General features: G+C 38.2%; 3 protein-coding genes across 3 annotated transcripts in view; 2 read left to right on the top strand and 1 right to left on the bottom strand.

Moving 5' to 3' along the window:
* MED4 (mediator complex subunit 4) overlaps positions 1–1,971 on the bottom strand; it is a 10,078-nt gene extending 8,107 nt beyond the window's left edge. Inside the window, exon 1 of the mRNA XM_072409797.1 lies at positions 1,892–1,971. The gene's annotated coding sequence lies outside the window, so the exon portion shown is untranslated. The remainder of the gene's footprint in view (positions 1–1,891) is intronic.
* Positions 1,972–32,337: 30,366 nt separating this feature from the next.
* On the top strand, positions 32,338–53,128 carry ITM2B (integral membrane protein 2B). Its single transcript, XM_072409793.1, has 6 exons — positions 32,338–32,542; positions 46,804–46,932; positions 48,579–48,782; positions 49,582–49,692; positions 50,272–50,422; positions 51,035–53,128. Exons 1-6 carry the CDS (start codon positions 32,453–32,455, stop codon positions 51,118–51,120), a joined length of 771 nt encoding a protein of 256 aa, XP_072265894.1. The 5' UTR covers positions 32,338–32,452; the 3' UTR covers positions 51,121–53,128.
* A 12,782-nt stretch (positions 53,129–65,910) lies between these two features.
* RB1 (RB transcriptional corepressor 1) overlaps positions 65,911–72,089 on the top strand; it is a gene marked incomplete in the record, with an annotated part of 82,369 nt that continues 76,190 nt past the window's right edge. The window contains 2 exon segments of the mRNA XM_072409727.1: positions 65,911–66,175; positions 70,762–70,879. Of these exon segments, the coding sequence (XP_072265828.1) occupies positions 66,102–66,175; positions 70,762–70,879 (192 nt within the window).

Raw genomic sequence — 72,089 nt, 5'->3', positions numbered from 1 at the left:
ATATAGTAGAGCTGTTAGTCTACATTTAAAAAATCAGCTAAACATTTACCTTTTAAAGGCTGTAAATCAAAGTTTGCTTCTTCTCCTCTCACTGATAAGGCATGTCTGTTTGTAAACAATACTCTTATTGCAGTTTTTAATAATGTTAGCATCCAGTACAGACCCAGTACCCAGCGGCCTAAACCAGCCGTCGCCAACTGGTGATCCGCAAGAAAATCTTGGTGGTCCACAGAAAAAATTGGACATTATTTGCAATTTTTATGTTTTACTAATAATAAAACAAAAATATTATTCTAATAAATTCCTATATTCTGAATGAGAATTTTCAGCTTTATATTGCACTAAATTCACAAACTTTCAGCCTGACGTCAGTGTAGTGTTAAGTTGTATGAGACAACCGTTGCCGACCCGTACGCTTCAGCATTGTTTCCACCATTACAACAGTCACCCCACTCCGCAAATACCAATTCTCATCCATTTGTTTTATTTGTTTATTTCTCAGACGTTCCTTTAGGTAAGTATGACTTTACCTGTGTATTTTCTTTACCTGTTATATTTAATGGCATTAAATAGTTTAACTTTGATAACTGTCATTTCCTATTTGGTCTTAGACTGGAATCAAATAAAACCCATAATGAGTGAGAAAAAGCAAACAATTATTTTCTATTTCTCTAGTAATAACAAAGATGATGATGATAATAGTAACAATAGTAATACTTCACTAAACCGTGAGCTGATCAATGAATCAGAGCCTACACACTCCTTGTCAGGCACCATTAGGAAAATCATTATTTTACAAATGTATTTATCTTTTTAAAAATTCATGTTAATGGTCCTCAGGATTTATAATTATGAATTTAGTGGTCTGTGAGGCCTGAAAGGTTGGCGACCTCTGGCCAACACTGTAAGACACAAAATGGAGATCAGATTATGCTGGCAAATTTGGGGAAAAGAATATCAACTATATGATAAATTTCTTAGCAATAAACAATGCCAGTAAAATGCTGGCTAGATGGCGTTACTAAGCTTATAATGCACGGACAATCAAGATGGCTAGATGGCAAGATCATCCCTTGAAAGAAGAGAACAAAGGTGGCAGTACCTTGTGATGAAACATGGATAGGTGAGTCCCACATGTTTAGTTCCAATTTAAACACTATCCAATGCTAAAACCTTTGTTTTAATATTATTTTTAGGGAGTACATTAAAGCGTACCTAAACTCAGAAATTTCACTTTACATAAAAGGGTAGATAATCCTCTCTTGGGTACATCTCTGGCATGCGCAGAAAAAAATTTGCCGATCTCACACATGCGCAGTGAGATTTTTTTCCATCCTATGTCACCTGATCTCCCGCCTGGGTCAGGTGACATAGGATGAAGAACCAGAAAGAGGAGAAGATGGCGGTGCCTGGAGCGCCAGCTTCGGGACAACGTGGGACTCGATGCAAGACACCCCTGGTTGGATCAGACTGCCCTGTGGAATTGTGTGTGTGTTTTTTTTAGGCACTTTCAGTTTAGTTTCTCCTTAGGTTTTCCAAATTCCAGCATCCAACATTGAGCTACACATGCACAAGTCATGCAGCACTGTAAGTCTATGAAAGGGAATGCAGATTGTGAAGAATAAAGCATTTACTCCTAAACTGACAGTATTACATCTTATGTAGCGGTGATCCTTTGACAAATAATGTGGCTATTATTATTACTAATATTATTAATAAACAGGATTGTTATAGCGGAAACATACTACACAACACTGTACATCAAATAGGGTATTTTTTTCCAGTGGTGGTGGGGGGCTATACTACAGATCTTTGGCAAATCACCCTAGGTACTAGGCACAGAGGACTGTGCTAGTATCACAACATTTTCTATATTTTGTTCTATACTTACATTGTGTGCCTTGAAGGCTCCCACTTGCATCACTCTTCCATTGTTTGGTGTGTATGCCTGGCTTGGTGAAAAGGCAAATACTGTTCTGAGGACAAGCATTTGTATTCAAATAATGTGACGGCAGCTTGGCAGCGGCTGGGAGATTACTTCATCATATTTCCCTTGCTGCGCACTAAGAGAAAGCTGCCAAATCTCATCAGAACAGAGAAAGTACCAGCACGAGCAGTGGTGATGAGATTCCTATCTCTACAGAATGAGAAGCTACAAAAAAGAAAGCAGGAAAATCAAAGATTGTTTTCATTTTTAATTTAAAAAAGTTCTCTTTCTTTTATGTGTTTTTATTATCTTTTTTTTGCATTTGTTCTGAAAGTTGCTGAATTTTATTGAGGTTGTATACTGAAATATAAATACACCCTTTGGTGTCCAGGGATGCCTGTCCGTATTGCTGAACATGGTTATGCCATCAAGCTTATTTAGGCCCAGATTTGAGTACGTAGATTTGAGGCCCAGATTTGAGCAAACTTAGACCCTGACATATGCTAACAATTGACACACAAAGAAAATCCCCTTCAAAGATAATGCATTTATCAAACAATGCCATATCCCAGAAGAAACAACGGAAAAAAGAAGTCTTACTAAAGGTGCGTACACACTTCCAATTTTTATCGTTCAAAACGAACGACGAACGAACGACGAACGATCGATTGGGCAAAAATAGTTCGTAAAAAAAGTAACCAATGACGCCGACGAACGAGGAAAGTCGTTGGAAACGAACGACCGGACCGGCGGATCGGATTGGACGACGATCGTTGAACATCGTTCGTGTGTACGGTCGTTCGTTGATCGTCCATGGTCTGAGCATGCGTAATGAACGAACGTTCGTTCACTTTCCTGTCGTGCACATAGTTCCTCTATCGCTCAAACGATCGTATCTATTGTGTGTACAATATCTACGAACGATCGTGTCGTTATCTCTATGTGCAGGATCGGTGCTATACGATCGTTCGTAGATATCGTGCAGGATCGTTCGTCGTTCGTTTTCCAACGATAATAATTGGAAGTGTGTACGTAGCTTAAGAGTGAGTGGACCCAAGCGGGAAAATACTGGCATACCCATAATAGGAATAAAAACATCTTTTTAACCCCTCTAGCGGTCTAATTTTGTCCGTATGTCCATGCAAAAAGTGGTAAAATTTTTTGTTTGGAAATTTTTTTTTACAATGTAGGCCTATATTTCTTAGGCATAACTCACCGAAATATGTCCAATTGTTAATAAATTCAAGAATAAACTAAAAAAAAAAAAAAAAATCTGTTAAAAAAAAAAACTAGTTAAACATGTAATAAAACAGCAGCATATATAATATATATATAATTATCCCTATTTTATGTACAGTGCTGCATAATATGTTGGTGCTATATAAATCCTGTTTATTAATAATAATAATAATAATAATAATAAAATTAATATGTATTTGATTCAGTACAGCTATTTTGTATTGAATCCAAGCAGCTAACAGGATATATTTAGTTAGTCTAGTTAACGGTTTCGCGGCTATATCCTCTAATTGGGAAAAAAGAGCACACTCTATTTTTCTCGGTATGTTTACCTGCGTGACAGAGTGTATTAGGTTGAAAATGCGGATCCAAAATCTCTGAACGCTAGGCTATCTCCACCAAGCATGGGGTACAGTGCCATTTTGACCACATCCTCGAAAACAAAGAGAAGAGACAGCGGGATTGGCTTCATAGATCCTAACTGGGGCAGACCTGGATTTTAACATCACTTTGGTGCTTTGGATATTTGTTTTTTGTTGTTCTGTTATCAAACCCCCTGAAGAAGGAGCTGCTGCCTCGAAACGTGTCGAGAAAATATATTTGATAGATTTTATTGTCAATGTGTTTGTGAGTTTAAAGTCATGTGTTTGGCCTTTTATTGATTATGTCATGTAGTGTTAAGATCATGTTCTTGTGTATTTGTGTATTTTTTAATAAAAAAGATGTTTTTTTCCTAATAGGGTTATGCCAGTAAGCTCTCACTTGGGTCTACTCACTCTTAGTAGGACTTCTTTTTTCCATGACTTATGCTGCCAAAACATCAGGGGTATAATAAATGCATCCTTCTTTTAATTTTGTGTTTTTTCCTGCATTTCCCTTTACCAGCACACATTGTAAAGCTGAAGGTCAGGTAGCTTTGGAACAAGAGCAAAGCTTGGGGACTTTCTTGGTAGTGCTGGAGCTGCTCTCTACCTCCTATTTATAACAATTAGCAGATTATTCACCCCATCATAGAGATGGCCTTATATCACTCTATGGTAATAAAAGTGCAAACAAGCACTGACACTATCAGAAAGTTCATCTACAGTACACTACTACATACAGTCACTTTATAGTGGAACAACGTCCGCCAGTAACAATACCAACCACAGACTAGAGGAATTGAAGAAGTGCCAATGAACACAATGCTACTCTGATTTTGTATTATAGATGCTCATATTTTGAATTATATATTAAGATTTAAATGATTACAGCTTTATCCTAATTAAACATATGACATAACATGAAGTCATATCACAAGCTGCTCTCTCAGATAAATATTACATTGACAACCATAAAAATGTGTACAAAAAAATGAAATTTTCCCTTCAAACCAGCTAGTGATTCAAGTATTTATTTTCCTGATCCTGACATCTTCATAGTGATGTGATGTGTACCTTGCAGATATAAGCTCAGTGACAGATGCCTTATTTATTATCACTCTGCTTTTCATTCTGATGCCATAAACATTACCTGTCATTTCCACAGTATTAAAATGTCGTGAAAGCATAATTCATAAATGTTTAGGATGAGTACAGGATGCTATAACTACGTCATCCAGGTAATACAGGTTGTCTGTGAGAGTTATTGCTGTAATAAAACACAAACAGTAAAGATGACCATACATAAAAGAAACATCTTATATTTTCCAATAGCAGCCATATTCTACAGTGAAAATTATCTTGGATTTCTCCCTCATGTGAATGATTTTGTGTTCTTAGTACAGTGATCCCAAATAAGACAATATTTACAGTATTAATAATCATTAATGACCAGTAAAGAGGGAGGGGGCCACAACCAGTATGGAATGGTCATAGGTGGTGGTGATTTAATTCCAGTAGACAGATAGATGGCGGGTTTGTTTGAATCAGTGTCTTGTGATCAAACTCTAGTCTCCCAAAATTGTTTTATACATTTACAGCTTAATCACATTTTGTTTTAAAAGTATTTAATAATTACCAATAGAGAATAAGTGAGGGCAGAACACAGGCAAAGAGAAATCATGTAATATGGGTACATTTTGCTATTGTCTAGGTCACAATCTACACTTCTTAAAGTGGAAGGAAACCTTCCTTCTGCAATAAAATACCTTTACCTGTTTGATCGCAAATTTTTAAACACACTCACCTGTCACCATTCCATTGCTAGCACAACCATCTTTTCTTTTTACATTTCTAGTTATGATCTTCGGCCATCGTGTTTGGCTGGGCAAGATTCTCTGTGCATATGCAGCCTAGTATACTTCACAAACAACTATTGGGACATCAATTTTTATTACCTGTGGCACTATTACTCATGTTGCCACAGTTGGACAAATTATTAATGGCGATAATGATGAAAATATCTACAGACTGTGATGGTGACGGCAGATCTGTGAAAACTTCCAGATTAGCTAATTGTGGTCTCACCCTCGGAAAGTTGTCCTGTTTGGGAAGTTTACCAAAACAAAACTCCATGCAGAAGTAGCTAGTACAGAGGGAACAGAAGAATTGAAATAGCTTACTTCCTGCATTGTTATTTGTCATATTTGAGGTTCCAGTCAACATTTTGCCATCATCATATTGTACAAACAGATGTCTTAAATGATGGATTGGAATTCTTGTTTGTTTTAGCAGAAAACTAAGAGCTGCCGGGAGAAGCAACATGGTGGTGGAACAAGATTGCTTAGCCATAAATTGGACTCCCAGCAGGATTTTTTACTGAGTAGTAAATTCTGCTTGATGTCGTACTAAAACCCGGATAAAACAAATTAAGAGTGTCCCTTGGTTCCTCCATCCAGTATTATGGTTTGTGGGACAGCACTGAAATGCTGATGCCCTCTCCTAATTACATTGTATCTTGGTGTTTCCACTATCTCCAGGTTGAGGGGGGACCTGTGTATGGGGTTGGGTCCTGGACAGGCATTTTATCTCCTCTTTATTTTGATATGGATCCCTTTTAGTTTCAGTAGGGTTAATTTGCTTGTAGGAAGAGGTAATTTTCAGAAACTTCTGAGAGGATTTGTATGATAGTAGTTTGAGTGTGTGTTAGGCATCTGGAGAAATTGTAAGAGATGCTGAATTGCTGAGCACTGCTGAGCATTTTGTCTCAGGGCCTTAAGACCAGGTGTTTTTTGGTCTGTGAAGCCTTATTTTTGTTTTGCTGCCTAAAGCATAATTTTGTTCACCTTTTGAAAAAAAAAAAAAAAAAAAAAAAAAAAAAATATATATATATATATATATATATATATATATATATAGCTATGCTGGTGATCACTGACCCAATGAACTTACACTAATATCTGTTATTATATAACATCACCACCAGTTAATGAAACACAGTGTGAATAATAGATATGGTAATTTGTTGCATTGTATTTTAATGTAAAGTAAATGAAAAGTATTCATATGAAGTTTTTAAACTAATTGTCTGCCATTTCCTTGACATAATAGACCTGATTTATTAAAGCTCTTCATTCAAACCCTTTTATTGTTGATTCAATAATGGAGATGTTTTCACTTTGAAGTGTAGAAAATACAAATACTAGATAGAAAATACTTGTATAGTGTTGTCTCTTTTTTTACCTTAGATGCATGTGTACAAGAAACTTGAAGCCAAAGCATATATTTCCACAGTTGTGACAGATTGCTACATGCATAATGTATTGCTTCAGCTATCAGACTATAACAGGTCCTGACAAGACACCCCGACACGTATTCAGTGTCTAGTGCAATAAACATCATAACTCCTATTTCTGTACTTTGACATATAAACTGAAAGTAACACGCTTTAAACTTTGTGGTTATTCTTAAGGTGAGGTAGAGTGTTCTGGAACTCAAAAGGGATTTTCTTAGGTAATGTACATAATGCAATCATAAAACACAAGAGAAGTGTTTAATGATTAAACTGAAATAAACAGATAAAAGATCCAAGTGGCTTTCTGTACTGTTGTTGTTTCTTCTTATTCATGTAGTAAATGTGTATCAGCTCAAACAATGACACCACAAAACTCATCCCTGTGTTTTATCCAAATTATTATTTTAAATATATAAAAACAGCTTTCCTAAGTATTAACAAAACACACCTTATACACACAGGTAGCACATACACGCCAGCAAATCTGGAATGGATCTGGTCCAAGACTGAAAACATTTGCTAACAAAAGCTTGAATTTTAGGAAATCCATTCCAGGTTTGCTGGATTACCCAGCTTCACAGACGAACGTGTATTCTCTCCAGCCTTGGAGAACTTTAATAAATCAGGGCCCAAGACTCTAGCTTCACCCAAATCTTTTGTTAACGTCGCAACAAAACATAAGATGATATATATATATATATATATATATATATATATATATATATATACACTAGGTCTATATGGTATAATAAAGAGGGATTTCCCTCATTTACTGTTGTGTCTTTTGAACAGAAAGTGAAGGGATATGTCCTTCATGGTAAAACGAAAGGAAAGCATAACCTGGTCAGGTTTAAACCCTTTCATACTCTACCTCCCCATTTTTTGGCTATACATACACTTTAAACAGGATACAATAGTTACAATTCTATCACAATGGACAGATATGAATTTAAAGCTGACCATAAGAGATCATGCCAGAGGCTAATCATTTCATGGACATGTCAGCCAACCATGGGACAAGTCATGGAAGTAGGGTACAGCTGATAAATGCAAAGCCCATGCTGCAGAGATAAACTATAATACTGACCTTGTGATTCAGATTTGTCCCTGACAACTTTGACACCCTGTACTGCACAGTAGGACTTGTTGTCCCTAATTTACCTAATACCCCTGCACCCCTTTCCCATACAGACCAGTCTCTTTCTGGGCTGTAAAAAACTGCATCAGCCCTGATATTGGGCCACTAAACTGCCAGTCCAAAGACCTGAGCAGCAGCAAGGCAACCAGAGAGAGGAGGGGTGGAATAGAAGCTGACAACCAGGAAGCCAAAGGGAGAAAACAAAAATCACCTGTTGCCTGGCACAAATAACGTTTGTGTGGTTGATACCTGCTTGCTGGACCACACAGGTAGCAGGGACTTATGACACCACTTGGCAGCCTAGTCAATCAGCATGCAACATTTTTCAAATGCATGCTGATTAGCCAGCAAACCTGCCAGTCAATGGAAAAACCAGTACATAATGTCTCCACACTCCACATACTCCACTACAGAGACCAAAAACTGTGTGGTGCTGTACCAGCCAAAACAATACAGCTGGGGTGTCTTGTAGCAGTACCAGTAGAACATCATCACACAAGTACATACCATGCGCTGGTAGAGTACACACACATTCTGGAAGAGAATGAAGGTGCATTACGAATCATTGGAAACTCTTTCCATCATGTTACATTGCAATGTCTTCTATTTAAGCATATGCATTAAAATTACTGCTCAATAGTAAAACTTTTTCTGTTAAAAGACTAACTCCATACACATTTCATATCTCACTTAGGGCTTTTACTTCTTACATTTAAGCACAGAAAACTGTAAATGAAGGAATCTGTACATTGCATGGCCAGGTATCTGATCCACTGGACCATTTTACCAATTATTTCAGTTAAAATTTAGTACAAGTCACACGGAATCGTGTGAAAAACATAAAAAAGCTATTAAAAAACAAAACTAGCAAGTGGTAGTTATCAGCATAATTTTTTTCTGAGATTAAACCCTAAGAGATATAAACAATTCACTCAGACTTGATGAAAGGATGGCAGAAAGGAAATCATACATTAAAAAGAGGACTGGGCTGGGGCAAGAGGGGCTGGGGAGTATTGCTGGGCTGTGGCTCCTAAAAGACATGCTACCACATTCGTATTCAGTATGGGACCTGAAGTCAGTGATTTCTGTTGGGGGTATTTGGTTACTTGCTCCCTGTTCAGACCTGCAAACTCAGCATCTGGCAGAGCATTATACAAATTGACTTCATTCATGGCTCCGAAATGTTATATGACTAGTTAGATGTAGCTGAAACAAAAGGAAAAAAGAAACAACAATTCTGGAAAAAAGCATAACTGGCATAACATTGTTCACTTCTGCAAAAGGAGGCTGAATAGAAGAGTTATATGTCACCATAGCATGGTATTTATTATTTTTTTTGGTATGTTTCCATAATATTGTCTCAAAGCAGCTCTAATCTTGTTTAGTTTATAAAATACTTTCATACAATTCAGCCCTTACATTCCTGTTTTTTTTAGAATATTGTGAATCATGTTCTCCTAGACAACACCCACAGTTAACCATAACCACTAATCATTGCAGTGCCACTGCACACTTTGTTGGTACACTTTCTTTAGCCCATAAAGAACTGTCCCTTTTAATGAAAAGGCCAGTTGTTTGTCCTAAATTTACAAGTCCTCCATTGCCCTCACTGACATTTCTGGCACCACGAATATGAGTTATCAAATATCAGGTAATATAGGCATGATTTATTATATAGCAAACCTAGAATGGATCTGGTCCAGCAACATTTGCACAATAATAACAAATGATTTTAAGAAATCCTTTCCAGGTTTGCTGGATCACCCAGATTCTCCTATGATAATTCTCCAGTCTTAGGGAACCTACATATATCAGATCATATGGCTGTAATGTTGGAATTGGACTTAATATAGATTAGCTATGGAATATTATTAATGGAAATGTTGCTTCAGGCCTTTGAGATATATTTGGTTCACTGCACTGTACATTTAACACCTTTGGTATAGAAATGGGACTTTCATGGATAATTGTCTGTGTTTACCCCTAATAACCCTACTGTGGAACCTTATGTCCTAGAACAGTGGTTGCCAATCGGTGGTCCGCGGCTCTGACCGGTGCACCCCCAAGCGGGGTCAGATGAAGGACCCTGCTGGGGGGACGCACCGGCCAGAGGCGCAGATGTTCCCCATACAAATCCCTGGCTCAGGGAAGTGGGCGGGCTGTGTCCCTGGACACAACCCGCCCACTCTCCCAACGCAGGCTCTGATCTGTGATGGGAAGTGGGTGGCTTATGCTGTCATGTCAGAAGCCGGTAATTTTAGTGGTCCCCGGGACCAAAAAGATTGGCGACCACTGTCCTAGAACATGTACAGTATAGAAGCTCTCAATTTACATGACAGAAGATGTTGGTGTCAGGTCCACTATGGTGATGCTATGAGGAGATAACCTTATGTCACTAGCCCCACGAGCCAGCACTCTCAGTAGCCAAATAAGTGTACTCAAGACCATGCAGCATTCATTCAGTATTATTTAGAGAGAGAAGGACAAAGTGTGTCACCGCAACAAGGCCCCAGACCCTCCTTAGCCAACAGGAGCCCTCACAGGGGCACCAAGTCAGTTTGGCAGTGGGGGCAAAGTCAGCGCTGCACAGGGGCCCCCTGTTGGCTACATCCTAAGCTGGGTAGAGTTGTGAATAATTCATAATTTAACATGAATCTGATGGAAATTACCAGTTCATGCGATCTTTCTTGAAAACAGCGATTTTTCTGAATATCCTGAATATGTACTTACAATTTCTGATCCCAATAGTCAGAAACACAACTTTAATATTCAGTTTCCTTTTGTTTGGTGCTGTGTACAGTTTGTAATATACACACATACCTTTGACTTTCTGTACAACAACAAAAAAGTATTTTCACAAATATACTAATCTCATAGCAAAAATAGTGATGATTTCAAAATTATAAATTTGTACTAATCCTGTTACTAGAAATACTCTATACTTTAATAATAAATAATCTAAAAGTGTCCAGGCAAAATTCCAAGTCCATGGCCTTTTGGGAGTTTACAGAATTATTCAAGTATTTATTATAGGTAGTAATTATTCTTACCTATTTTTTTCTGCTGTATTCACAGGACCTATTAAACATTGAATATTTTATTAATTTGTGAAAAACAAGTACTTCCTTGAGGTCTAATTTAAGAAGAAAAATATATGCTACTGTTAATGTGAGCTCTCCCACAATCGCATTATGTTAAGTATATTTGTTTGTGCTTTGTGTCTATGTCCACACCTGGGATTATCCACAAACTGAACAGCTAAACATTTCATTTGTATTGCATAATAATCCATCATTAGTAAAGTAGACCATTCAGCTACAAGCAATACTGATATAATAAAACCTAACATAAATTTGCTGTTCTTCTCTGAATCTTACTCTTCTTGTACATTATTTGCCAATAATTGCTCCCTTTAAAGTAGGCATTTTTTTGGTCAACAAGCAACCCCCTTTATCTACTAACCCTCAGCCAGTTTAGCAGTTAATATTATTAATAAAATAATTATTAATAATAATAAACAGTATTTATATAACGCCAACAAATATACAGCGCTGTACATTAAATAGGGGTTGCAAAAGACAGACAGATACAGACATTGACACTGGAGGAGGAGAGGACCCTGCCCCGAAGAGCTTACAATCTAAGTGGCAGGAGAAGTATCATACAATAGGAGAGGGGGGGTAGGAAATGGTCGGTAAGTAGTGAGGGTTTTAGGAGACAGAAGAAGACTGGTAGGTGAGTTTGAAAAAATGGGTTTTGAGTGCCTTTTTAGATGAGCAGAAATTAGGAGCAAGCCGAATAGGACGAGGAAGACCATTCCAGAGAATTGGGGCAGCTCTAGTCTTGAAGTCGTGTGTGTGATGAGGTTATGAGTGAGGAAGTCATTATTAGGTCATTGGAGGAGCGGAGAGAGTGGCTAGGGGTGTATTTTTCTACCAGGTCAGAAAGGTAAGGGGGGCAAGAATTGTAGAGGGATTTGAAGGCAAAGCACAGGAGCTTGAATTTGATTCTAAGGTGAAATGGAAGCCAATGGAGAGAACTACAAAGGGATGCAGGGGAAGAGGAGTGGTGGGAAGGATGGATGAATCTGGCTGCAGCATTCATAATAGATTGTAGAGGAGAGAGTCGGGTTAGTGGAATACCAGAGAGGAGGAAGTTCCAGTAGTGTAGAGGAGAGATAAGAGTGTGTACAAGGAGTTTGGTGATCACTGGTGACAGGTTGAAATTGAATGAGCCACAAGGCTAATTACTGCATAACATTTTATTGACCACTTCTAAGGGCTCTATTCATAAAACAGGTAATCTAACATCCCCTCATACATTTCCTGGTGGGGATAAATTACTTTTATTTAGACACATGGACCTGGAAGACTCCCACAAGGGTATTTTTGAAGAAATGTCTGATTCACTGTTTTATAACTAGAGCTTTAAGTGTTAACATTTTGTAAATTGCAGTTATAAATTTTACATGAGTTATCACAACCCAGAGGATTTGCCACCAGTAAACATTACGTCACACCTTTATTTAGCTGAGCCCACTGTTTAATTTGAGTTTGGCATGTCTTATTTGGGGCATATGCACATCACATCAATAAACCTAAAAGATATTGAAAAGTGTTACAAGATACTGGCTGTTTTCTAGAAAAAGAATGACCTAAATTAGTGATGTAACACAAGCGGAGGAGTACGGTGACTAACATCTCCCTAGTTCATCCTACAGCTTTTGATAAGAGATTGAGATCAGAAAATTGCAGAAACCAAAGATTATGCCTAACATTTTTGTTTTTACAGAGCAACAGGTTTTATGACAATTTTAAAATAATCCATTTGTTTAGATCTGGAACATTACATTTTGTGCCTACATGGAAAATATGTTTAGACAGGCTGTGGTCTAGGGGGCCAAGCCTATGCTTTGAAAAACATTTCCCACACCATGCTAGCTTGTACCTATTGCAGCCATACAGGTGCTTATAGGATCAAGTATCCTTGGCTCAATTTAGGCAGGTTTTAAAGAATGAATGAATCATGTCTTGTTGTCATTATGCCATTGTGTGGGCATTTTAATGGATACTAGGCTTTAGAGTCTTAAAACAGACCCTTCAGCAAGAGGAACACAATAGTGATATTGCCAAATCTAGCAATTAGAGGCACCTTAGGTCTCACTATGCAAATATACAAACTATAAGGCTATATGCACAAGGGTGCTTAAGCACTCACATATCAGGAAGTACAGGAGGAATTCAGAACAAAAGGTACAGTTTCAGTGTACTGGTTAGTATCAGTAATACTTTTATGTGTTTCCTATATCATTACAAATCTTTGCTTTTTAAATTTGGTTCAAATTTTTACATGTATTCCAACCAACTAATTCCTAATCAACCTTTTTGTCTTAAATTGGCACTAAATTTAGGAGGTTTTCACATTTGCAAATATATGTAAAGCCATGCTGCCTGGTCAAGACCATAACTAGAAAATAGGGGGTCCTGCAATAAAATAATGGAAGCTCCCCCCAGAAAAGGTCCTAAATACTGTTTATTGAAAATCAATTACCTCTCACCACCATATAATATGAAAGGGAAGGTTCATACTGATTGTGTTGGGCTGTGCTGCTTGTTATGGGCCATAGGCTTGTTTTGTATTTTAACAGTTTACAGCAATAAACTACTTTGGTGTGTGGCGTAAACCAACGTATTACCAACGCCAACGCCAACGCCTGATAGCTAATATATTAACAGCGGTTAGATGCCTCACTGCCAAAAATTGGAAATCACCACCCCCAGAGGCGCTCAGCCCTACTCAGTTGTATCAAAGATGTACAACCTATGGAACAACTGACAGCCTGGATGTATGATCAGGGGTTGGCAAACTTATATGGCCACTAATCCATTTCAGGGGTGGGCAGGAACACACTAGGCCGGACTCTGGGTCCCGCCCTAATGACTGCGCCCACCACAAAGGAACGCCCCCTGAAGTGAAATCCCTCTCCTCCATATGCATTGCAGAGGAGAGGGATTTCCCTTCAGGGAGCTTTCCCTATTTACCGCGGCAGCGGAAGTAATAACGCCAGCCAAGGTAAATAGGGGAGCAACAGCAAGGGGGCGGCACCAGAGCTCTGGAGCTCCAGCAGGTCCAGTGGTTCCTAACGCCCCCTGGCAGATCCAGCCGGGAACCGGTTCTTTCAGTTTTCCAGATTGAATTTCGATGCGCATTTTCAATACAGGGACTGCAGTACACTGTTTGGCCACTGATGCTTTGATGTGGTTGTTCTGCAGAAACAGCTGTTAGGTTTTACTTACTATACTAAATACACATTGATACGTCCCTACTGCCTGCTCCCTGAAACTGTGCCAGATGTCCGTGGGTGCTGAGAGAAAGGGTGGCCTGTGTGTGGAAGTATAAAAAAAAAAATCCAGACTTTTCGAAAATCCGGCTTTCCTCAGGTCCGGAGGTTGCCGGTTTTTTGATTGTCAACCTGTATATATATATATATATACCCAAATGTGCTGCTGGATGAGCCTAAAGTTGTGTTGTGGGTTATTATCGCAGATGTATGTGGTACTTTGGGCGGATTGGAAAGTGAGAGTCGGACTCAAAGGAAAGTGCTTTGATTGGGCAAGTACAGGAATACTGCTTGGTCCCCCTGTCCATTGGCTTCTCCTGGGTCCCAATGGCTTACAAGGGTGATAGTTACACCCCTGGTCAAGACATCTCTGGTAAATGTAATCCCTGCCTCCAGTATAAACAGAGCTCCCACTTTGGGACATCCAACGCAGTAAATAAAGTGATATGTTTACCTTGAAGGAAGCCCATTACTCTTTCAACCTTACTTGAGTTTTTTTTAAGGCTTAGATGTCCTGACCAAATTTAGCAGTATTAGTAAGAGTCAGTTACTGTAACTTTTTTTCTGACAGTAAGCAGGTCTAAGTACTAGGAGCACACACACTTCCTTACTACCATGGGGAAATATTCCACAATGGAGCACAAATGTCCCCTGCTGATTTCCTTTTACATTTGGCATCTGAAAGTAGTACAAACCTTCTGAAATTATATAATAATAATAATAATAATAATAATGGCTCACATGATCAGGATGGGCAGGAATGATAATAGGAATGAAATTCAAGAAGAAGCTATGTAGCACAGCAAAGATGTGCTCAGTGTGAGAACAAAAGATTTTGTGGCTTGTCTGGAATGTTGGAGCAGTGCATGATCCACTAACCTATTTTTTTTTTTTTAGTAATACTTTTTTTTTTATTTTTGAATATTGTTTATATTTTTAGGTGGTAATGTGCTGCCAATATAATATCTTGATACAGGCGTATTAGGATATTGATCACTCTGCCCTAATAAAATGGCCTCTTTGGTAAGTTGGTGATGTAAAAAAAATAAAATACTTTTTTTAAACAAAGATGGTGTTCTGGTGAATTGTATCACTGAGCAGTTGATACCCCAATTTGTCTCCTCTAAAATGTAAAAAAAACATACAAATAAAGAGCTTTGAGACAGATTCTGTTCTAAACTAATATTAGTAACACTGAACAGAATATTTTATCATAATCCACTTTAATGTTCAAACTCTTTAGAACTCAGCATGATATTATTTTGCCAAGAATTATCCACGGAATAATTTACTGTGGCAGTGTGTGTTTATCTCAGAGTGTTTGCTAAATATTCATATTAGCAGATTAAAACATTGCATAACATGTAAAGAAACTGTGAGAAAACTATTGAAGTTCACTTTGTAAGCTATTTAACAGTAGGCAACATTTTTATATCCTGGGGAAAAATGACTTTTAGTAAAGGGTTATGATGGGTCAACGTCTGTCACCGTTTTTATTCATTGTGGTGGAAAATGTGTTATCTTCATCCCTGAAATATGACTTTTAATTTACACAGCAGAGGTCTGCTACAATGTTCCAGTCAAGAAAATGAGAGTTGGGACAGTACAGATTTTTTTTTCAAGCAATAAATCTGTCTAGACAAAACATAACAGAACGAAAGTGTACAGAAACAATACATCAGAGAAGGTACTAAAAATATTCAACAGTATTATATTAAACAATATAAAAAATGGTAATGATGTATAGAAAATGCATTTTTTCTGTTTTTAACTTTTCTATGTGCCAGTAAATAAACAGAGCCACCTCTAGGATCTGCAGAGATACATTAATGATGTGGGTGCAAGGTGCAAAAGACTGGAATCCTGACAGTTAGAACTGGTATTATTAACAGACAGTATATTTCAAGACTTTTAAAAATTATTTTTAAGGCGATTTCTTGCTGATCCCAGATCAGGTTCCCTCTCTATCGTGGCTTCAGTTTTCAATGCGTTGGGAGCAGTGAATAACACACAAGCAGCTCAAGCATGTAGTTATATCACTTCTCAAAACATTATTATCACATTGCAGTTTATATAGTCAGACAACAAGGTGGAAGACACTTAGTAGTTAGTCAATAACAAGAAACTTAATTAACAACTTCCTGAGCAAGATGTTTCAAGGTAAGAAGCTTCAAGATAAGGATGGAGCAAATATTGACCTACTGATAAGGAGGATATACCTAGTTTCCACACAACTCAATTATCTGCAAAATATAGCAAAAAACACAAAAACAACTTAACTTCAAGATTCTGCAAAATTACACTCCTTACAATTATTTTTATTTTTCATTTCAATAAGTTTTAATAAAGAACCATCATCTAATAAATTCTAAAATGAAAAGTGGCCAGCACAATGGTTAGTGGCCACATTTACTAATAACAATCCTATTTTAAAATAACTCTTATTCTGCTATGTATGTTTGGCTAGTAGGGCAGTACCAAGGTCTGAAATGAGAAGAAATACTCTCACAGCTTACTCATTATGGTACATTGCAATATGCATACCTGCTTTAGTCTGAAATTCCCAGCCAGTAGTGTAAAGAGAGAACATAGTTAAGGGGTAGCCTTGCTTTTTTATATTCATTATAACATTTTGGTGTTAGATGAAAATACAGAATTGTTCCTTACCTTGTGAACATATGTAAATGGGAATTATATACACATGTAGCTCACAATCATACTAATTCATTTAAAGAGATTTTCTTAAAAATGTTAGTTTTAAGTTTTGGACCTAAATTCACAGAGGATTATACCTACATATTCAGTTAAAGTTGCAACATCCCATTATAGCCATATTTTATTAGACAAAACTTTAGGTAATTTCTAAAAGCTGCGCATACAGTTCTCCTTTTACTAAGCATTTCCAAAAAAAAACAAAAAATAAAACACAATTTTGCTGCTTATAGTAGTTCTCTTTTCGTTACTTCTTACTGCCTTCTAAAGTAGATGTAAACTCTTAAACATACAAAAACGAATTACCTATCAGGAGAACAGTCTACATAAAATAATGCTAAAAAAAATACCTTCTATCCCTGTTTTTTTTAAGGTAGTCTTATGACTCCCTCTCTTAGCTCTTAGATTTAGTGGTGGAAGACTATCTGCTGCTTTCTTCATAATATGGCTTCTGCATTTTCACTGCTTTCCCCAAAAGCAGAAGTGAAGCACATCTAATTCTTACACACATTCATACAAGTAAACTGAAAGTCACATTTATCTCAGGGTTCCCATATGCACCTTTGATCCCTCATGCTTCTTTAGTTTCACAAACCTTCATTCTGCTTTTGTGGCTACCAAATACTGATTTTTTTTTACTACATCTGATTATCCTAACCTTTGGCCTGTCTCATAGCCTAAAACTACATACACACATGCAATAATTGTCATTGGAAAGGATCCTTCACAACGCCTAAGGACTGCACAATGTATGAATGAGTGTTGTTCATACAGCACAGTTCTGCCCCATGGCGAGGCGGAGGGGGAGAGTGACAGAGTGGCACCCTGCTGTGCTCTCCCCCCCTTCGCTTCAATTAGGATCATTCGTTGTCCATCGTCCGTGGATCCGCCAGGATGGTCGTTCAGACGATGGGCGACGGGCGCTGTACACACACCAGATTCTCGTCCGATATCATCCCTGAGCCGATTTTCGGACAAGAAGCATTGCATGTGTTTACGTAGCCTAAGATTGTCTGCTGTTCTGGTACCTCTCTTTATGGTTGTGTGCTCCAGTGTGTTCTTTAGACTCTAACCCTGGATTCATATGTCCCTTTATGTCAAGTTAGACCATGATATGGCTATCTTCAGGCACCCAGAGGAGTCTTTTGGAGGTGTAGATGACTTGTGCAGGATTTACAGACTTTACAGGTTTTGGGCTCACATAAGTGGATATCAGGGCTGTGCCTTTCTTTGTCCCTGTAATGCTTCCTCTCCCCCCAAAATTGACATCAGACTGTATTAAAGACATATGACTATGGTAGGGACATTAGATAGAGAGGCCCGTAGCCGTAAGAATTTAGGCACAGGGCCACATGACGGGGGTGGGAGGCCTGGCCCAGGGGTGTTAAGAGTTAATAAAATGTAGTAGGGCTAGAGGGGGCTGTGCTAGTGTGTAGGAGGGGATTAGGAATAGGATGAATTAAAAGGGGCTGGACGGAAGTGATAGGCCCTCTTTTGGAAGAATAAGTTTCCCGCCAACCCACCTCTTTTATAGTTATAATTATAATTTGAAAGTGTAGTTAATTTTAGCGGTTGGGGTCTTGGAAGGCAAGGATCCAGTGCATTGGTAAAGTGGTGAAATTTGGCCGGGGGGGATCCTCTTTGGTGGGGTCTCCCCATTTATGGTGAACACATGATTATGGCTCCTGAGGCAGTGCTGGGCGGCTAGGGCCAAGGTGGAGATGTTGGAAGAGTAAAGTCCTGTTGGGTACGGATTTTGCCTTCTGAGACCTGCAGCCTGGTTGTTTGGGTGTGTCACCGGTATGGAGTTTGATAACATTATGGATATTGTTGTTATGGTTAGGTATTAATAAAAGGGAGGAATTAGGTTGTTGGTTAAATAGGTTATTATCATTGTAATATGTTTGTGTTATATCATCCCGGTTAAGTAATAATAATAATAATGGAGTGTTATGTTATGTTATTGTATGCTTGCATATCAAAAGTGTAAATGTATTTATTTATTTGTCATTTATTTAATATTGGATATTTGGTAATTACTTGAATTGGTATTTTTTTAATGGTGTTTAAATAAACAGCCAATTTAAATCCAAGATTGGTGTCTGGGTATTTAATGGTGGGGGAGTGGTTGGTAAGCCGGTGGGGGTTGGCAGAGGTTCTGATGGTGGTGGTGAAGGATAGGCTAGAAAGTCTGAGCTACCCTCGTCATGTGAGCTCCTTTGGGGGACAGCTAGTGACATGACTATGGACTTTGTACAGCGCTGTATAATATGATGGTGCTTTATACTTTATAATAATAAAAGGAGCTGCTAAATAGAATAGGGTTTTTTATTAAAACCAATGCATAGAAATATAAGTGGCAATGGAACATTTGTTTTCTTTTCAGTTTACCTAGAACTTCCATGTAAAATTGATAATAGTGATATCTGTTAAGAATTTACATCTAAAAATGCTTGTTGTGCTGCAATTGTAACTTGAGGCTTTTCCATATGCTTCAGTATGATAGTAATGAATATATAGAATCAATCAACTGAGAAATATTGAATGAATATGTTAAATCTATCAGTTGACTGTTGATTTCTATTTGTAATGTTTTATTACATCTATCCTAAGCATTACCAAAGCCACCTAACATTGGCTCAATACTAATTTTAGAAAAATAGGTTTAGGTTTATTTTGGATGTAGGGTCTAAAACAGCTCAGTTTGCTGCTCCTGTTCAGCTGTTAATGCGCCTACATGTTTTTAGAGTCCACTGCATTGTTGGATGAACACTGTGTCGTGCAGTTAGTGCGGTTGTGTTGGGCAGTGAACTACACTGCAAAGAATTATGAGACATCTCCAGCAACAACCACAACTGTTTTTTAACCGTATTACAAGTACCCTCAAGTCAATGGATGCCACTGGCCACTCAAGGGCAGCCAGACACTATGAGGCTGATTTACTAAACCTCTCCAAGGCTGGAGAGGATATGCATTCATCAGTGAAGCTGGGTGATCCAGCAAACCTGGAATGCATTTCTAATTCTATTTGATAGCAAATGTTTTGAATCCTGGACCAGCCTTGGAGAGCTAGATGTTACATATAGAAACCATTCTTTAAATGGTTCCCAAATTCCATGTCATAAACAACTGAATGAGAGCAGTTGGGAGCTTGGTTGAGTGTATGGCAAACTGCTGTAGTTTACAGCACATCTAAAATTAGCCTTAAAAGTGTGGGATATAGCTTTCCTAAAACTTGGGCTATATCATATATTTATCACCAGGAAGGCGTAAATTACTTTATAAAGAATGCTGGACTGAATAAAATATATTCTCTTCATCAGCCTGGGACAACATGGATTTACTACACACATTTTTAATTGTAACAAACATATCAACTTCAATCTGATGTTAAAACATTGTGGCAGACTAATATCTGATAAAGGTAGCAAGCAGTTCCTCCCCAGTAACATGCTATTTTCAGATCAATGTGATGGTTGATTGATTGGGAATAAAAGCAAGCGGGCAGAGCAGCAATACAGTTCTAGCAGCTGATGCCATTAGTTCTGACCAAGTTTACGCTGACAACAGGAAGCAGAGATTTTATGCCAAATGCATTTCATTGGCAGGACTAGTGCGTCATCTGCTCTGAAACCTTTGGTAATGAGGCCATCCTGTTCCTTGTACAGGAGAATAGCAGCTACAAGCTTGCAAATTAACGAGAAAGGCTCTGTAGCCTGATTTATCAGCTAAACACAGAGGAAGCGTATATTTATGGGTACATCTTGTACCAAATGGTGTACAAATACACTTGTGCAGACTAATTTAACAAGTTATAAGGGGGTATAATAGTGCTGTCATCTCTGATATCTTCTAGGATAGAGCTTTAGCTTTTGGATCCGTATGTAATATTTTTAGGAACATTGATTCCTATGGACCGAGTACTGAATCGTGTTTTGCTCTTAATGAGTGTAGAGTCACTTGTAAAAATTTAAATGATGTCATGCACAGAACATAATGAAGCAGGATGGTTGCTGCAAAAATACTATAAAATAATTTAGTGCCAGAATAAAGAATAAAATTGATGGCTCTGAAATTGCAGAATTCTTTGTAGGGTATATCTGGGATGCTCTACAATCACCACAAGCCAACAAGCTTTGAGGTTCTGACAAGCCAATGAGCTCTGCCTTGTCATTATTTTGCACTGATCTTGGAACAAATAGATTAAGGTAGAACTAAACTTGGTGTGCATAAACTTTACATATTGATTAAGACACACACCATTTAAGTCTACGGTATTTTTGGCAGTGCCAAAGATAGAGCTGAGCTGTAATAAAAATCAACCAGGAGGGGGGATAATTTTTTGCACATGTTTTTACAGGCAAAAACCTCTTTTGATTACTTTTTGTTTTTAGAGTTTATTTCCAATTCCACAGTATTGCCCTCAATGAGAAATACTACACATCCCCATATTCAGGGATTATGAAGGGATGGAAAATCAGCACTAGGAGTCAATTACTGTAGGTTTACTGCAGTGTGACAAGGAATAGGGTGACAGAATGAAAGAACAGGATGATCTCATAAGTCTCTACTGACCCTTCACTGTCAGATGGGGTGGAGATGGGAGGTGACCAGGCTGTATTTTTCAACTGTAATAGAGATAAATGGGATGAGCAGTTTGGCTGTGTACTCTGGCAAGGAGGATAACTGATTAATAACATATTATTTTACATACATTTTAGCTGTCTGTTTAAACTTATTCTGTGTTAACATAACACTCATATATTAGGCAGCGCTTTGCAGATTCCATAGCCATGTCACTAATTTTCCGCTAAGTGGAGCTTACAATCTCCCCACAATAGTCATAGACAAAAAGTTAACTATGGGGGAAACCAGTTAAACTCCCAGTGTATTTTTGTAATGAGAGGAAATTACAGTTTCCAGGGAAAACTCACCTAAACACAGCAAGAACACAAAAATTCAATGTGGATAGTGTCCCTGGCAGAGGTTCACACCTGGTACCCTAATGCTACAAGACAAAAGTCCCAACTACTGAGCTGCCATGTCATGTCTGGTGCTTACCTTTCAATATATAGAATGTTATAAAATATTTCTATATATGGCTGAGCATGTGTATATATAAAGAGTTGCAACTAGAAATTGTCAAGAGGTGGTTGTAGGGTGGGTACACAGAGACATATGGTTGTGCATACACATGGACATTACTAAAGCACCTATTCAACAGTGACCAAAAAAAGCCATTTATAATACATTGACCCGTCAACATGGACAAGACTCTTGCACATGGATGTGTTTTTTTCTGAGGGCTCCTGAAGGATGCAACATGCTTCTGTCAATATCACATACTACATTTATTTGCCAAGGTAAAAGTGAGTCAACCTGAATGTAATACGAAGAAATAATGTGGAAACAGGTGAAGTTCAAAGATAACATTCCAATATGGTTTGGATCTCCAGATGTTCAATTATTACATCTGTCATAAAATAAAGGTTATCAGGATCCACATCAGTTAATGATTTCACAGACATATGAAAGTTACTTTGCAAGACATTTTAAATTATATAAACATCTTAACAGACCATATACAGCTGCATAATGACATTTTTGAACAATGAGGGGTTTTCCTCCATTTGTGCTTGTGGTTGTTAGTGCTTTACAATGCAGAAAGGAAGCATACAACATTTATCTTTGCAGCTAATATTAGAGCAACTCCATAGTTATCACTCAGTGAAGACACTTATGTCAGGGACTTTTTGTTTCCTCTCACTGGCCCATTCTGCACATTGAGACTCTGGATACCAGTAAAATGACCTGATATGGGAAGTGTCACTTTGTAGGATTAAAACAACATATTGGTGAACTATATCTGTTCATGACATGTTTTTGTTTTAATTTTAAATTTAAATGTTTACGTTTTTTTTTTAAATTTTATTAATCATGTATGGAAGTTGGTGATAATAGAGGATGGGAATCTATAGAAGTTAATATAGTGTTAATATTCAGTTCAACCAAGAATAAAAAAATATTTACTAAGAGTCCATGTGCACCACTTATGCTGGGCTGTGTTACTCAGTACAAAACCAATGCCAGTTAAAATCAATCACTTCAAAGGAAAAAGTTAACACCAAGTATTTCATGTAGAGATATGCATTGGGTGATAATAGAAAATGCTGCATTTAAGTGCACACTCTAACACATGTTAAAGAACAATAACATCCCTGCTGTGAAGAAAAGCCCAAAGCAGTGTGTTAAACATGAAATTCTGTCTAAATTAAATGTTTATATACTTATGGGTCTTTCACTATTTTTGAATAGTAGTTTATTTTATGAATTTTATCCTGACTTGGGTGACATAAAACCTTTGCAACATAAAACCCTGGATCATCTGCAATTTAAGAACAGCACCTTTTCCTGTTTTGGAAAAACACTTTGATTGGTAACACTGATTTCACATGCTGGCTTGTGCTTATCGCGCTGGGTGATTATGACTCACTATGCCCAAATCTGTTTTATTGGTTAAAATATTAGTTTAAGATTGTATAACTTTGCTAAGGTTGCTTGCTCCTAAAACTGCTATACTATTAATAATAATATCTGTAATGATGAAACATATGTAGTGGTGTGGGTTACAGCACACTGAGCATAATAATGTAAGGGGACCAACATATTGCACATTGGGACATAACATAGACATATACAATATTCAGCTGTCTTTTGATGATTAGTTGAAGAGAAGCTTTGGAATTTTTTGGTTGCATAGGAAAAGATTTCTGTTAGAAGAAGTTCATCTAATCCTTTCCTCTCCAGCCTTGCTGTCCATGCCCCATACCTTTCATTCACTGGATTTTACGTTTTCAAACATGGAGGTTTAGTATTACTTGTGACCATTGCCTAGGGCAGTCTGCATGCAAATATAGCCTGCCCAGGAATGCCCACTCCTGCAGACTAACATCTACCCATCAAGGCATATTTTCATACAATAGGCCAACTGTTTGCATCAGGACTTAGGGCTTTTTTCTGTCTGTGTTAAGTAGAAATCCTTGTAGACCTGTTGATGTCATCATTGGTGTTAAATATGGTATATAAAAAAATGAAATGGTATTGTTTAATAATTCCATTATAATGGGGGAGGGTGCTTCAGAGGATTAGAGCAGGGGTCAGCAAACCCCGGCCTTTAGGCCAGATACGGTATAGCTGGTAGTTCGTTCCAGCCTAACGCCCCCTGGCCGATCCAGCCTAATGCCAGGGGGCATTAGGAACTACCGGAGCCGCAGGAGCTCTGGAGCTCCGGTTTCGCCTTCTTGCTGTGGCTCCCATAATTACGGCGACAGGCCTGATACTTTTGCTGCTGCGGTAAATAGGGAAGGCTCCCTAAAGGTAAATCCCTCTCCTCCGCAATGCATACGTAGGAGAGGGATTTTACTTCAGGGGGGGTTCCCTGGTGGTGGGCGGAGCCATTAGGGCGGGACTCAGAGTCCAGCCTAGTGTGCTCCCACCCACCTCTGAAATGGCCTAGTGGCCATAAAAGTTTGCAGACCCCTGGTTTAGGTATTAGAGACAGGTATATGACGCAGCATATAACATTGGTAATGTAGACACTTGGATTTACAACCTAGCCAGTCACTTCAAAAAGAAGGTTGCAGAAAAGTCCTAAAATTCTGAACTTCTGTTATGAAAACTGTTTCCAGGTCATTGGCCTACAAGGCAGTAAAGACAGTCAGGTGACAGTCGTAGAGCATGCACTGTTAAAAACAAGTCAGCATCCTTGGTGCATGTAATTGCCAAGCTTTATATCCCACTTTGAAATCATTATTATTTATCTACATGCAAATGCAGTTTTTCACCTTATGCGTGCTTCATACTCTCTCAGCTGCAGACTAGTCCAAAACTTTGGATCTCTTTCTTCTTTCACCTATCCCTCCAAACGAGCAACCCTGGTAATTTACCCCAGGCTGAGAGTTAATTTAGACTATGTGAGACAGCACAGGGGTTTGTCAAGATGTCCTGATTACTTTCATGTAAGGTCACCATCAGACATTCCTAAAGACTTTGGTAGAGCACTAATGGTAGACCTTTCGACTATGTACAGAGATTTGACCCTGCGCATATATTTCTACTTATGCTTTCCTCATGGGCTATAGCCTTCCTTCTTCCAGTCCAGTTGGGAAGAGAAGAGCCAGACCTTTATCATATGTTTTGGGATTGCCCTTTTATAAGATAAGATATCATTTGATAATATAAGAGTGTGATAACTATGCATCTACCTATTTGCTTGTGTTCCCGTCTCCCAAGTGGGCTGTTTTAGGTGAATTCAAATGAAGTCTGCTGTCTATCATTTCCTGGATCCAACCCTTTTTTCAAGACTAAATTGATGTATGTTTGCCAAATGGCTTGGCTTGAAGCCTCGTGTAAAAAAAACATGTGCTGGAAAATTCTTTGAGATGCAGGAATCTTTCATAGATAAACTACCTAGGTCCATAGAACAAAGAATTATGAAGTCTTTTGTACTTACATTTTGGTATACATTGAGATTGCTCTCCAACAATCCTCGTAATATTTTGTATTCACCTCCGTGAACTGATATTGTGATATGTTTTTTTCATTGTTAGCTAGTTTGTCTGCATTACAGGCTAAACATGTTCAATTATTTTTTTATGGTTGTACATTATGTTGTATCTATTTTATCTATGTAATGGTCTCCTTATTATCCTTAAATAAAATAAAATAAAAAAACAAGTCAGCAGTTTTCAGTAACAACTTCCTTTTAAAGAAGAGGAAGAAATCTTCTTTTATGTCATATGATCTCCTTTCTTTGAAATGGGCCCACTCATTAGAGGACTCATGTATGTTTAGTGGGAATTGTCATGTAATACAGTTTCAGTAGACACATTTCTACTTATCTCCAATTTCTTCAAGATAAATGTCTACATTTCAGTGACATGACAGGTCCACTTGAATAAACTTAAAAAGATTCGCTTAATTTTGGTGCTGGTAGATCTAAACCGTAACCAACAGGCTGACTTATGCCATATAAACTTATTGTCATCATGCCTGTCAAACACAGTGACATATGCACATGCTTAAAAAATGTTGTGTCTGCCAGTATAATAGTCATAGAATATCTCACGCTAGAACATAAGCGTAATGTTACCAGGCACCATCGTAAAGTTGTGAATCTTTCTCCTTTTTTGGAAGCGATGGCAAGTAGAATTTTTATAGTGTTTGACAATTCATTAGAAAGCAGTTGGATTCGCTGCCAAGTATATCCGATGACATAGTTAAAACGTAACTGATTAGCACAAGAAGAAGAGCTAGTCAAACTGAAAGAGACAAGCACAGCCAGGTGGATATGACACAGGCTAATCTGTAATTATCATGCTAAATAAACAGCACCAATACTGATTTAGAATTTTCTGCACAAAATTAAATCTAGAGACAGTTTTATTGTTCTAGAACTAGTATAGATAATTTATAACATGAACAGAGAAAAGGAGGATACACATACATTGTTTTTTTTGTATATATCATGTGAATGCAAATACTACGTATAACCCAGCAAACATTTAGATGGGGCCCACTTTGCTTCATTAACCCCTCTTCCTAAATAAAAGAAGATGAGATTCATTAGAGGAAAGGCAATTTCAGCCTGCAGGATCCCCCATTAGACTGCAGTTATAATTTTTTGCACACATTACACTACAAGATATTACAGTAAACACAAACACACATTGACCAAACACACAGAAAACACTACTTATTTAAGTTCTTTCTGGAACCCTCAACCCCAGTTAGCCTATTATACACCCCTTCTGCTGTGTTACCCTCTGATACCTCTAGTCCATCTCATGGGGAACAGGCTCCTCTCCCCAGATAGCCAGCCAAAATGTCTTCCGACTGCTTGCCCTGACTTGGTGCAACATGGGGTGAATACTAGTTTTAGCAAAAGTAACCAATCACAGTCCTTCAGCTGTCAATACAGCCTGTGACAAAGCTGCTGGGACAGGCAATAATAATCCTCTTAAAAAAGGCCAAAAAATGTCAGGTTCCCCCTGAAACTGTGGGGTTATGGGGGTAATAATTACACCCTTAAACCCATAAAAATGCATTTTTTCTCTAACACTTTGTTGCTGAGTGTTACCTATGAAGAGAACATATGTTAGCTCTAGCTCCCAGTGTACATCCTAATATCAAACAATGCACTTTTACTACCATGTCAAAAATGTAAATATGAATATTTTGATAGCAGGTAAAAATGTTGCAAGAAAGTGTAAAAATAAAGAGGACAGTTAACGCATTCTAAAGAATTTAAGAAAGATGTGATTTGCTTCAGCAGAAAACCTCAAATTTCTTGAAAGCACAACTTTCAGAAAAAAAAGAATACCAGTTACCTTTACAGGTGAAAAGTCTCGATCCTAGTCCAGTAGGTCCCGCACCATACTGTCTTTCTTCTTTGTTCCATCACAGGCTGGACTCTGGGCACTGCCATCTTCTTCTGGGTTTTTCTACGTTACCAGATCTTGCACTGTGCAGGTGCCAGATAGCCACCTATATATATATTTATGTTGAGGATAATGTTGAGGATCATTTACAATGTTGGTTTTATTGGTATCATCCACCTTAGTGCCCTATCCTAAAAGCTGGAGGACATTTGGGAATGGTGTACGATAGACACAACAATTATGCTTATAAATATATATGCCTATATATTATAAAACAAGATCTTTCATTTAACTGCTATCCTACTGTGGACCATTTGTGTACAACAACAGTTTTGGAGCTTTATCTAGAAAACAATCAGACATTCTCTCAAACATTCCCTTGTTGGAATCTTCCAGGTTTATGTGTTTGAAAAGCAGTAATTAATTCCCACCAGGGGAGGTTTGAGGAAATGTCATATTTCCTGTTTTAGAAATAGAGCTCTTGGTGTAACACATGCATTGTTCATGGCTACATAAAATAATGTCTCTTTATGTCTCCAGCTTGGCACATATGCCTAGTACCCATATATTTTATATGCTTTTCCCCGATGTGTGCACAAATTTTAGAAAGTGCTGAGAATGTAGTTGTATGTCACCTTAAATGGCGCGTACCAAGGGTGGATTTGGTTCATGATAAAATAAAATTCGGCAAGACTACTTTAATGTAAAACGGCAAGAACTTTTTTTTTAAATCTAAAGGTCTCCTTTAACTTTTATCAGATATTCAATATCCAGTATTCTTGTGCACCATGTCTCGTCATTCTGTAAGATCACAACAAAGATGTGTGTTTTTTTTAGTGTCTTCTTAAAATTTTATAAAACATCTTGGACAACTTGTGTCGTGTTTATTAAACTGGATATGGATAAAATAACTAACAGAGACAGAAAATGTAATAATTCCAGAACATTGAGCATATTTTCCATGTATTTGAAGTTATGTCCTCTAAGCCAGTTTGTATAACCTAAGAAACTGCTGACATGGGAGATGTTTTCTGAAAATGATATGTATGCAACCTACGCTGACTTGTTTGGTTTGACAAACCAGTGAACCAAAAGTGCTTAGGATTTAGATTCTGATACAGACTGACATGAAACTTGCAAGTTGCATCCAAAGTAGTATACAGGATGAGGTATTTTCAAGCTGAACTCCAAGAAAAGCAATATTGTCTAAATACAAGAGGGATGTGTATTCTTACTTAAAACGTGGAGTGCAGTAATCCACCATAAAAGTTTGCTTGAGATTGAGTTAAATATGGGTCACTGCTGTTTTGTCGTTTTTGCAGTACCCCGGATGTGGGTGCACAGAGGGTGAGTGTGAGTAGGTTTGCTTTAAAAAAACAATGACTTTCCAAAGTAACTAAGTTGCTTTAAAGTGAACCTTACAGTATGAAGGAAGGTTTTCCTATACACATTATACCTTTTTGAAAATTGGCTGCTCCAAGTATGTAAAATATGTACCTGAAAAGAAGAAAACAATAGAATTATACTTACCTTACACGTTTACCACCTGCAGTGCTTATGCATGATATACCAATCCATCCAGGATTCTTGTGAAAAGTAGAGCAGTGGAAATCTGGAACTGTCTTGCAAAATGTTTCCTGCTCAGTGTATGGAAGGAAAATGAATTCAAGCCCAGCAATTTGGAAGATGGGTTGGGGGAATAATTATTCTATGTTTTTTTTTCTTCTTAGATCAATTTTTAGCTAATAACAATAGGTGATATTGGAAGGTGGAGAAGAAAGAGTGTAACCAGATCTTCTATTTTAGTGAAAGGTCTGCTTTAAATCAGTTATAATGGAAAATGATGATCATTGTTTACAGAAACAACAACTCAGCATCAGTCCAGTCCAAACAGGGATCGTGACACATACTGCTAATTGCCCAGGTATTTCTTGCCCAGTTTTTGTGAGCCCGCGCTAATTGTAACCTCTGGTGACTGTTCTTAGCTGACAGAAGTGGCACCTGGTGTTCTCTCTGGCTGCTCTAGCACACCAGTTTCAAGTTTTGATGTGTTGTATGTTCAGAGATTCACTTCTGCATACCTTGGTTGTAAGAAGTGGTTATTAGAAATACTGTTGCCTTTCTATTAGCTCAAATCAGTCTGACCTCTGGCTTTAATAAGGCATTTGTGCTCGGAGAACTGCTGCTCGGTGGATCTTTTTCCTTTTTTTGGACCATTATCTGTAAACCTTAGAAATAGCTGTGTGTGAATATTCCAGCATATTAACAGTTTCTGAAATGATCAAATGGACCTATCACCAAAATGTTTACTTTACATAAAAGGGTGGATAACCCTTTTATAAAAAGTAAAAATTATCTTTTAGGTAAATTACAGCAGTGGCAAAGACTGAATTGGAGTGCAGAGCCTGGGATATGTGGGTATCCCCGGAGGCTTCTGGTTGCTCCTGCAGGAAGAGGCTTTATCCTGCAATGGGAAAAAATGCTGATGTCACATAGTGAGTTTGGCAATATTTTTTTCCCATTTACAGCAGACTATGCCACCTATTCGGCTGCGCAGTGCAAGATTGGGTGATGAAAAAAGAAAAGGGATGAAGATGGCAGCTCCTGGCAAAGATGAATTCCAGGATGGCCCCGGTCCCAATTACCTAATTGAGGAAAGCCCTAGAGGTATACAGGGCTTTTTAATTTATGTTTAGTCACATTTACTCTCCATTCTGATGCTCAGTTTGATCTGCAGCAAGTCTTCATAACAATATCCACATAACTAATTGCCTTGTGTTTGGCTGATTACATAAAACAAGAATTTGAACAGCCGTGCCTAATAAAGTGGGAAGTGAGTGTATATTTCCCTCACATATACCCATCAAGATTAATACAAACATACAGTCAAATATACCTAGAAGCAAAACTTTCATTACAACTACATTGTAATGGCTGGAGCTGATCAATTTTTGTTTGTAGATATAGAGTGGGTAAAAATATAGATGATCAATGAATGTCAGTTTCACATATTGTCCTTGTGATGTGAACCAAAGTTAAAATTGATTTTATTCACTGTACAGAAAGATAAAACCAAATAAACATTTTCAGTAAGAAAAAAAGTCACCAATACAGTAAAACAAACAGCTGACTACAAGAAAATTCTCAGGTTCCACGATTACCCGGGGAATCTGTGAATATGTTAGGTTTCGAGACATTCTAATGTAATAAAGAGCACAGATAAATATAGAAATGTAGGGTATCTTCACCAACCAGCTGCAGACATTTATTATAATTATGGTAAGTGACCAGCTGGAACAATTAGAGACACGCACATATTACTCAGGCATAACAAAATCCTTCCAAATTGTATGTAGTGTAGTGGAATAATGAGATGAACATCTTTACCTAACAATGATTTGATACAAAGGGGTTAATTTACTAAATCTGGTCGTAGTGACACATACCAACCTGTATGGCTTTATTTTATTCTAATAGTTTCTTTATTTGTAAAGCAGTTTTCTTGGAATATACATTGCTTGGCCAGAAAAATGTCAGCCACTCCAATATTTCATTGGACTGCCTTTAGTTTTTTTTACAGCATGCATTCCCCATTGTATTGTTTATTATTCTTATACAATGTCACAACATTTATTTCCATCCATAAGTTGTGCTTATTTTGTGCCAAGATTTACGATGGGAGAGATGGATCACTGTGTAAAGTTTTCCTTTGGGTTCTGTGGTAACCTACCCTTTTGTGAAAAATCTCATGCTCTCTAAACCACTCTTTCACAATTTGATCAAAGTGAATGCTGGCATTGTAATCTTGGAATATGTCTGTGCCATCAGGGATAAAAGAAAATCCATTGATGGAAAAACCTTGTCATTAGGTATATTCAGCTGACCTCATTTTATGCGCTCAGTATGTTACATGACCAACCAAAGCAACCCCAGATCCTAACACAGGCTTGGGGACTTTGACCATGCAGCACGAGGGGGTGCTGAAAAGTTCCTGGCTTTGCCCCCTTCCAGATTAAATAGAAAAAATAGTAAGGGGGCATATGACAGCCTAATATATTAGTATGTAACTGTGCAAATATCTGGTCTTTGCAATTCTTAAAACTGTTTTTTCTTTTAGTGAGAAGCTGTGATGGCAGGGGAACAAGCAAGTTTCACGTGGTTGGAGTTACGGGCCGTCATGAAGTTTTTGTTTCTACCTGACCTGGCCCCTTCTGACTAATATCTGTTCCTGAATTTGAAGAAACACCTGAAGGGGCAACATTTTGAGGACATTTTTGACATCAAAGATGCTGCTGGAGAGCTGGTTTGCGGTCCAACCAAAGGACTTTTATTTGAACGGTCTATAAAAGCTGCAACTACCCTGTACCAAGTGCATCAGTCTCAGGGGGGAATATGTTGAATAAATGTGTTATTTCGTATCTCTGGCTTCTTTCTTTCTAGGCAAAGCCAGGAACTTCTCAGATCCCCCTCGTATATAACAATGTCATCAATTGCAAAAAATCGGGGCAGGGTCCTCTCCTCTGCCAGTGTCACTGTCCGTATCTGTCTGTCATTGGCAACCCCTATTTAATGTACAGCGCTGCGTAATATGTTGGCACTATATAAATCCTGTTTAATAATAATAATTCTTCCCACCAACCACCATACTAATGTTCTGTGATCTGTGGATAAAGTAATTATAGCAGGAGTAAAATATTGGAGACACACTGGTGTAGAAAGCAGACTGATACCCCCAGCCCAGTTCCAGCTCAGCAAATTGTCACCCTAACACTGCAGATCTGGAGCGCGCAGGAGTTCTGAGCATGCGCAGTTAGAGTGTTTCTGCTCATACAGGGGATGCCAATAACATGTGAACAACCGGCTCCTCCCCCTCCTCCGGCAGCCCCGCCCATCGTCCTCCTCCTCTCCGCGGAGACCCAGGCAGCTCACAACAAAGACGCAGCCCGTACACAGGTCATTGCTTGCCCGCAGCTGCCCCAGCCGTTCCCGGGCTCTGAGCAGTCATGGTTAAGTTAGCCTTCAATTCGCTGGCGCAGAAAGACGCCAAGAAGGAGGAAGAGAACAGCGAGGTGCTGATAATCCCCGACAACAAGGTAAGAGAGGACGGGGAGCTTCCCCTGCACCTCACACAGCTGTCACCATGGCGACTGCCCATAGAGACATGTGACCCCCTGACAGCCTGGTGCCTGGGTCATGTCAGTGTCATATAATGCAGTGTGTCAGTAAAAACATGGCAGCCTGGCTGGGCTCCAATACCCCCTCCCTTCCCAGGTGTCACCACCTCAGGGTACCTCCTGCACCTGGGCGCCACGTATATACCCCCCGGGTACAGCTGTCTGTGGGCTCAATATTGTCTCCCACTTCTGTTTTCTGCTGTATTGTTGTCATCCGCAGAGGATTGCAAGTAAAATGGAGGAAGCTGTGTGGTGATCAGTCAGCAGCCCAGAGATAAGCTCTATAAAATGGCTGACAAGGGAGCAGCAATCAGAGCTGCATGGGGCAGAATGTGTGCATTCACCTCCCCTCCACTGCATTCACATGTGTGACAGATTCACAGCTGATCCCATCACAGGTAGGAGAAATGACAATAGTCTGACATGGACAGGGTGAATGTCCATTCACCTGCCTGTCTGGGAAAGTATCCTGCAAGACATGGCTGTCATTCACACATTGCATGATAACGGACAGGCGATCGGGGGCTCAGTCAGTATCGGCTGCTGTTGATCACCTTGTGTGTACAATACACCTACATTGTATATAGGAGACCCCTCACATCTATACAACCTCTCCATGAAGCCAGATTGTTCCATTTGCAGGACTGTCGTGGTCATGTTACCTGCTATGAAGAGCTGACAGGTGCAGGGTTTTTGTTTTTTATCCCGCTTTCCGATCCATACCCAAATCTTTATTTGCATTAAACTCAGCAGATAGATTTGTGTAGATTTGCAGCAGCCAAATAAACACAGCACATTATTAGATTGTATCAAATGACACCATTAGAATCCTTTGTATAGATACAAATACCTAAGATTCTATTTCTTCAACAAAAAAAGTTTGGGAGGTGTACAGGCAGCCTTAGCAGCGCTAGGTCTTCGGTTTAAATCTCGGTCAGGACACTTTCTGCATGGAGTTTGCAGGTTCTCCCGGAGTTTGTCTGGGTTTTCTCCCACATTCAGAAATTAAAAGTCAATGTTAGTAGTAGCAGCAGTAGGTTCCAGGTGGCTATTTAAAAACAATGTACCATAAAAACCTTAGTAAATATTTAATTTGTCTTTAAAATGTTATGGGTAAAACAAAATACCATATGCACAATGGCTCTGTAGTTAGCACTGCCTTTGCAGAGCTAGGTCCCAGGTTCTAATCTTGGCCAGGGCACTATCTTCATGGAGTTTGCAGGTTCTCCCCATGTTTGCGTGGGTTTCCTCCCACATCCCAAAAACATGCAGTTAGGTTAATTGGCTTCCCCTCAACATTGACCTTAGACTGTGTTAATGACATATAACTATGGTAGAGACTTTAGATTGTGAGCAACATTGAGGTACAGCAAGTCACATTACTATGGACTTTGTACAGTGCTGAGTAATATGATGGCGCTATATAAATACTGTGTACTAATAAGTACCGGTCTGACCCTCTAAAAAACCAAATGGTGGCTTCAGAAATCTTGAATGCATATCTGTGGTTGTGACTACTCCAGCTACCCTGGCTTTGTTCAAGGTCTGAGCCTTACTCCATATTATTTCTGGATGGAAAGCTAGGCAACTGGAATTTTCATGAGGTCTCAAATTTCCAGGCAATAGATAATAGTGAATGTTAAAACCTTATTCCTTTTTGGTAGTCTCACAATATCAGGTTCCTGACTTCACAATGTGAAGAATTTAACATGTTTTGTCTAAGTGAAGTGATTTAATTTTTTATTTAAAGTGGATGTAAACCGAGCGGTGATAGAAGCTGCCATTGCTAAACTCATTGTAGAGAATGCTAATTGCCTGGATGTAAAGCTGGTCCTTTGGCTTCAGTTAAACACTTGAAACAAGCATGCAGTTAACTATGTATCACTAAGCCAAATACCCCTTTTTCATACTCATTTTGGTTTAGTGATTCAGAAGGGATTAAAACAAAATTAAGCCCAATTTTATAAATTGTGTGCGGGCAGGTTCATAATTGCAGAATAGCAGGCTATTTACCTACAAACTTACCGTCATGTTTGCAAATTTCTTTATAACGTACATGGGGCTGCACATGCACAGCTACCTGCTATGAATAAATAAACCCCATGAAGTACATACAGCGTATTTACGTCATTCTTGCCTCACCAGTCATCATGGCTGAAGATCCTGAACCCCGAAGTGCACCAGGCGAAGATGCTGGTGATAGAACAGGTAGAGGTCAGTTTAGTTAAACAACTGCAAATTTCCATAGGAGAGACATAACCTGAATCAAAGAACCTGCCTTGTCACAATTTTTTTTTGCTTTTCGATTTTTACTTTAGAAGGCAAAGGATCAGAACTCCAACCAGGCAAGGTATATGACTTTTAGTACTAGGTCAGAAATAGCTTTAATCCCTGACAATGATCTGCTTTTATTTGGTTGCTCTTTGTTCTGTAAAAGCTTGTTCAGAATGATGGTTTTGTGTTGGTTCCTAAGCAGATAACGGCCTGACAACTTCTAATCATCCCTGTAGCTTTTTTTACTTCAATAAAATGAACATTCAGAGGTTGTTATGATTGGTAGGTGGGCACTTGTGAACTGCCCTGGTGAATGCCGCATAAGCGAGGCTGTACATGACACATCTGTCAGGCGGATAATGTTGTGTGGTTTTGAAGCAGTTATCTCATTGCTTTGCTTTTAAACAAGATCCTAAAGTTTACCATGAAAAGTGTTGTGTTTTATCTGTTTGTTATGTGCAGAAATAATAGTCAGTTTATAAATTCTTGTGCTATATTCTAATTGGTAAATAATTCATGTTCCCTACACCCCAATTATAGAGCCAGGGGGGAAGAGATTCCTGTGGTGTGTCCTGTTTGTTTAGATCCTTGGTATTAAATGGTAAATAATTGTGGTTGCCTTGCTTCTGGCAGAACCACAAGATGAAAATAAAGAGTAAAAAAAATAAAGATAAATGCAAATTTTCGCGCCTTTATTTTTAATTTGGAAAAACATGTTTTAATAGGGCAAGGAGTGGGGAGTACAAACAAGGTATGCATAAATATGTTGCTGGTAGGGCTTTCATGAAAGTCAACCTATTGTTTTTCCCTTCATAAGCACAGCACTAGATTGCTTCAAAGCTAATTTCCATTTCTCCTATATGACTTCATTTAAAGCTATGCTACCCAAGATAATTTTGTGTTTGGAGAACTTTTATAGCACTATCAAGGACAATTTCACAGGTTACAATATATAAATCACAAAATCAATTCTTTAATTTGTTTACATATGTAATGGGTATGATAACCCTCATTTGAAATAAGTAGGTACCTTTTGATGGCAAATTCCTTCAGAGATCACTTTTTGTGTGGAAAACTAAGGACTTTATGAGCAGGCCCCCATGAAACTGGTGGCATGAGCAATTGGCAAGTTGATTTATTTTTGGCAAACATTCTTTTAATCTCTGCTACTAAAACAGAGATAAATGGAGATAATCTGGTGATCCTAATTAATGCCTCCTAGAAGGTAAGCAGGAGATGTCCCAAAGTTGATGCGTGGGTCAGATGAATTATCGCCATAAATTTGGATTGCCCTTTTTTTCTAATATCCTTTAGGGCACATACATACTGTTTCTCTACAACGACTCGTTTCTTAATGCGTATTTTAATATGTGGGTGCAAAATTCACATTTTCAAACCCACTTACATTGCAGCACACAAACATGGGCTGCCATGTGCTGCTAAAAATTGATAGACTCGTGTGTGTGTGTGTGTGTGTGTGTGTGTGTGTGTCAGTTCACTGAGACTGAGCGTTTAATGAAGATTGGAGCTGTGCCTCTGTTACTAGACTGTGGAAAAGACCATTTGTGTAGTTTTGGATACAGTAGGAAATGTTTATGAACCCTATTGCTCTGTGTCCTGTTGAGGAAATGTCATTTTACTTTTTTTCTAAGTAACCAGGGAATATTAGAAAATCTGAAAGTGAAAGAAAATGTGTTGATGAATATATTAGACCAGCACTTTCATATTGTATTCAGTAGTGTGCCTTTCTGTACCAGTGACCCCAATTCCCTTTGTTTCAAAATATTAGGGTAAGTGTCCCCAGCTGATTCACAGACACTATAGAAATGTGTCAGAACTTCTTACTCTTTTTGCACTCTGGTAAAGCTGAATTCCTCACTATGAGACTTCATTGGAGTCCATTGCATAGGTTGCCAATTATTTGCAGAAGGAGCCACAGACTCCTGACCTGTCACCAGGCTTCTTCATGGTGGGCAGATTGGGAGACCCCAGGACTTTTTTCCCCCTAAAGAACTCCACAAGTTGTTTGAACAGATTATAACTAAATATATTGTACCCATTTCTGTCGTTAATTGATGTTGGGGAAATATGTTGGAATAGTGGCTGTAGGTATGGAAATCATCTTACATAAGTGAACTTAGACAATCACGACCATTTAGGGGAATCTTTTTCTGTGGCTGCGGCAATATTTTCTAAAAGCACAGATTTATTGAACAGACCTTTACAAATCGGAAATAAAAAGTTCAGTCCTCAATATGAATGGGTTACAGCACGCATAACACAAATAAAATGAGGGTAATTTATTGCTGAATACATATTAAAAGCCCATCTGTAATAGTATCTACTTTATTTTTACCTGGAGAGGTGTTAGTAAAAATTATTTTACCACATTATTCCACATTTTGTTCTCTTCCCTTAACGTGTAATTGAACATAAAACAGTGCCATATATTAGGAAACCTATAGAAACGGTAAATCTACATCACTACAGGTAATTGATGCTCTGAATGTTTTTGTAGATGCACACACATTTTAGTTTCTTGGTGTGCTAGACTGGAATCCTTTTATAATTGATAGTACGGATACATATATTTTATATCCAAAAGACTGTCACACTCTACAGTTTTTATTTTACACTGTTCTTACTCTTTAGTTTATGGTTACCATGATTCCACTGACTTCTTAGATTGAGTAGCAGTGATCTCCTATATATTGTTTGATTCACTAAAAACGCATGGAGTAGCTAAAAATGGACGTTTCCTGTATGAGGTCACCTGGAGTATACCTTTCATTTGTGCCTGGATCATGAAATCCTCAATATCCGTGATAGGATTATACTTAATACACACTTGCAATTAAAGTTGCCTGAAGTAATCAGTCATAGCTATAGATTATGACTGTTGAGGAAAATGGCTGTACATACAGGCTGCTATAACCTCCTATTTTGTCAATGTTTTGTCAATAGTCAATAATAATCCTGAATTTGGATCACTTTCCCCCCAATGATGACCGGGGACACATGTAAACATTCTAGTTTTTCATCAGGGACGGTAACAAATGATTGTACACAAATATCTAGTGTGTATTAGGTGTGTTTGAACTTTAGTCATTGCAGTTTAATGCTATATTCAAAGTGACTACTACATTAATGTAATAGGACTGATCTGTAGCAGGAGGAAAAGTTTATATTTGTGTAAAAAACGAACCTGTTTATATCTCCAAGTCTGTTACATCACCCTTTATGCACATAAAGCAGTCATGTATTGTAGGAACTTTGGACACATAGATTATAAAATCTAGAATTGTAGCTAGTATGGGAAATGATTTTGTGACCCTGTGAACTAAATCTTTACAATAGAACGTTTTTAACTGCCTAAAACTGTCTATCCACTGAAAACCTTTTCCATCATGCAGGTTATTTAAGAGCTGACTACAACCTACAAGGCTATAAATGACAGCTGAAAAATATGTTTTTAATATATGTTAGTGTGTTTTTTTTAACAAGAATTAGAAAGGAAATTGAAAACAAACTGAATTTATTACAAGTAGTCTTTGCATCAATAAAGTTTCTTATATTAACAAATAGTTATATACAGGCATAGTAAAAATCACATTGTCATGTTTGGACATTTTCAATCTAACACATTTTTATCCTAACATAAATTTACCATAATTATTTTGTCAAACATCTCTAATTCACCAATAGCAAGTTTTGGTGAATAATTGGCGATGAAACACTTTTCTCCATGCTTTTCAAAAAAAGGAAAAGAAAACATAGTCAGTAAAGGTCAGCGACCTGCTAGGCAACCCCACCTGTTCTTCAATTCTTTATTAGGGCATCTTATATAAATATGAGAATGTATTTAAAAGGTGGGCCAAGCTACACCATTTGTCCCCACCCAAATCCTAATCATAGCTCTTTACACCTTTACAAAAGAAGTGTTATATAAAGGTGAAATTGTCTGATTTATAACAGCAAGCACAGGACTAACATTAAGAAGTAAATGCTACTAAAGTACGATGATGAAACTATTAAATACAGACTATTTGGAGCAAGCTAGATTACAAGCAATAGAGTTACAGAAAATATGAATACACAAAAGTTAGACATGTTATGTAAGTGACAACTTACTAGAATGCAAACCTAATTCTCCCGAAGTCTACATTGCATATTATTACCTCTTTTAAAATCATGACCCTTTTATTGTGATGGAAAAAAAAACCTCACTGTGGGCAAGCAGGGGAAATGAATGTTAGAAGTGAATGTTATTAACAGCTACATTAAGGTTTTAGTGTTGGTATACTCCTTATTGGAACAATATTTGTGAAAAATAGCAAATCATTTCCTGGTATGTGAGTGCTTAGACACACCTTACACCTGCACACAGCCTGCTATCTGTACCTGTGAGTTTTGAGTCACGTCTGCCATTGACTAGTCGTTCTATTAGATTTAGTTATGTCACTGGAGCCACCAGAAAGTAGTCTGTAGTCACAGTAATGTGTTAAAATAAAGTCCTTCCTCCAAGGAAAAGACCAGCTGCATGGACACCATAAGCCATACTGGTGATTTAGATCCTCTCTCATGGAAAAACAGACATAGTATTCTAGTATTCAGCTCCTCAAAGTGGATGGGGAAATAAAACCACTTTTGCTGCTCATGCCCTGTTAAGCAGACAGATTGTTCATTTCGTTCACACGCCAGCTATGCATTCCATACATCTGTGTAGGAGTTTGGAGTACCAGACAATGCAAAAACGACTTATTTAAGGCTGATCTAATGTTAAAACTTATGTGGCATTATGTAATACAATAACCAGCCACCTAATTAGGTTCTGTACTAGGTTGGACCCGTTTATTGCTTTTATAACTACTGTACTGTAATTGTTTCTGGCTTAGGTGCTAGAATTTTTTCTCAGGGAATGTTTCTTCACATTTGTAAGCTTCACATCCATGATGCTAAACTACTGTTCCACCACATCCCAGGGGTGCTTTTTTTGCCTTTTGCAGTACAGTGAACTCGTTCTGTTTCAGGAAACCAGTTTGAGAATATCCAGCTGTAAACGGCCATAGGAAGATGGGTACACTGCGGTCCTTTAGGGATGGACATGATCAGCAACAAGTAATTTATAATGTCATATATTATGTTCAATTGGTACTCAGGGACCCATAGTGTGCCAAGGATGTCCCCCCACACCATTACACCACCACCAACAGCAGCCTGAACAAAGCATTATGAATCTATGATTTTATGTTGTTCACACCATATTCTAAACCTACCATCCACGTGTTGCAGCAGAAATAAAACTCCTCAAGCCAGGCAATGGATTTCCAATCTTCTCTTGTCCAATTCTGGTAAGCCTATGCAAATTGTAGTCCCAGATGCCTAATCTTAGTTGCTTCAAGGGAGGTCCCAATGGTTGCAAGAAAACTCCAATGTTGACAAGTTTGATGGGTATATATTTTGTCACAGCCGTAGGGTGGAGGAACTTGTAGAGATTTTCCCTGCCATCTTCATGCTGTCTCCATTCTAAAATAATGTGTGATGTGATGTCTGCCCACCAACATCTCTCAATTCATTTCACCACTGGAGATGACATACGAGCAACATACCTTCTCTTGTAAGGAAGCAGATCAGTTTTCACAATTTAGGTATGGGCATGTTTATTTGGTGATAATTTATCATCATTTAGGATACCAAAGTAATGCATTGTTTTTGGTTGGTTATTTTTTTAATGTTAATGCTGGATAAAAAGAAGTCGGTAACAAGAAAACTATAAAGGGTAGTTTTTTTAGAAAAGTATAATACAGTATATAAGTATACACTTTATATTTTTCCCTAAATTTGACGCTAAAATTACATTTTTGTTACAAAGCATGGCAAAGTGACTTGTAAACACCAAATTATTATTAACTAGTATTTATATAGGGCTGACATTTTACACAGCGCTTTACCACGTCCATAGTCCTGTCATTAACTCGTTCATATGTCATTAACCCGGGGGGGGAAACCCACACAAACACAGGGAGAACATGCAAACTCTGCAGATCATGTCCTGGCCAAGCAGTTTTACAATTTTGTTTACTTTCTTGTTGTTCAATACTGTAGTTACAAACAGAAAAAAAAATATTAATGATAAATTAAAATATTTTGGAAAGCAAAAAAAAACAGAAAAGTTGAGGGCACAAATACTTGATAATGTAATTTAGGGCAGATTAGTATTCACTAAGGGTTATTAATTATAAGTAGTTGACCAGAAATAATATTTAAATTTGTTTTTATATTTGTCTGTGTGTATTTTTTTTTTTTTTTTTATCTGCTGCACCTCCTGTCAGCTGCTTTATCAGGCTAGGTTCAGATGAGTGGTAGGAACAGCAGCTCATTGCATATGGCACCTTGCCAGCTGCTTGGCAGAACCAAACTATTTGTTGGTTCTTAATAAAGAAGTGCTTGAACATTTGGCAGAAGGGGGTACTCAACAGGTCACTTTTGCCCTTATTCATTCACTATGGTTGGCTGTGGTTAAGAATTGTGAACTCAGTTTATAACCTCACCACCCGCCCCTCGGAACTTTGGCATTAGTGAGATGTTGTACATTGTTACAAAGTTTCAATAAATGATCCATGCAAGTATTCGCACCAATCCATTTTAAGAATCATAATCTGCATGCATCATGTTGCTTCTCTTGTATTCTTGCACTTTCAATTTATTGCCGTATATTCACATCACTGAGGCTTAAATGAAATCATATTGTCATGAATATACTATGGCTGAAACTTCACATGGTTAAGTAGTGTCCCAGTTTAAATGTTTTTAATACTGTAAGGTAAGGCAAGATTGAAAAGTAATGAGGTTATAATTTTGAATCCAGAGGAGTTTACTTGCTCATGTATAGAGCCACAAAATTTGAACCATTGTTTTTTCTAAATGGAAACCTGGGGAGACTGGGGATGAATGGGCCTTTAATTCAATGTTCTGGTGATAGGCAAAAAAAACAAACTAAAGCTTATCTAATACAGGAATGCAACACTGTAGACCACAGTACATCCTGTAGCTACAACTTTTCAAAATAATCTAGTCATAATAAAGTCATTAATGTTTTTGTCAGGTCCAGCCTCACCTTATTCTGATACCTTTAGGTATATGCTTTAATCGATATTAACTCCCTCTGTGATAAAATTTATACTGAAACATGGTCATAAAATTACCAAAATACTGTTTAATCTCTTCATCTCTCGCTTCGTCTTTCACTAGTGTGAAAGAAAAAAGCAGCACCTTATTTACTTATCAGTCCATTTCTATTGATAAGATCCTCTTTGCTGTCCATGCACTTTCATATTTACAAATGATGAGGGTAACCTCGATCTACTTGTCAAGCAGATGATTCAAGCCTGACAAACAAAATTGGTAGAATAATTTAGCAGATAGGGATGCTTACCAGGCTGTTTATGGCTTATTTGTGAAGCTTATAGTTGAATTCTGTATAACTAAGGATTACATGTAGGCATTCCTGTAGATTCTGTAGTTTTTGGATTTTCTCAGGATAGAAGTTTACACTGCCTCAAATACTCCGAATCCTGCAGGTGTTATCACCCAAGAGATTGTGGTGGCGTCATTATCACAAATATAGTAACTGTATTCAGGGATATGAGTATTAGTTTATACTCTTTATTTATGGCAAAAACTCTAAAGGGTGTGGGCACCTGGCAGGAAGGTGGAAGGTTCACTTTGCCCACTTTAAACACTTGATGAAATAAACTACATGGGGTATTGTGATTCCCTCATTTTCAGAACCTATTAAAGTGCTGGTCCGTGTTTATGCTTGTATAACATTTTTTCTTGTTCTGTGTTAGATAAAATAATTGGAGTCAAATTAGTACATTGTTTAAATAACTAAAATCAAAAGACAAACTAGTGCTGTATATATATACCAACACTGGCAAGACTGGCAGTCCCATTGTGCTCACCTGGAGAATCTCTCCTGGAACCTGAGGACTCTGCTTCCTGTTAACAGAAAAGAGAATACTCTGAACTGGAGTGTCTCTTTTAGGGCCATATTTATATATTCTTCCCCCATCTGAATTCTCTGAAACTTGCTGGTGGTGAATTTGATGGTTGTTATTTTCTTTAGGTCTCCTATTAAAACGTGCCAACAGTGCACAGCTGTCACAATAGGAAATTATTGGGGAAGAAATGAATTTTGAACTGAGCTTTTGAAGTGAACTGAAGAGGGAATAATTTATATGGAGCCCTTGAAATTTTGTACATGTAATCTATTAAATCATATTATTTGGCCTGTCCGTGCAATTGTCACTCATTTTCTAAATCTGACGTTTTTACTAATATAATGTGCTAGAAGAAATAAACAGCATAAAAATATCACTGCACTTTTACTATTGCTGCCAATGCATGAGAGCACACCACAAAACACATATTACCACATTAATGTGAATACACCATTAAGGTTGGACAATATGGTCTGCACTGGCAACTGCCCATCTGAATTTTCCCTCAGTGGTAGAAGCTAACATAGCCAAAAGAGCCTTTTGTAGTGGTCAAACCCATGATTGGCGCATTGTAAAATAATGCTGCTCTTGGCATTTATCACTATTTTAGAGCTAAGAAAAAATGCATGGGGCTAGTGGTGCAGTGAACCTTCCGTTTGCAACGTATTTCAGTGGACCCTGAATGCAATGCAGTGCCGTAGAAGAGGATAGATACTTTATTCCCCTACCCCTTGCTCTCTGTTTATGCTGTAATTTGAAAAGTGTGTATGTTGAGTTTTTGAATGACCCACTTTGAAAACTACCATTGTGCCTAATACAATACAGATTTTTTAAATAAATTTAATACTAGACCTTATTGGACTGTTATAAAACACACTATCGCAGAGCTTTAAAGCCTTTGCTATTTGATAATAAGAAATCGCTAATTGTGGAGACGGCTTGATCTTTGCAGTTCTGCTAATGGTTTTATTCTTCACATTAGCCTGCTTACAAACTGACTTTCTATTGATTACTTAAGTAACATTAGAAAAATGAGAAATCTCTTGAGTAAAGGAGAGCTAATATTTTTTTGTAATGAGTGGTACAATAAATAGGTGTATGATAGCAGCCTATGTTTGTGTGATAATTCATATGTAGAAAATGCTGCGCTACATATGCCAAGTTTAGTTGGGCTTCTAAAACAGTAACTGGACACAAGATGCTTTTTTATTGTCTGCTTTTTTGTTATAGTATTATGTGAACCAGGCTACTTGTGTTGCAACTCTTATAGCCAGTGTTCTCACCAGACCCTTTTAGCTGGGCGCACCACCCTGTTGTTTTTGGGTGGTTACTGATGAGTTGGGTCACAATTCAGGGACTCCCACCCAGCTTCAAAATATTTTTGGGTTGAGGACTGTGTATAGCCATTGGTTCTGGCTAGCTAGATCTAACTCTGTTTTTCTACCGTATCTAGATGCATAAGACTGGCATATTTTAAAAAATGCTCACAATCGTATTAATGAAGGTCATTTCAGTCTAATTTTGAATTCTACTAATTATTCAGAAATATTTGTTCTCCCTACTTGATGTATTGTAATAGTTTCAGGGATCTGTACTTGGCATGATAGTTGTATGTAGAATCAATGGCTGACACCTATGTGCCCTTTGAAAGCCCTGGTCACTCTGGCTGCTAGGAATCTTGGGTAATTTATGAAATGACTGAATAATTTTATTTGTTGCCTATATATTTTTGAGAATTTATAAAGCAAAGATTCAGACCATCAGCAAACAAGAAAGGATGACAAATTGGACTGCTTTTGTTACAGGGTCTAATGAAAGAGTTCTAGTAAAAAAAATATCTTTAAAACTGCATTTTTGTGTTTTGTATGTGTTTGAAATGGAAAAATAATCCAATAAAAACTTCATCTGACTAATAGTAAGCTGATATTAGTACAAGTAGAATTTTCTCCTTTACGGCTAGAGCGCACATCCTAATCCTGATGGATAGTAAGTAGAATAATCCACCTGTGGGCACTTAGGCTAAATGGGATGAATGTTGCTGATCCAATGAATATTCTTGGCTCAATAATCCGTCAAATGTTTTCCCACATACTACAGCATGTCATTTATTGCTAGAAATTGAGAATTCCATTAATTGCTGGGGTATTATGAAAAAAATGAAACGTTTGTTTATAGCAAGAGTCAGGACAACAATTTTGTTTTCTCTGTCCTGTTTAGTTTAGATTTATCCTATGGTTTTACTGTTTACAAATACTATTTTGTCTAAAGCAGAATACAATCTTTTCATGTGATTGGTAGCCCTATCTATTAACAACCATTAAATTCAATTTTACATTTTCAAGGCATGTTGTGTTTTTGTTGCTTTTATGTTTGTAAACAATTTAGGAGATGCATCTCTGGATGAGTATTTAGTTAAGGTCCAAGCCAACCCCTGGTTTAATATGTAAAAAGAGCAAATACGTTCAAATACCCCTCTAGGGGTTAATAATGGTTAAAACCAAAGAAGGAAAAGAGGGTTTTGTTTTCACTTATACATAGAAAGTTTACACTAAGGTTAAATATATATATATATATATATATATATGCCAGAAATCCCCCGCTCTTCTTTCATCTTTACTTACCCTAGAAGGTATTTGAAACTTATCTTGTTTATAGTTTAACCTCCTTTTTCAAAAATAGTTTGCTGATTTTATTCAAGGTGCCTTCCATAACTGTTATAGATACCAAACAACCACATTGTCTAATCACCCAGGCATGAAGAGCACTTTTGATGCTAATTTTTCAGTAGTTTTGAATTCATTCAGTAGCCTTCATCCAAACTATTGTTTTGATTTCAGCATATATTTACATCTGTATAAGGTTTTAAAGTTATTTTTTGTTTTGTTTTAAAGGGCTCAAAATACAGCTTTACAGTGTTCCTTTTAAAAAATTCATGGTCAAAGGTTGCCATCCTTATCCACATACCTCTGCAGATGTTTGATATTTTTCTTAATATTGGATGATCAATCTATGTTGATTCCAAGGTGTTGTGTCATGCTTGAGTATGCCCAGTTTATGGCTTTANNNNAGGGGGGGGGGGGGGGACTAGCAGGAGTACCTGAGGTGTCCCCCGCTGCACCTACATTTTTGGTTGTGTACAATCTACCATTCTAGGATCCAGGGGTACAGGAGAGCAAATTGTAGGTGCTGCAATCTAGAGGTACAGGAGGACGTGTGGCGGGGGGGGGGGGGGGGACTAGGCGTTACAAATTCAAATATGTTGCCTGCAGTCTTTAAAGTAGATCTGTAACTGTAAAACTCTAAAAAGCATAATGGCTACATATTATGACTGAAAAACTTGCCATGAAAGGTATATAATAAGTGCACCTACTACCAAGCATAAAGCTTCTTGTAACATGCCAGAGACATCTTTATTTCTCCTGGCTTCCACTTACACTGACCCAATATTCTCAGAAGGTCCCCACATGTTCAGCAGCACGTTCAGTGGAGCCTGGTGTTTTTTGAGCCCTCTTGTAATCATCCTTGTCCCAAGTTAGGTGACTTTCACACTACAGCAATGATCCTCTCATCCTAAAAATGCCAGAAATCTAAATCACGCACAAAATGTTTAGAAGAGTGGAGCTTGGTAAACAGCAAAATTGACATAGCTTTTTCAGTCCTGAAACATTGTTGTAACGTTTAGTGTGTTTATTTCTTGCATCAAAGTTTACATTGGTATCTGTTATTGGGCAAAATAACAGTTATCAATCTTTATCTTAAATTTTTTGAGGGTTATATTGATAAATATCAGAGGGCTATTGCTTTGTGATCACACATTTTATTAGGACTAACTTGCTCTGTTGTAGCTTCTGAGAACTGATTAGTACAAGTTAGGCCATAAATGCTATTATTCTGTCTTTGCAGGAGGTGGAAGAAATTGTACCACTTGGACAGAGACGAGCATGGTGTTGGTGCATGTGCTTTGGATTGGCCTTTATGTTGGCTGGTATCGTGCTGGGTGGTGCATACCTCTACAGGTATTTTGTTTCACAGGTAAGAGCATCTCAGAATGTAATGTATTTTTTAAACATAGAAAGGAGAACTTAGTTTAGTACATTTTTTGGCCCTCTGTATAAGAAAATATTGTAACGAGAAATCCCAGCTTGGTAGACCATGAAGGTTTGGAAGCCATTGACATATGCAAATTCTTCAAAACAATATGACATGGTTATAGAGGAGCAGTAAGACAGATTTAATCTAAGCGTTCTAGGCAGTTTCATACTTAAATTCTTCCCGTTGCTGCACTAAAGTAGCAGAAAATAGATGCCCCTGACCACATCTTAATTGTGGCTTTGTTTGGATTATAAGGGCAATTTCAGACCTGCTGTGAGCGGCAATGTTCATCCAGTGGTTCATTCAAAGGTTTATCCATGATCCCAGTCTCTTACACTCACGCAAATAAACTATTTTTGCATGCAGCTACAGCCACTGAAGATCGCAGCACAGTTCTCAAAAGCAGTGTCACTTTTGACTGCAGGACTGTTTGAAGATTAGCACCACAGCCACATGCAAATCTGGTTACTCATAGTGCGTTTTTTCACATCACGAGTGTAAAAGAGCCTTGCATCTGTCTTGCATCCAATTTTTTGCTCATTTCCTTGATACAGGTCTCTTTTTATGCTCTATGCTGTGGTTCCTCATAAGACATTTATCTGCCATACTCATAGCTCTGACATGAGCTGGTTTTGTTGCCTCTCTGTGGTCACCTGTTATGTAAACTAAAAATAAAGTTATACAGTAGAATGTATCTGTAGTGCTGTTAGTTTTTGTCATGTGTCCCAACATAAGATTCAGTATCTTAGGAGCAGAACAGCAAGACTAGAAGCCAGCACACATTTTATTCAGTTCATCAAATTCATCTTCCCCACTATACTCAACTTCGCTGCATCAACACTTCTCCCTTTTTTGCAGTTAATATCAATACTTGGCACTTCAGCATATTTGGAAGCATGTGGAAGCTTTGTTGGGACCAAGCATTGTTTGCTTGTAACACAAATAAGTATTGTCACTGCCCTCCCAAGTTGCTAATACAAATCTTTTCACTATAGGTTTCAGAGGAGTAGCAAGGAAGGGGATCTTTACAAAGATTCGGTCTTTTAAAAATACATAGAAACATTTTAAATTTACACAGGAATATCTAAAACAAAAAAAAGGTATCAAATATGTAAAGGGAAATCATTAATATGATAATGGCAGAGAAACACATCTTAAATTTTACCTTCCAATCCATTCATTTTCTCTGATAGATTGCACTATGAAAAAAATCAGTACTTCATGTTTTAGGAACAAATGGTATTTCTCTAATCATAAGCACTGCAGACTCCACTTGAATGAGTGAATGAGCAGAGGACCTTGTTACTGGACAGTCAATAGACAGTGTTCACATCAAGCAGACAGGGAAGTGGACATTTGTAGAAGAACCCTACTTCTTGTAAACAGAAGATAAAGACAGCATTAGGCATGAAGTGTCACCTGGCTGTGGCTTACAGCACATTTAGATGAGGTATTGAGAGGTGGGGGATATGGGGATTTTGGAGAGCAGTTTGAAATATGAATGTAAAAACATAACTGTGAAAATGTTGGAATATATCATTGTACGTAACACAGGTTACAAATATTATGTTTTGTGTCCTATATAGCGTGGCGTTTACTTCTGTGGAATAAGATACACCGATGATGATATGACACTTGCTGAACCTTATGCAGACTCTTCTCGTGTTCGCTACCACTCATTTAAAGAGAGAATTCAGATCCTGGAAGATGAAGATGTTGAACTGATCAATGTGCCTGTTCCTGAATTTGCTGATAGTGACCCTGCTGACATTGTTCATGATTTTCATAGGGTAAGACCAATTTCTTTGAAAACGTGGAGTAAGTGTTATAAATTGATTTTTTTTATATACTGACTAAATATATAATAACATGCTAAACAGGAGATATTAGTTTTTGATCACAGTTAAAGTTTAGTGTGGTGTCCCTCTTGTCTTGTTTAGTACTTTGTATACCTTTGTGGAAAAAGATTCAGTTTTACTTTCCATATCTCCTGTCTTGTGCAGAAAAAATGTGTTTTATATTCAAAAATCATATGCTAGGTGATTACTTACATTTATCCAGGCTTTGGAAGTACATATAGGTAATGATAAATTCTTAAGAAGAAGCAAATAAACAAGTCCTACGTTTAACTGTAGGGACTTCATTGTAATAGTCAAATTCACAGCAGAAGTCCATTTTTCTCATTCGATCAGTGTACCTACATCGTGTTTATAGCAGAGAAGGAATGGCCACCAAGATATTGCCTCTTCTGCTTATTTATAATTTTTGTTAGTTGTAAGGAAATGTTCGTTTTCCAGATCATTTTAGTGGTGACATCGTGACAAATCTATGTTAATGGAAACAAGCCGTAAAAAGCAACCTGATAATAAGTGCAAGCCATTTTCCTAAAGGTACTTGAAGAGCATGCTGTGTTTGACCTTTGAAAACTGATGCCTATGTTACAAAACTTTAGTGATTCTGAAATAAACATGATAATTCATTCCTTGATTTATTAACCTAATCTAATTTCATTGCTAAAAACCATTTTTAATTAATACATTTATGTTGCTTTGTGCTAGATGCTATGTTGTAACTTGTATTTCTCCACAGAAACTCACTGCTTACCTTGATCTCAGCCTGAACAAGTGCTATGTTATCCCCCTAAACACCTCAATTGTAATGCCACCAAAGAATTTCTTGGAACTGCTTATCAACATCAAGGTATGTTATAGAAGGTTTGGGTGACAGCATGTGAATAGTTTGATCAATCCTGTGGTTTAGCTATTGTGTGATCTGTGCTGGCTGTGGAGTCTGAGTCAGTGCAATTTTGCTAACTCCATCTAAGTACACAATAATTGCTTCTGACTTCTGACTGTAAAAATTGCCCTTAATAAATGGAGTTGTTTTGATCCAGGCAGCTAAAAGCTTGATTTTGAATAATGCCAGTATAGTTTACTAGTAAATCCACCATTCAGGGCACCAATAAATACTTCCTGAAAGTAGTTCTGCCTTCAGTAAGCAACCTAGTAATGCTGCTAGTAAATGCATCCCAGTGCTATGAACTTTCTTACTAAGCTACCATTGAACAAGGACTGTGCTTTGTACTTTCTGTTGCAGGCCTCTAAACTATTAGCTTTAAAAGTCAGGTCTTCAAACCTGTTTTGTGAAATTTTTATGTAGATTACCATTTCTGATTCTATTTTTTTTTGTCATTTGCGTGACATGTTTTAAACAGCTTTGGAAGACAAAATACATATTCTGTTTTTAACACACTTCTGAATTGTCTGTTTCCAATTTTAGGCTGGAACATACCTTCCTCAGTCTTATTTAATTCATGAGCAGATGGTGGTCACAGATCGCATCGAGAATGTAGACCAGCTGGGTATCTTTATTCGCCGCCTCTGCCATGACAAGGAGACCTACAAACTTCAGCGCAGAGAGCCAGTTAGAGGTATGACTGCAAATTGGCTTTGTATTAGAATGTGTACTCAACAATGACAAAAATTATATGCAAACTTTCATTATACTGATCCTGCCTGAGTGTGCTTCCTACATTTATTGCATCAAACTGAATAAGAATTCTGATAAAACAGTATCGTTGGCCTGGCTTTATTCATTCAAAAATCCTGCTAATCCAAATTAAAAACATGGTAAAGTTGTGGGTTATCTATACATTCCAAATACAAATCTGCTACTGTAAAATCACCAATATCATTATATACATTTTTAGTTTTGGCTAGAATAAGTTAGGGTAGAACATTTGTCAGGTTGTCCTTGCTATTTGTGTGACCACAGATTTTTCTTGTATGTGCCAGAACTGCAATAGAAAATAAGATATAATAATATTAAAAATGGTAAACATACAACATTGGTGTATATACTTGTACAGTCACATTTCCAAAAAAGCTGAGACGGTGGGTAAAACTTAAAATTATTCAATAATTTGCAAATATCCCATTCCCTATGTGCATCATTTAAAAAGTGTTTTATAACCACAAACTGCAGTTAAAAACCGTGTTTTACTTCTATGCCTTTTAACATTATTTTATCATATTTTTCACAGGGAGACAGAAACGGGACCTTGAAGGGTGCGCCAAAATTATTCACTTTGAAAACTATTTTCCGGTGGAAACAGTCATTTGCCACTAAAGAAAGTCATTCTTGTCAGCCATTTATCAAAAGTATAGCTCTGCCCTTTTTTTGTGTGTAGTTATTACTTTAAGGGAAGGTTTTGTTAATAGTGGCCAGACCTTTGCACAGCATATTCATTATCATCTCATTTGATTTTCATTAGCAATATTTGTTTTACTTTTCTTCTTTACTTCAACTACTAAGTGTGGTATTTTATATTTAAATATATGAAATAGTCATTTAAATAAGAGTTGACAAATTTCATTACTGCTGATTTAGTGTAAGACTTTTTAAAACTTTTTACATAGAAATGTCACTGCATTTACTATATATATACCGCACAGTTAATTCATAACACAGCTTAAACAAATTGTATGCATTCAATTGCGTTAAAAACTGTTAATATTGCATGTTCATTCATCTAAAATTGTCCCCCTTTCTCCCCATAGAAACATATGTATACATATTTTCTGAAAAGCTCAGGACATGTAATATGGGTAAAGAATATGAAACAAAAAACAAACTATGAAAGGCTTTGATTACTAGCAGGATTTCTACTGCTGCTGACCCACAACTTGCAGCTGGAAAGGCTTTTTGTAGTTCTGCAGTTAAAGTTAAGTTTTTATGTTAAAGTGCTGCCTAAGAGCAGGCATAGCAAGGTGCTGACTTTTACCTTTCTTAGCTAAAGAGAACTATTTTATGTGCCCTTCTGAAGTTGTTGTCGCCTTCAGTCTAAGTTCCCTGGTTTTTAAGGAAAGGTCCATCCCCATTTTTTTGGTAATCACTGTAGCCAGTAGCTAAAAGTACATTGTAATTGAACAAGGGTAGAAAATGGTGCTTGGCCCAGAAACTGGTAGATTGAAGTAGAGGACTTGGTAACAAGATGAAACCAGGATAAGAAGGGCACACAAGTGGCTGGCTAATATAATTTTAGCACCTTGTTGGTTGTGCTCTTATTCATGACCTTTACTTTTGGAATTTTAAAATTCACGTTTATTTTAACAGGATCCCACCTTCTGTTACTAAGTTTTCTTTTTCCACTTTAATGGGGAAAAGTAAACATTAAGCAGATTGGTGGCAAACACAGCTTGACTTTTATGCACTTTGATTAATGAGGCCCATTGTGGTGGTCCTAGAAGAGCTGTTTGGAGCTTTATGAACTCACATATTCAGAATAGCTATTAAAACACATGATTTAAATTTAAAACAATACGTGTATCCAGTGGGAGAATAACCTGTTTGTTCTCCTATATATGTAAATTAGAATATGAAAGAAATGAGCCCTGATGTCTCGTGGCTTACTTAATCATGACAGCTGGATTCTCTTTTAAATTAACAAAAGATGCAGTTTAAACTATCACTATCTGACTATAGTGTATGGCTGTATGGATATTGCTCAGTTTAGCATTGTAGAAAATCTTTTTTTTATAAAGATGTCTTATATGCTTTGTTGTACATTGCACAATAGAGGGAACATGATGAGCAACCTGCTTGTTGTACAGAACATAGGTATTTAAAGTTGGAGGAATCGAACAGAACTGGAATTACTTACTAGAATCTTAGCCAGTAAAGCACATGAGATATGGGATCCATGAAGCTTAAATGTTATGTTTTTAGCTGAAAATGTCATTGTATGTAAATATTTAGGACACTGTGTCTGTACATATAGGCACACAAATACTTATGTGAGCATTTGTGTACACACATATAGACATACATGCTTTATGGAAATATGGTCTTAGCATTTGCATAAAACCTTTGAAGATGTGTCTTTGTGTTGGTAAGTAACCAGACCTCCAGCTTTATTCCATAAAAATTCCAACTATTAGGAAAATGCAATTTTTTTCTGTGTAACTGTTTTGTTTTTAAGCTTTTCTTAAATCTGTTTTTAACTGGTTGATGGTTTGGTATGCCCTCTTTAATATTAAAAACAGGAGTGTCAATAAAAGCATTAGATGGTAACATGTGTTACTAATTTGTATATAATCGTACTTGTAAAGGAATAAAACTTATACCACCTGTTTAACTGCTAGTCCGGTTCTTTTATTTGTATTCAAGTCTATTTTGAGTCCTGCACCAGCACATACACAGGTAAAGAAAACACAGAAAGCTCCACCTTACTGGAGTTTTGTCTCTCTCTAAACTTCCTTCTCTTCCTTGACTTCCTGCCTCTGTTTCCAATATCTAGACATGATGATTGCTTCCTGAGTTGCTGACAGTATTTGCAGTGAGGGTGCAGATTCTGCTGCCTGCTCACTTCTCCTTTGTTGCTGGGTTTCCCACAATAGGTGCAATCTGTGCCCTTGTTAGATCAAACCCAGAGTTGCTGGTGAAATGTAGCTTAAAAATAAAACCATTGGATTGACATGACAGCCAGGCAGCAAGCATTTTTGTTGCAATCCTTTTTATTGAGTATTAATAACAAAACAGAACACGTACAGAAAATGGCACATACATAAACACAGAGCCTCTCGGCCCTCAATTGCAAAATCACATTGTACAAAAAGTGGCATTTTACAATAGCATAACAATACTGAAAATAAAATGGGGTCAACCGCATGAAAAAACAAAGAAAAAAGAGGTAGAAAATAACACAAGAGGGGAACAGCCCATTTCTAACATTTTTTATTGCCTGAATTAGAAACCAAATCAAATCAAATATTAGGAAACCAATAACTCTAATAACCCTCCAGAACTTCTCAACCGCTCTCTAACCCCACTTCGGTGACAACCGGGAATGCCAGCATAGATTCCTAACCATAAACTAAGGCAAAACATTTAGCCCAAGGACAAATGTGGGATTGGGTAAGGGGCAGGGGGGAAATATCCGACTGGCCTTTCGCATAAACAAACCCATAGTCCATTATAAACCATTCATAACAAAGTTTACAACTCCCTAACACTCCGCGAGGTTTACTGGCAGATTCATTTAAATTGAGGTGATTCCTTGAACCAGTCCCAAGCCAACCACTTCAGCTTGTATTGCTCCGTCTTATTCTCATTCTCAGCTATTAATCTCTCCATATATTGTATTTTTTCCAATTCCACCAACCAATCTCTCATGGTGGGTGCCAAGGGTTTCCACTTTCGAGGTATAATTGTTCTGGCCGCTGTGAGAAAATGGTGAAGCACATCACTCTTACAAGCCTTAAGGGACCCAGGAAGAATGGACAGCAATGACATTTGAGGGGTTAGCTTTAAATTAGAACGAGTCACACTATTATAGATATCAGCTATTTAATCCCATAATTTACGAATACCCGGGCACTCCCACCAAATATGTAACAATCTTCCCCGTTGGGAGTCACATCTCCAGCACCTATCAGAGATAGAAGAAGAGATACGATGGATATCCGTGGGACATAAATACCACCTGGAGATGATTTTATAATTGGTTCCTTGGGCCTTACAAGGAAGAGCCATCTTATGGGTCAGAACAAACGCCTTTTCCCACTCTAGTGGGGAAATAACTACCCCCAATTCTTGCTCCCAATATCTCGTATAGGTGGGAGCCTTGTTAGCAGATATTACGATTAATATCTCGTATACCTGAGATATAACATGGGCCGGCCTATTTTCAGAACGTAGTAATAATTCAAATGCCGTTAAGCTCCTTTGTGTGGGACAGGAAGCCAAAAATTGTGCTACAAAAGAGGATAATTGGAAGTGTAAAAGCCATGCTTTCGGCATCTGCTGCACCCTGGCGTCCAAAGAGGAGAGGGGCGGAACCCTCCCATTCTGTTATACACTACATATCTGCCTATGATCCTCAGCCGTCCAGGATAGAAATTTTTCTGCATTTATTGCAGGAGCAAACGAGGGATTATCAAACGGGGGTCATGGGCCCTACTTTAGAGGACACATGGCACCCCCTAGCCAGAACACCCACTCCCTTAAAAGATCAAATGTGGTTTGGATGGTTTTCCTGACTCATTCCAGGGAGGTTGTATGTTATGTTTATTATATTTGGAGTCTCAATTACCCCCTGATATTTTGTATTAGCAGCGGTATTTCTTAATATCAGCACTGCCACATGTTTAGAACTATTTGTACAAGTGTAAAATATTATTGTCAATTTTGCCAATGGCTGTACATGTTGGACCAGAGGTTTTAATGACCCTTCTTCTTTCCTTTTGTTTTTGTATTTGATTTGTTCATTACTTGTACTGTATAAATATATGAAAATTCAATAAAACTGATTGAAACAAAAGATCAAATGTGACCCTTGGAAGCGAGCGAAGTGCATGGAGCCTAGACCTGTCTATCCACAATAAGGAGCGAAGATCAACGGGAGATAAAATGTATTCCAACACGACCCAGCTCTTCCGGTCCCTGTTATGAAACCAGTGTACCACCCGAGTCAGCATAGTCGCTCTGTAGTAGCTTCTGATATCAGGGACGCCCGCACCGCCCAATGTTTTAGGTCTAGTGGGATACCGAAGAGCTATTCTGGGGCGCCTCGAGGTCCACAAAAACTTTCTGCACAACTGCTGCATTTTGCCTAAAAAGGCCTGCGATAAATAAATCGGAATCGTCTGGAAGACATATAGTAGTTTAGGTAAGACATCCATTTTAAGAGCATTAATGCAGCAAGCCTTTTTAAGAATAAGCAGTACCTGCATGTTTTTCTTCAATAGTTCAGACCTCTACATTGTGTGTGTTTTGATTGACAAAACCTGGGCACAAATTTTAAGGAGCTTTTCATTCCTTCTATACCAAGCCGTCTCATTCCTTGTGGTGCTGCACAGGGATTCACCCCTCTTAATGAATTTCCTTTTATGTGAACATGCAATTTCTAAACATTTTTGCTCACCTTTGCCCTTGGCAAATGTTATTTATTTCCTGTTGTATAAGATGGAGAATTACATGATGCCTGTAGTTTGTTTCATATAAATGTGGGTTGAGATGGTTTTTGGCCTCAAATTTTCCTTTTGCAAACACCAGTGATATTCTTTTGCTAAGAAAGTTGCACTGATGATGATACATCCAAACTGATATGGTGGATCCTACTAGTGAAAATTCCAGAATCTGTTTGGAGAATGCTATTGATTCATGCACAGTTACTATCTCGTATTGACAACGCAGCACAATGAACTAGGCCTAGATTGGAAGCAGAAAATTAAATATTGGACAAGTAAGATTTGATAAAGTGTACATAAGCTAAAAGAAATATGGCTGGCCAGTCCTTACATGTGGTGACTGCATTAGTTTGTATTTTTCAGGATAACAGTTTTTAGCAAGTACAGTTTATCCCTGTTACCATGATGTAAATGTGGTCATATGATTTGGTTATGCAGAATGAAGTCTGTTGCTTTGTTCACATACTTAGGATTAATCTTTAACACTTTAATACAAACTGGACAACAAATAATGTGCAACAAATTTATTATATTCCTCACTAAGCATTGTTTTTTTTTTCTTCTTTTTAAAGTAAGGATAGTAACCCCCTAGGTGGATATTTAGTTCAGTGAACTCATTGTCATGTTTAATAAACCAGGTTGAGATTATCTGTGATGGTGTGTTATCCTACAGGAAGTACTGATCAGATAATGAATGCAATTTGTCTATAAAGGGATGGACATGATCAGCAACAAGGTAGGCTGATGCATATATTTGATGCTCAATTGGTCCTAAGGAGCCAAAACGTTCAACAATATATACCATAAACCATTTTACTAACACTAGAACTGTTGATTCAAGGTAGGATGGATCCATGTTTTCATGTTGACTGCAAAGTCTGACCCTACCATCTGAATGTTGCAGCAGAAGTTGATACTCCTAAGAGCAGGCAATATTTTTTTCCAGTTTTTGGTAAGCCTGTACAAATTGTATCCTCAGAAGCCTGTTCGTGGCTGGCAGGAGTTGCATTTGGTGACGTCCTTCTGATTTAGCCCATTTGCATCGCAGGTTTAATGTACACAGATGCTTTTCTGCGTAACTCTGTGGTAATGTGGTTATTATTTTCTGAAATACTGAGACCTACCTGCTACCAACAAACATGTCATGTTCAGTCACTTTGCCTTTTTTTTACCCCATTCTGATACTCGCTTTGGGAGTAATAAAAGCACCCTTTCTGCCCCATCCCAGACGTTTGTGTTAGCAGGATCATTGGAACTAAGGAAGGACCTATTTAGATTACTCATACCATGTTTGTTACCCATACCATTCATACCGTGTTTGTTACCCCTAAATGCAAAAAGTTGGTAATGTGGCTGGGAACAGGAGATGATACTGGACTCGATGGAGTTGAATCAAGAGGGTATGATTTCCATTTCCCATGAGAATCCCAATTTGTGGATGTTGATTGCATTATTCCTTTGATTACCATGATAAAGTCATATGCCATGTAAGATCGGGTATAGCCATAATGTATGTAATGCATCTTTGGCAGTGTCCCCACTAAATGCTCCTGAACAGCTGATGTGTGAATGACTGAGTATGCATATGCCATTGGAGGGTTGGTCAGTTATCTGTGGTAAAACAAACAAACAAAAAAAACTTTTTGTGTTTTACTAGAATCCCCTGGTAGAAATGTGTTACCTGCCTTGCATTAAATGAAGGGAAGGTAAATGTTTTGTTAATGTGGTTGTTTAGTGTGGGAATGCTCCTTGCCGTGGATTCAACTTGAAATAGCCTTTTCAGATTATTTATTACACAGTGTTTATATAGCAACAACATAATGCGCAGCACTTTATAAAGTCCATGGTCATTTCACCAGCTGTCCCTCAAAGGCGCTCACAATTTAATGTCCCTACCATAGTCATATGTCTTTAATACAGTCTACACTGGGACCCAGTGCTGAAAAGGCTATAGTGCTGTAGCTGCAGCAAATACATTTTTTTTTTTTGTATGATGCAGTAAAAAGCAGACCCAACTTCTCTGCTGAACTGGTTCTATCATTTACCAGATTGGACTTGTCTACTAGCACTAGCATATAGATTTCTACTTGCATGGCTGAGACACACTGGTCTGTTCAGACAGCAGCATATAGAAGCAAAGATAAACTAGAGAGTATCCTATTCTCTGAATCATTACACAATGACGGATCTTCCATCGGGAATATATTGATATGAAGGGGGGGGGGGGGATGCAGTATGAAAAAAAGTCCTTTCTATGATTTTTAAATCTGTTGCAATGCCTCTCTTACCAGTCCAAACAAGCTTACTATTGCTTGAAATATGTGTCACTGCTAAAACATCTGCTAATCCAGGACAGATTTTTAAAATGATTTTATTAGAAGATATTAAAAATATTGGTGTACTACTCAAAATATAATTTTAAAAAACATTAAAAAAATTTTAAATAATATGAGCTTGGTGGCAAGTGGCCAGTTATGTGTACCAGGCACCCAGCCAGCCTCTCAGTCCCTTGCATAGCAACGTCTGCAGATTTGACTCCAGGCAGCAGTGAGCGTCCTCCCCGAGCCGGGGGGACCATAGCATATGAAAGGGGTAACCGCAGTGCCACTGCACCGCCAGTCTGAACACAGCCTTAAAGGGTGGTGAGCGGGCAAATTTATATTTGAGGCCCCACAGCGCACAGACAATTGGCCGTGCCCTAATGGTCAATGACATAGTAGTGGCCCCTGGTGGTCCCTAATATGCAAACCTAATTTGGTGACCCTGGAAATAGCCAATCACCACAATTTGTGCTTTTTATAAAGGGTAGATAACCCTTTGTTTTTGGTAAAGCCCCTCCCATTCTGTTATTAATGCCGCAGCGGTAATGGGAGTACCTAGCGAACAGACATGCACAGAGGGGAATTTTCTTTCATTGAGAAAAGATAGGTGTTAATCTCACACATACACAGTTTGCATTTATTTGTTTTTTTTTTTTTTTTACAAATACAGTGGCATATGTCATGGATCTGTGCAAGTAAAGGTGTCATTTTTTTTTAGTTTTGACTTTAGTTCCACTTAAATGAGAAAAAAACAACTTGTTATGTTCAGGGGGCTGAATTGCATTAAGTAGCAGCTCTTGTGGTCCCCTGTGTACCCTGAAAATGTTATGTTTGTACAACAATCGGTGTAGAGATATGAAGGTTTATACATTGGGAGTAATGACAGCAGCATGAGAGCTGTGTCTGTGTTCATAGACACAGCTCTCATGCTGCTGGTGTACCAGCGGTGGGATTATCTCACAGTATAAGGTGGGTGGAGAACAGCTGATCGCCGAGGTCTATAGAACATGCCCACTCTCCGGGAGCTCAGACTGAACTGACCGACAGCTCACTATACTATACTCTACAGCCAGGGCTGTGAATCAAATCCAGGAGGAAGACCTGGGCAGCACATGGGGAGAGGGATCCCTGTATGTATTGTCCAAGGGGGCAGCGGCTGGTCCTCTTAATTTTCCTTGGACTTGAAACGCCCCTTCCACACACATCTTCAGCGCTCACCGGCTCTAACCCTTCGCCACTCTTTCCAAAATGAAATTTAAAAAAATGACAGGAATTGGCCTTTAATGTCTTACTGCAATAGGTTTTGCATTCCTATACTATCCTATTCCTATAAGTCAATGGGAACGCAGATCCCAGTTAAAGCAGATCCCCAACTCAAACTTCTTTTTCTTAGTTTTGAATAAATGTAAATAGTTTTTGGGGTTTACAGAAGACCATAAGTAGTAACAGTAATACACAGAAACAGTCCCTAGCCAAGGAAAAAAAAGATAAGACCAAATAAATAAGACAGCCAAATCAAATGTAAAAGGTACATTTATAGCAGAGAACCCATGACTCAGGAGATATACCATTTTCATTTTCATTTTGTAAATAGTAGAAAGGTCAGGGCACTCCCTACAATGGCTTAAGGCCTCTTTCAGGGAAGGTGTTCATAATGTGGCAAAGTATGTCAAGAGGGACAGATACCAAAACAGGAAAACTGGGGAAGAAAATAAATACGGTAATCATAGGAGCATGTACGGTATTAGGAGAGAAAAGAAAAAGGACATCACATCCAAGAAGACGGGTCTGGAAAATAGTTAAGGGCATGTCCCAGGGGTGAGACATAATGGAGAACAGCCTAGTGGCTTTTCCAGAGGAAAGGAGCCAGTACCTATTAAATTAATCCAACATTGCCATCTCCTCTGTCTAAAACAACAGCCATTATTTTTTTAATAATTACATGTCTGTCATTGTATTTTACTTCCTTGGATTTCCAAGATCTAGCAATATCTTAATATTGTATTATATATATTACCACTGATCTCCTACTGAATGAGGAGCTCCAGAACTAGTACAAACCTATGTAGAAAGGCCACACAGCAATCAAGTGTCCTTCTCTGCAGTCTATTGCTGCTTGTTTAAGAAAACCAACTCTAATGGATCATTACAGAAATGCTTTAATACTTTTTTTTTTAAATGATTTTGGGTAGAGTTGAAGAAACTACTAGACAGATCAGGGGGTGTATGGAAAGTGCTTTTATGTCTAATAAAGGTAACAGAGGGCACCTTGTAAAGTCTGCCTTAGAACTTTTACAAGCTGAAATAAGTGTGCAGATTATTAACAGCAGCATTGTAATTATGAATTCTTCGAAGGTGCTTGGGTACAATTTTGCAAGACGTAAAGTTAATTTACAAGAGAATTTATTGCTATTAATAATCAGTGTTTCACTTTCATTTGTGATTGTTACTTTGGAACATTTTAATACATGCCATTTGTACTTTTATACTTTGAAATATACAAAAACATTGTCTCCTAGATTAGTGGAAAGTAGATGATATTTTATTACCACGTTGCTCACCCTTTGTCATATGCATAACAGGTAGTCATTTTAAAGTGCTGAAATTCTGAATATGTTTTTAAATCCAATAAAAGATCTCTTATTATAGTCTTTCCAGATTCAGAAAAACCTAGTGATTAGCTCTGTTTGACAGTTTTAGACAGGATTGCCGACCTCCTAGATAATAACAGAGGAGAAAGAGGCAAGGAATGCAATTACCCTGACAGCTAAGCTAGGAAATGTACAGAAAGAAAAAAGGGGAGGAAACTCTATGCAGGCCTCTTAAAAAAAAATATCACAGATAATACCACAAAGTAGAAGCTCACATACTTGTAAATGGACCTTGAAAAGACCCCTATTCAATGTCTTTGATTTAGCATTGATGTTATGTGAGATATTTAGGACATTCATTAAAATTTAAATTTTTTATGAATGATGTACAGCCATCGTAACCCCTAATCATCAGAAATTAAACAAAATCAGCATCTTCTCAAATTAAAGTGTATGTGAACAAGCTACTTATATTTTTCAGTCTTTTTGCTCTGTTAAAACGTTTTAATCGGGCAAAAAATACCTGAAATCCACATCCCTCTATGTTATGAGGAACAGGAGTAAGTCGTGTAGTCCTGCCTTGTTTCCGTTGTCCTGATACAGAAAGGCCATTGTCATCCTGGGACTACAAATGTGGAATTGTCTCATACAAGAAATTTCGCTTACCTGCAATATATTACATTTTGATTTAGGGTTTAGTTACACTTTTTGATATACAGTATTGGCTTTTGGGATCAAGCAATCTCCTCCCGATCCCTAACTATAGAATAACTATTAGGCTGTCCCTCAATCTTGAAGTAGCTCTGTCATCAGAAAAGTATATTGGCTATTGCTGACACTCTCCTTAGGGAATGTGAGTTACCTTACTGTGATACTTTGGCTTTAATGTATTCGTTCTGAAACATGAATAGGGAATGTGTAAATCTAACATGCATGTACAGCATGCTTATTTGAGTTTGTGACTGAAATGAAGCCAGACCAAACCAGCCAAATTACATGTTCAAAGATGGACCAGGAATAGTAGTACTCACACTTTTCTTATAACAATCAGATTTACAGAGTTAACTCTACCCACACCTAAACCCCAAAATTTAACCTAACAAAGAGCCCTACAACTTAATCCTCGAAATGAATTCATACAAGGCAAAACAAAAAGTTAGGTTAATTATTGGGCATGCGTAGAAGAAGCTTTCTTTCCCTGTAATTGGGAAAAAAATGCCAATTTCACACCATTTAATCTGCAATGAAATCAGCATTCTTTTTCACCATTTACGGCAGGCTACGTCATCCGATCTCATGCCTGTGGAGTCTGAGATTGGGTGATGTCGCCAAAAAAAAGGAAGAAGACAGAGGAAAATCACGGCGCCTGACGCTTCCTCCTCGCTGGGACCAAGGTGGATTCCAGAACGAGGTGGGACCCAAACAAGGTGAGCGCCAGATATCGGGGGCTCTGCAGAAGGAAAGGTGAGTGTGAGTTTTTTGTTTTTGGTTTAGTTCTGCATTACCACAAAAAGCAAAAACACAGCTCCAGATGCCAGTCTCTGCTTCAAATCAAATAATGAGCGAACATGGAAACTGTATACTGAGCTTTTTAGATCTTGTGGTGGGAAATGCTGTCTGACATTTTCCAGTAAAGGCCATCAAGCTGAGATTGGTATATATTGACAATGTTTGTTCATCTCATTAGATTATGAGCCCCTTTGAGGGACAGTTACTGATATGACAATGAACTTTGTAAAGTGCTGAGTAATATGTCGGTGATATAAAAATACTGGCTCATAATAATAGTAATTATTATTGGATTTGGGACTGGGTCACATGCTTATCAGAGACCTAGACATTATGAAGAACTCCAGCCAAAACTAGATTTGATTTTAGATTTTATTCCATTATAAAGCAGCATGCAGACATGAAATTTCTGTTGCTGGAAATTATGTATAATAAACAAGTGTTGTACACACAGCACTCTTCTGTTCTATGGAGAAGGGAAGAGTGGGAGGCATCCTGCTTTGACCCCCATAGAATAAGACAGTGGTCATCCCCGCATGGTTGTTTAGTGATCTGCCACTGCTAAACGATATTGGGGGACCACACATGCTAGTTTTTTGCCTGAGATGATCTTACCTCTTGGGTGATCATAATCTAGCTTTAAATGGTTGGTCAGTTGTTACAGTTTACAAAACTGGTATTTTTCTTGTGGAAAGTGAGATGTTACAATAAATGACTGTAGTGCCGGAGTAAAATATTCAGTGACTTTATTGTCATTTAAACAACAGGAAGTTGGTTAAGTCATTACAAGGTGATGTGTACATGTTCTAAATTGTCTCCATGTGTGTCATATGTTGCTTGTCCTCTTATTGTGGGAAGAGGAAACTGTGCAAAGATGGCCTCCAGGCAACAATAGCAGTGATATCTGTTAAATCGGGCAGGGGTTAGTTGCAAGATAACATACATATAAGGTTTCATTAAGGATTATATAACAAATGTTAGTATCTTTGCAAACTTTCTAGTAGTGATATCTCCAGTTCTATTTTAAAAAACCTTTTTTAGGACTAATTTTGAACATGTAACAGACCTATTTGCTCAATAATTATGCAGTTCCTGCATTCAACTTATCTTCAAAACCTACCAGACTATTTATGTCTAATTAAAATGAATAAATTGTCTTAAGGAACACTTTTTGACAAAGGTTTAGGTCAAATGGGGGACTCTGTAGTAGCAGCATTTTATTTGCAATTTTACTGAAATATGATTATAGATCTATGTTGAAGTAGGGTGAAAGCAGAGCATTTTCCACATTTTTATTACATAAACCTTGTTTTGCCCTTAAAAATAAAAAAATAAAAAACTTTTTAAGCAACATTCATGTTTAATCCTGCATTGGTTTTCTTCACCCTGCTATTGTGAATAATCTTCTGGGCTGAATAATAGACAGTTTTTAACCCATCTTCTATAATTTTAGGCTATCCTGCACATACCCTGGATGTGTACTCCGCTTAGGCTGAAAAACCTTGTAAGGTCAGAATTAGGTCTAAAACTGCTCACCAAACAGCTCAGCTGTTCCTAAATTCTGTCACTGTATATATTCTGAACAAGTGAACAGATGCTGTGAAAGTGTTACATCAGACATGATTTATGTAATGAAGTGATACCACCATCTATTAAGAAGGTCCTGCTCCTCCCTTGAACAGATGGGACACAAACCACAGCCACAGCACCCTGGAATAGGCTTCTCAGGTTCTCCTGAGCATGTGCCTTGAGTCAACTGTAAGTTTAGGTGTTTTAGGACGCAGTGATTCTCATTTTACTAAATTTCTTGGATGATTGTGTGGCTACACTGCTTTCTAAGGGCTAATTTCCACTGGCAGTAAGGTTGCGGTGCGTTTACTACTTCATCACACCAGGAAACGCTGCCGCATGGGGAGCTGCTACATGTAGCAGCGTCTCCCTGCGGTAGCCCCATAAGGAATGACTATGGGCTGCAGTGAGCTGTACTAGTACCACTCACTATTGCCAGCTGTTACATGTGCAGACATTGGTTCTTTTTGAACCAACACTACTGTGTGAGTGCTCCAAAGACTGGCAGGATGGCAGCCATGGGAAGTCTGTTTGAAGAAGAGGCCTTAGTTCTGTACCCTGGAATTCTGTCCCTGTTCTTTTCAAGGAAAAAAATCATTCTAATTTTATTCTAAGGCTATGGATACATATTAGATTTCTGTTGTCAGAAACAATCTTTCCTGATCATTTCCAGTGACGGGAGAATCAACCAGTGCTGTACACACAAGGCTGTTCAGTTCTATAGAGAGGGAAGGACGAGCAACTGGCAGCTCTCTGCTCTCATCACCCCTCAGCTGTTTACTGATCTGCCAGAAGGGTTTGGTGAACAATGTCTAGCATGTACACGTGCTGGATTTGTTGCTGGAAACCATGACAATCATTAGTCTCGGATGAAAATCACCTAGCGTGTGTACATAATCTATCTGTTTGCTATAGACTGGTGGCTCTAAAGTGTTATATGAATATTTATCCCAATTTGTAAAAATAATGACATAAAAATGTGAATTGTGTGAGCTCTATTGCTGGCAGCAGCATCCATTTATGGGCTCTGCACTCTGACCTGGGATGACATAAGCCCTGTGCATAAGCACGGAAATACGTTTATCATGTTTAAAGAGAAACTAAAGTGAAAACTGCCTAAAACAAAAAAAAAACCACTTACCTTCAATCCTGCAGGGCAGTCCGATCCATCCGGAGGTGTCTTCGGTTGTGTCCTGTGTCGTTCCGGCATCCATCCCCGAGCCGGCGCGCTGGGTTCCTACATCACCTGACCCAGGCGCGAGATCAGGTGATGTAAAATGTAAAAAAAAACTTGTCGATCTCACTGTGCATGCGTGAAATTGGCAATTTTGTTTTTCCCGAAAAGGCTCCTTCTACTCTTGCCCAAGATGCTCAGGCATGTGCAGAAGGAGCCCCAAGAGCCTCTCGGGATGCGTGAGGTAGATATCCCGGGTGGCTTTGCACTTCCATTCATTCTCTTTCGCCTAGGCAGTCAAGATTTAGGGGGTGATGCTGCACCTTTTTTTTTTTAAAAAGGATGTTGCACTTTACAAAAAAAAAAAAAAACAGCAAAAGAGTTTAGGTATGCCTTATTGTTTGTAAACAAGCAGGTAATATGGTTTTATTGCAGAAAAGACACAATGTATGTCTGTTCTGCAATGTATTAAAAAATTGTCCCCTGACAAATGTTTCATAACACAGGTCTACTTTATTGTAAAGAGATCTAGAACTCTGAGAAGTAGATCAGTAATGGCAATGTTCATATTTCTTTCAAAACAGACTGTGTATAACAATGATTGATATATGGACAGGTGCAGTTCACAAGACTGTATGTTGCCAGGATTAAACATGGATGCTGCATACTAAGCTGCATCCATCCTCTCTTCCGCCCATAGTTGAAACGTCGCTACAGTCGCATGGCAACAAGAGGCGGAAGTCATTTTTTTTATTCATTTTCCCGCGGTTAGACTGTAAACTGTGTCTGGGAGAAGGGGGAGGAGAGTCCACCCAGAAGCCGCTCTGGCGCAGTGTACAGCGGGGAATTAAGCGGAACCTGTCCGGTCATTGGCATAGAGCTGTTCTGGGAGCAGTGTAATACAAAGCGGGGGGGTTATACGGAGGGCACACAGGACTGAGCACCACACCGAGCTAAAGTGCTGCTGCCCAGTACAATGCCACCTAAGAGCCCCAGGAGAGGGACCCCCAGCCGGCCTCAGGAGGAGAAGCCCCCCAGCGAGCCGGGCGGGTGAGTGTGAGAGGGGGGACTTTGTGTTTTCTGTCACGTCATTCCCTTCACAGCTACAGGAATGGGGATAAAGTGTACCTGTCACTTCCATCAGCATGTGTGGTGGTGAGGGAAGATTTCTGCAACCTGTCAGTGTGCCAGGAGCTGATATGATAATAGACACCGATGAATCGTATGGATCTATACCGTCATCATATACAGAAATGAATATATAAATAAACATATAAGTGTGTAAATATAAAATCAGAAGTCACCCGGTGCCCAATTATCAGATTCTCCCCCATATGTGGCCTGATAATGACAATATGACATTGCGCTGTTCACACAATGACATAACGGGATTGATGTTTAGCTGGCGGAATTGACCTTGACATATGACCTATGGATAGGGGTCACGGCACGATGGCCTCCACCTAATGCACGTTTCCTGCTGGATTTGGTGGTGATTCTTTGTTTACATCTAGTGCAACCTTACCATTATCACAACCAAGGTAACCCCATAGCAAAAAATACAATATTTTTAGCACTCCTGATTTGTGCACCCAAATGAGATCTGGGTGCAGTCATGTCATGCTTCTTAACTCAGAATTTTCACTTTGGATAAAAGGGTGCAGCACCGCCCCCTTAATTCTCAATCGCCAAGGCGATCAAGAATGGATGGGAGCGCAGAGCCTCCCGGGATACCAATGTCATGCATCCCAGGAGGCTCCTGGGTGTTTCTTCTGCACATTACTAAGATGATTGGGCAGCAATTTCATCAATAGGGAAAAAATTGCTGATCTCACACATGCGCAGTGGGGTCAGCAAGTTTTTTTTTTTTTTACCAATCTACGTCACCCAATCTCGCGCCTGTGCAGTGCGAGATCGTGTGACGTGGGAAGAAGAACAGTGAAGAAGAGAGGAGATGATGGCGGCGCCTGGTGCTCAATTTGTGCCGGTCTGAAGACCGATACCGGGACGACTAGGCACTGGATGGAAGATACCTCCCGACCGATAGACTGATCTGGGGGATTGAAGCTAAGTGATTTTTTTATTATTTTGGATCATGCGCAGAAGGAGACTTTTCATGAAAAGGGAAAAACCTGCTGATCTCACGCATAGGCTGTGAGATCTGCAAGTTTTTTCCCCAAACTACGTTACCCAATCTCGTGCCTGCATCCGGTGACACGAGAAGAAGAACCCAGAAGAAAAGGCGAGCATGGCGGCGCTCGGAGACGGATACTGCGGCGACACGGGACCCGATGAAAGAAACCTCCGGATCGATCGAGTTTTGGGCACTCGAGTTTGGGCACTTGAGTTTCCTTTTTTTTTTCTTCTAAAAACAGGAAACTACTGTTCATTTTTTTGTTTTTCCATTCATCTTATTCATCTCCTTATATCTTAGCATTATTTTTTTTTCTCTCTCTTTTAACGGTTGTCAGTTAGACGAAGCGCAATAGGAATCTGACAGCTTGGGGAACTAAATGTAAAATAAAAAACTGAGACCAGGTTTGTTCCTAATTGCAGATGGGACAGATGTCACTTCTGCAATAAAGTAAATATACCTGACCACAAGTTTTTATTTTCAATCACCTCTCCTGGCTCCAGCTTAGGCGCTGTGATCTTCCACTGCTTCTCTTTTGGGTATCGGATCTTCAGGGTAAATCCTGTATAGTCCCAGCTAAGGTTATTTAGAAAAGAAAATTGCAAACAAGCAGATGAGCAGGTTTGTATCGCAGAAGGAGCAGACAATGTCTTTTCTATAAAAAAAAAAGCCCACCTGTTGCAGTTTTGTAAACTAAAATTCCACTTTAAGAATTTGAGATCAGGCAAGGTTTTATTGCAGAAAGGGATAATCGATACACCTTTCTCCTCTAAACTAAATTAAAATTTCTGAGCAAATTCAGATGGCCCAAGAGAAGAAGAAAAAGGATGGTGGCACCTGCGATGGAAGGGTGACAGGTGAGTATAGACAGGGTCTAGTTCTGTTTTAATGCCCTATAGAAACAAAGCATGTAGAAAAACACATGATGTGGAAAATAAAACTATATATATATATATATATATGTATGTTTAATAAACATTTAGGCATACATCCTAACACTGATTTAGTTGAAATGGTAAACATGAATGAACACAGTGTACATAAAATAAACATACAGAACTGGTAAAACATTCTCATTTTTGACACATATACTATATTTTATAGTGTGATAGATGTGATAAATCAAACATTTACATGTTATCTTCCTTTGTGATCCTTAATTGTTGATTGCAGAATCCCCGCCTATTTCATAGTCTGTCCATCTCATAAATGTGCTTTAGGGTTTTACCAGTCTCTACATCTTTATTCCGCTATGCTTTTTAAAACTCTGTATAAGGTATAATTTAAAGGCCATCATGTCATAGATCAGAAATCCCTTGCACTTACTGGCGGGTTCCAGCAGATATCTTCAAGTGGATCTAAACATTAAAAAAAAAATGTGGACAGGCGATGTCCCTTCTGCAGTAAAAAAACTTTGCTGCAAATTTTTACATACACTCATGTATTCTTGCTTCACCTGAGCATCTTCTGGGTTTTGGTCCTTGTCCATCCTTATTGACCAGGCTGAAATTATGTAACTCCCACACTTTGCACGGAATCAATTCTCAGTTGTCAGGATAATGCTGAAATACCCAGCATCATGCGCAGCTCAGTGTATATTAAAAAAAAAAAAAAAAAAAACGTTGAACAAGCAGGTAAATGGGTTTTAATGTAGTATGGACCTGAGAGGGTGATAAACAACCTGTCTGCTCGCAATTTATCAAATTTAATTTGTAGTTCCGCTTTAGGGTCATCCAACATATGATTTCTTTATTACAGTTGTTTTTTTCCTACTAACTATTAGGAATAAAAGGGGTCATCAGGTAATACATTTTTTAGAATGTCTGATGTGCAGCAAAGTTCTAAAACATTCATGGAAAGGTTGGCTGCTGTTTCTGCACAGGACAGGTTACTGAGTTTGTGCAGAGTGGGGCATTTCCTGCTCATCAACATACTTCTCATGTAAATTCCAATATGATTTGTATACATTGACATTGCATGTTTATTTTTCGCTATGTGTTAATTCTTCAAGAATGATGTTTGCAAAACGAAAATGACTGTGCACAATGTTTCACCTGGCAAAACAGAAGATAAACACCTACTGGTTTTGGGTTGACTATTTTAAATGACTGTTTATGATTTTATATACAATTTAAAAGTTGTATAATATTATTTTGTGATTACTTTCAAGAATGTTAAGCTGAACTCTGGAGCAGTACAAGCCCACTGTGTGCAAATGCACATGGCTTTGCAAACCAAGTAATTACCATAAAATAGAAATCATCTCTGTATGGCACACATCCTCTGCAGAGAGTGGAGCTGTGAGTGCAGAAAATTAAAACAGAACTAAAGCTCTATCAGAGAAGCTGGAATGATCTTGGGCCATATTGGTCTGTATGGAATCAGAGAATAGGTTATACAAGTAAAACAATAAGCGAGTCAGAACCATGAGGAACATAGGGGAATAATGAGGTATCAAAATTCTCTGATTACCAACTAATCCAGGGTGGCTATATCTTCATAAAGCCATTTTTTGTCCTAAAACATAACCACCATTTCCTTCTGTTTCACCTGTACAACACTTGGGGTACCTGACCACCAAGCACTTGCCATTGTCTGCTTTTGAGTTGTGAAAACAAAGGTTGGGAGGCTCATGTGGCATTTGTTGCATCCTTTTGGTTTACGGAGCAATAGTCTTTTGAAATGCCTCTGCCAAGCTGCAGGTACAACATTTGGTAAATCCCAATCCAAAACTGGTACAGTTGGGGCAGTTCAACCAAATATAAATTAAAGAACACATAGAGCCACAGCACAGCCATTTGGCTAATCTATGGGACAACTTATATAGTAGCACAGAAGCACCAGAGGGTAATGTAAGGTAATATTGGGTACCCTGCGCATTCAGGGGGAGAATTATGAAGGGAAAGGATGCCTTACCCAAAACGATCCTTTCTGCAGGTTTGGATGTGGTGCTTAAACTAGGGGTTCGGAAACCATTCTAAAGCTGAGACTTGTAATGAAGAGAAGGTACAGAAGGAATTTATTTCAACCACAAACTTCCTATAATTTTATCTGTTTTTAATGTATTTCATGAATGGTACTTACCAATAAACACTTCCTTGGACATTCAAAGGCTCTGAGGCTGCTTCTGAATGCTGCCATCGTGAATCAGATGTCTGGAGGCCTAACAGACTCAAGTGACAATCTGTTGTCCTTTTTCCCCAGCTGCTACTTAAATGTAGGGAGTTAAGGGAAGGGGTGTATGATATTGGCTAGCACAGTGATTAATCAGATTCTCGTAAGAGTACAGAGAGCTTTAATGTGGAAGGAAGGAGAAGTTTTATTAGGAAAATAATTTTTTGAGACAGTCAGCAGGCTAACAAGCAAGTTCAGAAGCTAACTGAAAGCAAATAAAATATTGTAATCACAAGGAAAATACTGCAAGTAGGCATTTATTAAAATTTATGTTCAGTATAAGCAGGTGACATCTTTTAATCATCTGACTTTTTTTTCCTCCCATCAGAAATGAAAGTAGTGATCCAGTCTTTTCCTCACTGTGTAAGCAACTGAATGTATCTGAAATGGTGAGAGGTCGTGCTTGGCAGACATATGAGAAATTGTTTTCTTCAGATCAGTCATTGGTAAGTGTTATTAGGTTATCTTTTTTTAATTGCAGGTTATTTTGGGATTTAAAAAAAACAAAATTACAAAACCTGACATTAAATAGTTTAGTGTGTCAGCAAACATTTCCTGGTCATTTTCATATGTACTAATGTGATTTTTTTCCCAGCGTTCATTGAAGGACACAGGCTAAAACTCGGGTGGGTGTTTTACCAGTTTAGGCTTAGTCTACATGGACGGTTTCCCCAGCGTTTACCCTGAGGCTTTAAAAGCCCAAGTTTGAAATTCCTATTCATTCTAATGGGCTAATCTACACCAGGACGTTTCCTTGAGAAACACTCCATGCAACGTTTATAAAATTAAACCGCAGGTAAACGCATCCACTGATTTTAATAGGGGCATTTCTGCACCTTTATAAGTGCTTGAAACGCAAAGGCGGGAAACCGCGGATAGACATGCATAAACGTTGTCAAGTGTCAAGGCCAGCTTTAAAAAGTGCATAAAAACGCATCAGTAGGAATGTTTACATGCGTTTTTAAAAACGTCCGTGTAGACCCAGTCTTAGGAGGTTCAAACAAGTAATAGTGGGCACTTTATAAGCCCTAAATCCTTGCTTTTTTTTAGCAGAAGCCTTTCCAGGGATAGTCTCTGCAAAGGATGACATGCCAAACCACTAAATTTCTGAGGCCATCAAATTAGTTCCCTTCTGCTTTCACCTGCAGTTATGATCTAGCACCACAGACAGACAGTTTGGGAATGTTGCAGAGAGTACTTTACTATTTTCTCTGTCTAAAAGGTACAGTTAGGTTCATAAGTATTTGGACAGAGACAACTTTTTTTCTAATTTTGGTTCAGTACATTACCACAGTTAACTTTAAATGAAAGAACTCGTAACCGTATGTAGTTGCTGTACCAGAGGTGTTCTTCAGGAGCCAGGATTCTGGGATTAAACCTAATGAAAAGTGACAGTGAAATAGGCCAGACCTATTGAAGGTGTCGTTGAGATACTAAACCTAGTTGACCTGTCCACCCTAATAGTAAAGTTGTTGTGTTGGGCTACAGAAGATCTGCAAAACACGTTTTCTATCATTAGCATCTTGATCAGTAGAATCTCTCTTAGATCACCTTTTCTTAGTTTCTTGGTGCATATTACTCCTGTGTCACTTCCAAGAGGACATTAGAAAAAGTAGGAAACGCCATAGTGTATAAAATAACCTGATCTCTTGCCTT

The sequence above is a fragment of the Pyxicephalus adspersus genome, chromosome 1, assembly GCF_032062135.1.
Source record: "Pyxicephalus adspersus chromosome 1, UCB_Pads_2.0, whole genome shotgun sequence".
Lineage (NCBI taxonomy): Eukaryota > Metazoa > Chordata > Amphibia > Anura > Pyxicephalidae > Pyxicephalus > Pyxicephalus adspersus.
Note: the sequence above shows the minus strand (reverse complement) of the source record. Positions and strands in the feature narration are given on the sequence as shown.

Excerpts from the sequence above, each read along its gene's own strand:
- ITM2B (XM_072409793.1), top strand. The coding sequence starts at position 32,453 with ATGGTTAAGTTAGCCTTCAATTCGCTGGCGCAGAAAGACGCCAAGAAG. Across the intron at positions 49,693-50,271 it reads AACTGCTTATCAACATCAAG|GCTGGAACATACCTTCCTCA; the intron begins GTATGTTATAGA and ends TTCCAATTTTAG. Across the intron at positions 50,423-51,034 it reads GCGCAGAGAGCCAGTTAGAG|GGAGACAGAAACGGGACCTT; the intron begins GTATGACTGCAA and ends TATTTTTCACAG.